At 35.0% G+C, this 72,089-nt stretch overlaps 1 protein-coding gene across 1 annotated transcript; it reads right to left on the reverse strand.

Annotated features, from left to right (window-relative positions):
• Positions 1-15,105: 15,105 nt before the first annotated feature.
• LOC131619354 (uncharacterized) lies at positions 15,106-17,978 on the reverse strand. The gene is made up of 5 exons (XM_058890458.1): positions 17,955-17,978; positions 17,763-17,854; positions 17,482-17,671; positions 15,672-15,903; positions 15,106-15,602 (listed from the first exon to the last, which is right to left on the reverse strand). The coding sequence occupies exons 1-5, from the start codon at positions 17,976-17,978 to the stop codon at positions 15,106-15,108; spliced, it is 1,035 nt and encodes a 344-aa protein (XP_058746441.1).
• Positions 17,979-72,089: the final 54,111 nt, after the last annotated feature.

The raw sequence follows: 72,089 nt of genomic DNA on the forward strand, positions 1-72,089 counted from the left end.
TTATCCATGGGCTCTTAATTGCTTAGCTCACTTTGTTTGTTTGATTTGTTTGAAAAGCGGTGTGCGAATAGTAAAAGGTTTCGTTAAGGACTTTAGCTTATAAATAAGCGTAGCCTTGTTTGAAATTATTTTGAAATAGGAGGTGTGAAAAGTAAACTTTGAAGAAGAACTTTAGCTTGTAAATAAGCGTAGTCTTTTTGAAAAGTATTTGAAAATTAATGGGAAAATAGTTTGATTTTGAATTTTGAATTTGAATGGAGCAAGCAATTACTAGCAACTTACCCTAAGTTTAAAAATTTGTTCTTTTAGCTTTTCGAGGCGAAAGGATCTATCCATGCCATAAGAGGGCAGGAAGCCTTTCAATTGGATGTTTAAGGGTCATCGAGTAATCGTTCGCCATAAGACTGTCCCATGCCATAAAGAGGGCAGGTAGTCTAAGGGAAGGATATAATAGTCATTAATCTTTTTAGGCATCATGCGAGGATACCTTAGCAATTGGGACAATCATCATATAAGGCAACATCGAGGGACAAACTTGATGATGATAATGAACTTAGGGCAACATTTGTTTTGCTTTAGGTATCCTCGGAATCGAGGGACTTGACTATTTAGTACACTTAGAGGCAGCAAGGCAACAGGCAACAGAAGAGGTTACCCTAAAGGTGAGTGTGTGCAGCAATCACGTGGTTAACTTCGATTACATTTATCTTGTAATTAGGTGATCTATGTTCAGTTCATGGTTTGCACTCCCTAAATTACTAACCACGCAGTAAATATAATATAACAGTTTTAAGTGCCTTCAAGGCCAAACAATACAACCAGGGAACAGTTACATAATAATACGGGGAAGGGAACAATGAAACCAGCGGATCCCTTAATAGGGTTTGACATAAGTAATAATAAAGACAGAGTTTAGGGTTACCAACGTAGCTTTGGCAGTCTGACAAACTTTTATCTTTGATGGATGAAGGTTGATGGGCAGAGGCTAGCCTTGAGGCATGAAGCATTGACACTGACCAGATTGTGATGAATCCTAAAAGATGGGCATAAAGAAAAAGGATGCAGTGAGTGTATGGCTGACTCATTGATATTTAAAAGTAAATCATAATTTATTTTATAGGACAAAAATAATATTTAAAATAATAATCAAATTAGGGACTTAGCTTTTGATCTGGCGTGGCGCGTAGGCGGACGAACCCTGATGGTAACCCTGAAAAGAATTGACATGAAGAAGAGAAATGTTAGTGCATTAACTGATTTAAACGTTAATTGATTATAAATCCTAAAAAGTTTACGAACCCTAAAGGGTTATTTAAGAAAACTTATTGTGACCCAAAAGGTTTATAAGGCCTAACAATGCGTTAGTGGAGAACACCTGCCTGAAGATTTTAAGGTTTATAAATGAATCAAGGTTAACAAAAACTTTAATTATTAATTTTCAATTAATTAATTAATTAAAAATATATACAAAAATAAATTTTTTTATTGTTTTAAAAATAATTATTGATAAAATTAAAAACGAGTTTTCGATTAAAATAAATAACTATGAAATTATTATATATAAAAACTAATTTGGTTAAATAAATAAAAATAAATAAAAGAAAAAAATTATACTAATAATAAAAAAAGAAAGGAATATATATAAAAAATTTCATGCAATTAAAATAAAAACAAAAAAAGAAACTTAGCTCAGATTGGGTGTTGTGCGCTCTTGAGAGTACATGGTGAGAAAGTGGCCAGCAAAATTGTTTGGCCAAAACAAGGTTAATGGCCAAAGGAAGTACCTGCAAACAAGGATAGTAATAATGTTAATAATAATGATAATAATAATAATAATAATAATAATAATAATAATAATAATAATAATAATAATAATAATAATAATAATAAGGGTTAGTAATGATAATAGTTACAATAATAAAATAAAAAATATTATAAAATAGGTTTGACCTCATATAATCTAAATTTTCCCAAAAAATAAAGAAAGGTTCAGAAAGTTAGATTATGGCTAAAAGGGCAAAAATTCTCAAAAGTAAAAAAATAATTATGATTGTAAAAACATAAATTTAAACTAAAATGTAGCAACAATGACCAAAACAATGATTAAAAAAAAACAAGCATCATGTATCATCATTGGCCAAAAAAATTGTAATTCTAGATAAAGTATTTGAAAAAGGTTTTTTAAAAAAAGAGAGTTGAAAGAAAATGTTTCGAAACATAAAGAGGATGTCAAAAACATAAGAATTTTGATAAAAGGTGGCCTCAAGTATCATCATTAGCCAAAAACTAAAGTTAGTATAAAAACATACATCAAGGGCCTCATATGATAATCATTGGCCAAAAGGTTTTGAAAACAAAAGGTTTATTTTTAGTTTTGATAAAAAGATTTAGAAAAAGATTTTTTCTTTAAAAAAGAAGAAGATGAGGCCTCATACGAAATCATTGGCCAAGAACTAAGCAAAAGAAGAACAAAAGATATTGAAGAAACTTGGTGAATTGTTTTGTAGGTAGGAATTAGGAATGAAGAATAAGGTTGAAGGTGTTAAAAAAAATAAGGGTTTAGTTGTGAGAGAGTAAATTGAGAAATTTGTAATTGTTAGTTTTATTTATATATCATGAATTAGGTTAGAAAAAATAATTATAGTAAAACTATGGACCAAATCAAAGCCCAAAAATCAATTTGTTTTAATTTTAATAAAAAATTAAATCAAACTAATTTAATAAGATTGACTTGTTCTCTAAAAAAGTGCTAAAAATAGGACAAATAAGATTAAAAACTTTTTTTTTTGGATTTTTTTGAATATTTTATGATTTTTGATGATTTTTGACTAGAAAATACATAAAAGTGAAAATTTGACTATTTTAAAAAATGCATATTTAAATAGTGCGAAAATTAAAAATAAAATGATAAAAAAAATGATTTTTTGTGATTTTTTTAATAAAAATAAAATTAAAACTATAGTTAGAAAAAAAAGAAAAAAAGTGTTAGAAGTGGGATTTGAACCCGAGACTTTGTACTTGCAAGCCTTACCTCCTTACCAACTATGTTATATTATTTGTTTGAAATAAAAGTCAATTGGAAGTGTATGAAGCATGAGAAAGCATTTTGCTATTTATTAAAATATAAATAATTTAAGAGTAAATTATTATATTTTAAAATAGACTTTAAATTGAATATTTATAAAATTCAAGACGTCAATGTGAATGACCTCAAAATTTTATAAAAAAAATCCAATTTTAAAATAATTTGAATATTTGAATATTGTGGGCAAATTTTGGGGTATGACAGTATGGTCTGCATCATACCATATTTGGCATAAGATATAAGTAAAGTTTATAAATTTATGTCCAAACCGGATAAGCATCATTGAGAAGTATTCAAGCGGATTTGGGGCACTGTTAAAAACAGTTTGTTTGTTCCCACACATCAAGTATGTGGAAAAAAACCTAGAGACTCTATGGACCTAAGAGGGTAAAGGAAAGAAGCAGTGCAATTTGAAAGCTAAAACTATCATCACTACTGCCTTTGGTATTGATGATTTTTTTTGTACTTACACTAAAATGCTCCAAAAGCAATGTGAGACACCATCTAACTTATCCATGAAGGCATAACTGAGGTGAAAAGGGATATGATGACCATATTGATCCATGAGTATGATATGTTTAGAATGAAGTTTAAAGAAAATATTCAGGTGCGCATGATAATAATAGGCATCATAAATGGTCACATATCCATTGTAGTCAAAGTTAATGGTAAATAAGGATTTGTGAATGCTCCATAGAAGGCTTTTGATTGAGAAACATGAAGCACTTCATGTATTTTAGTATTATTTGGTAGTTTCAGTTTATAAGCAATAGTGTCCCTCTTGGTTATTACTTTGAATGGACCAAAGTACCACATTGCTAACTTATGATTCTTCCTCAAGGTTACTGAATGTTGTCTATAAGGTTGGAGTTTAACCTAAACTTCACCTCCCACCTTAAACTGCACATCCCTTCTCTTCTTGTCAACATTTTGTTTCATGTGTTGTTGGGCCATGTTCGAATTTTCCCTCAATTGTTTCAACAATGAGTCTCTCTCATATAATTATTGTTATACCTTTGTAGGGTCCTTATTATCTTGCACATATTCTTAGAGAATAGGACGATGTCCATTCTAGGCCTTAAAAGAAGTCATGCCCAAACTACCATGAAATGAGGTATTAAACCAAAATTTTTCCCACACCAACACTTTGTACCAACATTTTGGATTTTGAAATGTAAAGTACCTCAAATACATTCCAAGACATTAAGGATGGAATGTCACACTCGTCTCTAAGGTTGTGCCTTGCATCTTAAATAACTACTGCAAAAAATTACTCGTAAAAACCTTATCCCTATCTGATACAATGACTTAGGAACTCCAACCAATTTGACAATGTAAGTCATAAAGGTTGCAACTATAGACTTACTTGTACGATCAGTCTTCATAGCTACAAAATGAATGTACTTAGTCAATTTATCAATCACTACCATGATAAGTGTGAATACGAAAGTGTTAGGCAACCTGGTTGAAAATTCCATCGCCACGTATTCCCACCCATGTCGTGGGATAGGTAATGGTTGTACTAAGTCCACTTGTAATGCATTTTCTGCCTTAGCTTTTTGATAAACTACACAATTCTTAATAAACAACTTCACATCTTCTTTCAACTTGGGCAAGAAAAATTATGATGCCACTCTAGCCATAGTTAGAGTGATACTCGCATGTCCTCCAATAGGCAATGAGTGATATTCGTGTATAAATTTGTCAATCAGTGCACTCTTTGCAGCCAACACCATCCTTCCATTCCATAGTAACAAACCATCTTTGTATGTGTAGTGGGAATGTCTATGAGGTTTTGCTTAACACTCCTTAAACAAGGCTTGGAATTGATCATCTTGTGTCACTATTTTGCACAACTCTTGTAACAAAGCCGATAATGGTTTAGACCATGGCATGAGTAATACACGAGACAAGAAATCTTCTACCACAATTTCCTTTCCCGGTATATACTCTATTGTAAAACCGTACCAATAAACTTGTGTGGCCACACCTGTTGTTCTGGTGTTTGCAATGCTTAATCTAGGAGGCTTTTCAAACTCTTTTGATCAGTTCGAAGGATAAACTTATGATCTAGAAAATAATGTTGAAACTCTTCTAATGCCTCAATAATAGCAAATAACTCCCTTTTGTATGTTGATTATTTTTGCATGTGTGGCGCAAGTTTTTTTTTTTTTGAAAAATGAGGGTGCCTGTTTTGATTAAGCATTGCTTCTACCCCCATGAAGTTGCATGTCCCTAATATATTTAGGGTGAGAACCCCAATAAGGTTTTGACAACATTGATTCTAACTTTATGAATTTCACGCTTTGAAGAGTTCTTTGGGTGACATAACACAACAAAGGGAATTATTACTTTGAGATGTATCTTTTGATATTATGATCTAGTAATGAATTCCTCATCTGATATAAAGATTAAAATACCCTAAAGCTGGATACTCCAAATGACTTTTTCAATGGAATTGAAAGAAATGGTCATTTAGAATTATTCACTCACGGCAAGGTCGAAGGTATGCAGATCATTGATTCGACTTAAACCATATTTTGTAGTTTGGATGTAATTCGTTTTATGAGCTGAAGTGACCTTCTATTTGAATGTTTTCAGCAAAACATTGATTGGTTTTAGTTCAATGGTTAAATAGTGTTCTTTCTTTGTTGGACTTCTCGACAAATGTCACGGATGGTGAGTTAAGAGCTTGCTTAAGCAATGGTACAGTTTTGTGCCAGATAGTGAACAAGCTACGACCTGGTTCCATGACGATGGTAATACTTTTTAGCTTTCAGTTAGCTTCAACAATAGATTTGGAGAACTTGATTTCAAGTTCAAGTAGATTCTGTTTTTGTGGGTCAGTGAATATGATCATTCGCTGCCATCATAATCCGAAAATGTTAAAACCTTTCTGAAAGCTTTGGATGGATTGGGGTTGCCGCGGTTTGAAATATCAGACCTAGATAAGGTATGAGAGATTCGACCTTATACCGATTTTTTACATCATGACTTTATATTTGTTGATAATATGATATTTTCACGAGTTTGGTTCATGCTTCTTTGCCACTATCTCTTTTATTATGTAGGGATCTATGAAGCTTGATGTGGATTGTCTTTAAATACTTAGAATGAAAAGCTTGATGAATTCTTTGGGAGATAATGTTTCTTCAACTAGTTCCACTGCATCGAGCCCTCGTGGATATGCAGCTTCAAGTTTCCATTATTCCCGACCATTTCGTGCGGATCAACATAAGGCTTCGTTTGAGTCAAGGTTTCATCGTGTTGTGAGTAGCCCTGTTATGGTAGGTCCGATGAATTTTATTAAACACATCCTCTTCTTTATGTATGTTTTTGTTGTAAAATATTTCATAGAGCTTCTGAAGAAGATTGATATGAAAGATTCGAGAAGTATCTCAACACCTATGGCTTCAAATGTGCTAATTGACAAAGACGAGAATGGAGTGAATTTCAAAATCACCAGGTATAGAGGTTTAATTGGATCCTTACTCTATTTAATGGCGAGTAAGCAATATATCATGTTTAGTGTGTGCATGTGTGCCAGATATCAGGCGTCACCTAAGGAATCCCACTTTAAGATTGTAAAAAGAATTTTTAGGTAACTTAATGGAACCTCCCAACACGATCTTTAGTATCCTAAAGGTAGTGCATGTAGCTTAGTAGGTTTTTCTAATTATGATCTTGTAGAGGTTTCATGTGCACGACTCAAATCATGTACATACATATCATGACTTGAATCAAATTGAATAAAGACAAACATAAGTTTTTTAACATCTGTGACTTGAATCACAGTTTTAACTTGATTCGAATTAAGCAGCTATGTGACTTGAATCACAAGTTGCACTTGATTCGAATCAAATAGATCTGGTCAGCCCCTGCTTCATTTGATTTGAATCACACCTCACGCTTGACTTGAATCACACTATTTTTTTTACATTTTTCTATTTGACTATGTCCAAATTGACTCGAATCAACCTTTATACCTGACTCGATTCGCAGGTCTTCATAAATCGAATCAGAGATATAAGGTGGCTAGAATCACACAAAAAATGGGTCGATTTCTTTATGAGTTATTGTTTCACTCAACTTGCTCATTTGAATCAAATCATGAAATGTTACTGACTCGAATCTAACTAACTTTCTGTATCCATTTGTATGCTTAATCTCAAGCACATATAAATTCATTTTGTCATCATATTTTCAAAGAGCAATTTCATAATATACATTGTGATTTAGTGAAATCAACACCCTCTCATTTTGAAAACTCAAAAACTCTTGCAAACATAATTTTTTCATCTTCAACCTCTAGTTTGATTTCAGATCTTGATTATGGAGATTTGCAATTATTGAGGGAGATGTATCTTGAAATTGAACGTTCCCTAAGATTTTGGTAAATATTTTTAGGAAGCTTGCAAGATTGAGATTGTTATCATGGGTAGTGTCAAATCCTAGTGAAAAAAAAGAGGTTCTTCTCTCCACTTGGCCTTGATATTGGATATGTGGAAGGCATAGATAAGGTGGAGTTTTTTCTCAATCTTTGGACAATTCATTGCTCAAGAAATCAGTGGGATCAAGTGGTGATTAAGACTGCTAGCAAATTGGCGAAGCTGGAAGATTCAAGAAGCGAGAATCGAGTAAAAATTTCGCAAAGAGTTTGGCATTAATCGGTATATAAGTCAAAATCTATATAGGAGATTTATCTTTCTCAGAATTATTGTGGATTGATGATCGTATGAACTCTTGCAATATTTATCAAAATATGAAGGAAGAATACAGGTTCCAAAGGGAAACCATTGAAGAGTGGAGTAGGCTCTTGCAATGATGATAGAGCTGAACCACTATATACCTTGATGTAATTTTTCTCTCTCACTCCTATATTTTAATTTTTGTAGGATATTGCATGCGTAGGTTATCAACTCTAGCGTAGTTTATCGCTTATTCCAGTTGGTAGCGATTTATTACATAAAGTTAGGTTTTGCTAGAATTGGTACCTAATTAAGAGTTAGTGCTAATTGAAATTTGGAACACTAGCGCTATTAGAATCCTATAGTAATTGAATCATTGTACAAAATATATCGTGTGTAATCTATAGTTACTCAATTAGTCATTGTCTTTGAACAATCTATGAGATTTGTGAATTGTGTATTTGTAGACATTGTTGACTTCCAGTAAAAGCATTTAATCTCTAATTTCGCTTTAAGACTTCCACGCATTTTTGAGAAACCTCTTATATTGGAAAATCAATCAAATTTTTAATTTGGGTCTATTCGCCCTCTTGAGTTTTTCTCTACTCCATATTCTCACCCAATAAATTCTTGAATGTCTGTAAAACTATTTTTGAATGTTGTAAATGAGTCGACTAATAAGGGTTATATACTAGTATATCGTCAAAGAAAACTAGTACAAAACGACACAAAGCATGTTGAAAAATGTGTTTCATCAACCACTGAAAATTTGTTGGAGCATTGGTGAGTCTAGATGGCATAACCAACCATTTTCAATGGCAATGATGAGTTTGAAAGGTTCTCTTATGTCTATTTCCTTAACAAGGATTTGGTGGTAACCAGGGTAAATTAAAGATCAAGCTTGGAGAACAATTTTGTGCCATAAAGTTCATTTAATAATTCATCCACGATAGGCATGAGAAAATTATCCTTAACCATGATAGAATTCAATGCTCTATAATCTATACAAAAACCTCTAATTCCCATATTTCTTCTTCACTAAAATTATTGGTAATGAGAAGGGACTAGTGTTAGGTTGAATTATTCCCTGATGCAACATCTCGTTTACCATCTTCTATATTTGCTCTTTTTGGGTTTGAGTTTGGGCCATATTTTTATCACCTTGTAATGTCACAAAATTCCCTTGATGAAATTTTTTTAAAGTCAAAACACTATAATCTACCACATGCAGTCCTGATATTGCCAACCCTGGCGACCTCAATATCACATCCGCTCTATTTACAAGGAGAAGGAAATCATGTACTAATAACTCATTATTTTGGATTGTAAGCGGAAATTCTTGAACCCACCCCTATGTATTCATGAATTCACCATTTCCCACCAACACTCTAAATCTTGGTCCAGGTTCGATTAGTAATTTTAGGAACTGTGCCAATCTAGGTTGAACGATGCTTTCAGAACTACCTTCATCCACCAATACCGAAGCTTCAATATTGCCCACTCTTCCTATGAAATTGATGATGCCACAACCACTAATACCCCTCATCGCATTTAGAAACAAATGATTCTCACCTTGCTTTGACTTTTCCTGAACATTTCTCCCTCGTCCCAATTTATAGGTCACTTTGTCAAAAATATTTGTCTCAAATTATAAGTCATTTTACAATCCCAATACATCATTAATGACTTTTTGTCTAATATACCCTAATATTTATTACTCTTTCTTCTTTCAATTATTTTAATTTCACTTTCCATTGTAATTATTGAAGGGCATTTTTGTAAAGTCAAATATGATTTCACTTTCTCATAAAATAACAATTATATTTCTTAATTGGTGTGAAATTGCCAAAACGTCTTATAATTTGAAACGGGGGGAATAATTAATTTTTGGGATTTTGTTTCGGAATCGAAATCACTGTCCTCATCTATGTGAAACATTAGTAAACTCGTATTAGGGCATTTGTGAGAAAAGGAGAATTTATCATCAAAGAAGTAACATAGCCCTTTGTCTCTCCGTAGTTGCATCTCAACTAGTGACATGTATTTGATTGTGGGATTTTTCTAGGTCGATGGTGTTTTGGATGTGGGTGAGGAAATATTTATTTGATCGTTGGTTTTGTATGAGAGTGATGAATTTTCTAGTTTGACCCATTGGGTCAGGTATTTTTATGTGGTTTTGGATGTGGGTGAGCAAATATTAATTTGATCGTTGGTTTTGTATGAGAGTGATGAATTTTCTACCTTTGTTAATTCCTTCTACTCTATTGGCCAATGAAGTGAATTCCATGTAATACGCACTTTATGTACCTGTCTAAAACAACTTAAATAGGGTTGCACGAGGGCATTCCGATGGTCCAAATTCCGCTTCTAATGCAACTGTGAAACCCTTCCATAACTAGAATGGGAGAGCTTTTTGTAACATTTAGAACCATGGACATGACATTCCAGGTGATTCGACACAATGGTCAACGATCATACTCTAGTGTTTAATAATAATCGAATAAATAATCTAATTTGAAAATCCAATCCGACATATTTGTACCCTCAAATTTAGGAAAATCCAGTTTCACAATTCTAACCTATAAGGTAGAGTTGACGATGTCTTTCAAAGTTTATGACGTTCCATGGAAAGAGTCTGATGTGTCTTGTTGTAGAAGCAGAATATTCAGTGCTGTTATGGTTTCTAAGAATTCCTCCCTTATTCTATTGACTTATTCTACCATTTATAGAAGTATTATCTCTACTCCTCATGTGTTCTGTTCGGCCTGCACACTATCCACTTTTTCTCACTTCTTGGATCTAAATATTTCTTCCTCACTTTACTCTATTATTACTCTATTTGCCTCAAACATAAGACTGAAAAGTATTCGTATATATAATTTTTGGTAACAAAATATTAGTAGATTTTATTTCTTCAATGAAAAAAAAATCAGAAACTACTTAATCTTCCCAAGATCATTTGAACTAATCATTGGACCAAGCAATAACCTAGAAAATGTTAGAAATATCGGTGAGATCGAATGGATCCAGGCTGAATCGCGAACGGAATCACTTTCCTTAAAAGTATTTCAAGCACACTCTCGATTGTCTTAGAGTTGGAACGGCCTGAATACCCAGGATAATTCAGCCTTACTCGAGTCTGCACAAGACCGGTGAAGAAACTCGAATGCAAGGAAGCTGTCTGGAAAATATTTCAGAGGATAATGATCTTGTGTGTTGATTCCGAAAATAACAAGCTTGTATATATAGCCCATGCAAAAGTGTGTTTCATAAGTTGCAACTCTTCATGAAACAATATTATTTAAAATATATAATTGCAATGGTTCATAAAAATACAATGCACCACTTCATGGAATGTTATGTATTTCGAATTCAAATTCAAAAATCAAACTTTAGGCAATAATAAAAACATATTCGCAGTATGCCGGCCGAAGGCCGGGCCGCCCGCCGGAGGCGGCCGGAGCGCCACCGGCGCCGCCTCATTAACGCCGCGAATAGCCCGATCGCTCCGATGCGACGTGCCTAAGTGCTCAAGTGCCGTCTACAAGCCGCCACTAGCGCCTCTACGCCCACGCCCTCGGACCCGGTCCCGGAGCCGGAGCCGGTGTCGCCGGTGGCGACACCGGCGAGGGTGTTTTTGGTAGAGACAAGTGGCATAAGGCTTGGGACCACCACATATGACTATGTGGCACTTTATCCTCTTTGGCTCTTTTGGAATGTACATTGTTCCAAGTGATATATAAATGCTTTTAAAGTTTGCTCCACTTTCTATGTGGGACTATTTATGAAGCATTTATTGCCATTCTCATATTTGTCATTTTGGAACATAACTTGATGGAATTAATCCTCATAATTTCCAACAATCCCCCACTTGTTCTAATAATGACAAATCTAATAATTCCAGAAATATAATATAAAGAGTGTTAATACAGTTAGGTATCTTTCGATTTAAAACTTAACCTTAGTGAGGACAACACAAAGTTTAATCGGAATATTAGGTAGCAAAGCTTTTAAACCATGAATCCATATGATTAGACCGGTGTCGCCTTACACACACTCTTTAAGGGTTCTTCCTCTGCATAACTCGCCTAGCACTTATTTATGGCCATGTGCTATCCTGTTTCATGAATTTTTCATGAGAGAAACTCCAACTCTCACTTTGAGACGGCACCATCTCGAAATTCACATAGGTGAAGTTCATATTGTGTTCTTTTCCACAAGACACGTACCCCTGGTATTGAACTTCATTAAGAGTTTTTTAAAGTAAAACTCAACCCTCGTTTCAAAGTCAACATTATCACGAAATGTTTGACAATTATCCAAATCAACGACTTGTTGTTACCCATTGAAAATCTTGAAGTTAATGTTCTGTTAACATAAGATTGGGTTGCCGCCGTTGTCGGAACTCTTACTCAAGGAGTTTCAACCCCATGCCTCTCGAGGTTGTTTTTACTAAGTCTCTGGCCAGTGGCTTAGTAAACGGATCAGCCAAATTATAGCTTGTTCGTATATACGTGAGTGAAATGATTCCATCCTTAATCAACTTTCTCACGAACGAATGTCTAAGTCCTATATGCCTAGACTTTCCATTATACACTTCGCTGAATGCTCTTGCTAGAGTGGCTTGGCTATCGCAGTGTATCATAACCTTTGAAACATTGTCCTTAGCCAATGGAACTTCTAAAAGAAGATCCCTCAACCATTCTGCTTCTTGACCAGCGGAAGCGAGAGCCACAAACTCTGATTCCATGGTCGAAAGAGTGATGCATGTTTGTTTCTTGCTCCTCCAAGAAATTGCTCCTCCAGCTAGTGTAAATATCCAACCAGTTGTAGATTTATGATCTCCAACATTTGATATCCAACTCGCATCAGTATATCCTTCTAATATGGCAGGAAACTTACCATAATGAAGGCCTAGATTTTTGGTCTTCAGTAAGTAGCCAAAAATTCTCGTGATTGCCTTCCAATGTTCATTGCTTGGGTTGCTAGTAAATCTACTCATTTTACTAACTGCAAAAGATATGTCAGGTCTGGTACATTGCATTAAGTACATAAGACATCCGATTGCACTTGCATATTCTAGTTGAGCCACTGCTCTTCCATCATTCTTTTCAAGCTTGATTACATGATCAAATGGAGTGGTTACTTCCTTGAATTGTAGGTGTTTGAACTTATCAAGCATTTTCTCAATATAATGTGTTTGATTAAGTTCATAACCCCCACTATTTCGCTTGACTTTTATTCCTAAAATTGTGTCAACAAGTCCAAGATCTTTCATCTTGAAAGTGGAAGTTAGAAATTTCTTTGTTTCTAAAATCCCATTCATTTTGTTGCTAATTATTAGCATGTCATCAACATAGAGACACAAAAATATTACGGTGTCTTTGTACACTTTTGTATATAGGCACTTGTCGCAAGAATTAGGAATAAATCCATTTGACAATATTGTAGAGTCAAATTTTTGATGCCATTGTTTTGGTGCTTGTTTTAATCCATATAAGGATTTGACTAGTTTGCACACCTTCAGTTCATTTCCAGGAAGTACATAGCCTTCTGGTTGTTCCATATAGATTTCCTCATCGAGATCTCCGTTTAGGAACGCTGTTTTAACATCCATTTGATGAACTATAAGATCATTCAAAGAGGCTAAGGCAAACAACAATCGAATTGTGGTTGTCCTTGCTACTGGTGCATAGGTGTCAAAGTAATCTATACCTTCCTTTTGTCTGAATCCCTTTGCCACTAATCTTGCTTTATAAGTGTTTAAGGTACCATCACTATGATATTTCCTTTTAAACACCCATTTGCATCCAATGGGCCTTGATCCCTTTGGTAAGTCGACAAGTTCCCAAGTGTGGTTGGACATAATTGAATCCATTTCATCTTTGATAGCATCCTTCCAAAAAGAGGAGTCCCTGGAAGTTATTGCTTCCTTATAAGTTTTAGGATCATCCCCTACTTGAAGTATGACCGGAATACTTTGAACGAATTTTGTACTATTGCCTTCGACCAGATAAAACGAAATGGATTGAGAATCAATTTCGTCTGGTCCTAAGTTCTTTGTTTTCCGGACTCTTTTGCTTATCCTTGGTTCGGGTTGTGATTCAATGATCTGAGGAGTGCCTTCAGGTTGTATTTCTACAATCCGAGAGGAATCTTCTTCACAAGATTCTTTATTTGTGGCCGACTCCGATTCTTTATCCTTAGTGATAAGATTTTCAAAGAATTCTACATCCCGGGATTCAACAATAATATTAGACTCTAAATTTAAAAGTCTATATGCTTTACTATTTTGTGCATATCCAACGAAAGCACATCTTATCCCTCGAGGACCCAACTTGGTTCTCTTAGGATCCATATTTTTATAGTAAGCGACACACCCCCACACTTTGAAATAACCAATATTCGGTGTCATGTTTTTCCATACCTCATATGGAGAAATACCAGTTTTCTTTAAAGGAATTCTATTTATTATGTGACAAGCGGATAGTAACGCTTCGCCCCATAAATTGAAAGGTAATTCTGAATGCATTAACATAGCATTCATCATCTCTTGATATGTTCGGTTCTTTCTTTCGGCTATGCCATTTTGTTGCGGTGTTCTAGGCGCCGAACATTCATGTATTATGCCATGTTCTTCACAAAATGCATCAAATTCAGTAGAGAAGTATTCACCGCCCCTATCACTTCTAAGGACTTTTATACTTCTACTTAATTGATTTTCTACTTCTGCTTTATAAATCTTAAAGGCATTAAAAGCTTCATCTTTATGCTTTAAGAGATATACATATGTGTATCTAGAAGCATCATCAATAAAAGTGATGAAATATCTGTTTCCCCCACGGGTTAAGATGCCATTAAATTCGCACAAATCTGAATGTATAAGATCAAGTAGACTTGTTTTTCTTTCAACACTTTTGAAAGGCCTTTTAATCATCCGATGCGACGTGCCTAAGTGCTCAAGTGCCGTCTACAAGACGCCACTAGCGCCTCTACGCCCACGCCCTCGGACCCGGTCCCGGAGCCGGAGGCGACACCGGCTCGGGTGTTTTTGGTAGAGACAAGTGGCATAAGGCTTGGGACCACCACATATGACTATGTGGCACTTTATCCTCTTTGGCTCTTTTGGAATGTACATTGTTCCAAGTGATATATAAATGCTTTTAAAGTTTGCTCCACTTTCTATGTGGGACTATTTATGAAGCATTTATTGCCATTCTCATATTTGTCATTTTGGAACATAACTTGATGGAATTAATCCTCATAATTTCCAACAGAAAACATCTATAGCAAAAAATAAAAACAAATGGTAGCACCAATAATGGTTTTAATTTAAGGAACAAAATCCATTTCAATCATTGGTTTTGTTCGAGTCCCTAATGCCATTGGTACTTTGGTATGACCAAATGATGACATCTTCAATGTTTCATAATTATCATCTTCAAATTCCAATTGCTTTCTCTCTAACCTTTTTTTCCTTCTCAATCTAATGAATAAACCAAACATTATCATCAACAAAACAATCCCACAAACCAAACATATAATCCCCTCAATCTTCATCTTGAACTCATGCTTCCCGTGATCTTTCACTTGATCTTTTGATTCTACAACAATTGAAACATGCCCTTGTTGAAATATTGTACAAACATTTCTATTTAATAAAGTGTCAAACTTTACATAACCATATAAATCAAAATACACACATTTGGCTAAAGAACCAAATGGTAATGATTTTGTCACATTGGAGAAATTAACCAAAATTGGTTTCTCATAAGCTCTTAAATCCAATTCTGGTAAATTTGAAGCAAACAAATTTGTTGCGTCATAGGCTAATAAACCAAGAACAGGTGCTAAATATGAATAACCAGATAAAGGGTATAGTTTTTGAGATCAATTACCTAAATTATGGTAAACCAAAACAAGTTTATTAACATAAGGTTTTTCGGTAACACCTATTGGCATCTCGAATTCTTTATAACTTTGAACACCTTTGTTCAATAAAGTTTTACTTCTAACCATAATTGCTGAAATTTTAATCCCTGTTAGATTAAAGGGTACTTCAGCATCATAAATTACATCGGATTTAGGTTTGATAAACGCCTTAAAAGGCGCGATCTTGAAGACGAGCATCTATTGAACGACTAGAAACAATGTCATAGTGTGTTTGAGCACTTGAAGTTGAATGTAGTAGAGAAAGAAAAAATGGGAATAAAAGTGGAACAGAAACTTTGGTTTTAACCCTCATTATGATCTAATTCATAAAATCACAATAAAAGAAAAATGTGACAAATTTTTAAAAATATGTATGAACATTGCTATAGGCTTAGCTCTTCTCACTATCTTCTCAAAACCATCTCATCTTGGTTTTCATAGTTTCTATTTAGTCAATTATTCAGTCAAACAAAATTTTGACTATAATTATTTTCGTATTTTAAGTTTTTGTTTCTAAATTAAAAATTTATTACGATTAATAATGAATGTAAGGATGCATGTTTATAATCAGTGACTAAATTCTCAATTTTTGGACTCTTATTTAAGGAACAGTCATAAATTCATAATACAGTGAATCATGATATTTCATAAATATGTTAACGAGTTTTAGTTATTGACATATTATTTGGAGGAATTCAAATTTGAATTTAATAACAATAATTTATGTTAGATTTTAATTACTTCCCAGCTGAATGTTGAATTATCAAGAGTCTTTTTAGAATTAAGAAAAAATATTCTAATAGAAGAGCAAGAAAAAATATTCTTTTTAAAATTAACGGTAAGTTTGATAAGCATCATAGAATGCTCAATGCATAATCAGAAAATTATGTTATATCTTTTATTTATTTATTTATTTAGTATTTGGTTAGACAACCCGATTTTTTTTAATGTCAAACATATATATTAAAATAAAGAAGATTTATACTTAAGAAAGAGGAGATCCACAACTACACCTACACACTAACAACATCAAGCACCCACAAAACGCTACAACAAACACAATAACAAAGAAGATTATCCGCAACCAGCAAAATTAGAACCCATCAACAAGGGTTGGCCTAGCGGTGGAGGCTTGGGTCTTGAGAGTGTGTTCCTCTCAAGGTCCTGAGTTTGAATCCTACCAGGTGCTATCAATTCTTGGTGGGCCCTTCTTAAATCGTATCACAAGTGACAAATAAATGTGAAGCCGACTCAACAGCTCTCTCACAATTAACACTCAGAACCCAATCCCTCATAATTAAAGGAAGGTGGGAGGGGATGAGCTTGTCCTAGATGAGAAAAATATAAGCTAAAGCAATAAATTATTTTTCGCTGCTTATTTCTAAAATTGTTTTAAAATGTTTTCAAACTCCAAGATTGATCCTAAAAGTTTTCAAACTAATGTTTTCATAAACACACAATTCACCCATATTACCCCAACCCCTCTTGTGTGTGGAGTCACAAATCCAACAAGTGATATAGGCAAGTGGTAGTGAGTAGTGACTAGTGATAAACACAAAAATAACATATGCACTAACAGAAGTTTCACTACTAGACAGTAGTGAACTATTCAACCAAGGACCATTCTTTTAAAAGAATGCTACCATGTGTTCCAGAGCATTGTTAAAGGAACAATGAGAAATTTTCAGTTTTTATTTCGAAATTAAATATTCCCCTCCTTGACGACGCAATCAATGCCCTTAAAACACTCCTTGCCAAAGTTCTTCTGTCTATCACCAGCAAACTCAAAGCACTCATTGAAATGTCTAATAAGAGATGGAAGATACGTCGTCCAAAGAAGGGCCTGTTAGATGCTTCACATGGTTGTGCACTTAAAGCATTGGCTGCTTTCCTAGCTTCAACTTCACGCGGAAATATATGTTGTATTGTGTTCCAAAGAACTATGTTCACATCAGAAGATTCTCCTCTGCAAAAAATTGAAAAGACAACAATACACATTTGTGGAACAAAAGCTGTTTTGAATATGTGATTTTGTAAAATCATTTTTCTGTGATTACCTTATCCATTTCCGGCATAAAGGGCACCTTTGGCCAGACCTGTCGATGGAAGACTGCAAACATTTTTTGCAGAAACTACAAAATTCTATAATCTGTATCAAAAATAAAGTTGATGAAAAAAAACTAAACTGCGGAAATATTTAATCATATATGATTATAATTAGAAATCTATTAAATTAAAACATAACACACCTGTGACCACAAAGAGTGGTACATGGCTCAAAGAATATCTCCAAACAAATCTGCAAATTAAATATGTTTAAAATCTCAGTACTGGGTCTCAACAAAGTTTGAAACATCGGTAAAAACTAAAAACATGAGAAAGATCATCTTACCGAGTATTATGAATTGAAGAAAACAGCATCTATCTTCATTGAAAGTTGGAGAACTATTACAAGTTGTTTATATATGCAAGTGAAGGTGCATAATAACTACTATGTAATGTACATACAGTATTAATTCTCCTAACTAATTGCCAGCTATATAACTAACTTTCAGTTAGTTTCTTGCACTCTTGTTACATGCATTTTCCTGTTGCTTGCATCTGAAGTTACCTCATCTTGTAACACCCTCCCACAAGTTGATGGCTGATAGATATCAAGCATCATTAACTTGGATAACAAGCTATTAAAAGGTTGAGGCAAAAGTGGTTTAGTGAAGAAATCTGCAAGCTGATCTTTTGACGTGCATGGTAACAATTTCATCAATCCGTTCAGCATCTTTTCTCTCACAATATGACAATCTATTTCTAAGTGTTTGGTCCTCTCATGAAACACAGGATTGGCAGCAATGTGTAAAGCACTTTGATTATCACAATATAAAACTGGCATCTTTTGGCATTCAACATGTAGGTCCTTAAGCAAATATGTAATCCATTGCAATTCACAAGTGGCAGCTGCGAGTGCCCGATACTCTGCCTCACTCGAAGATCTTGAAACAGTTAATTGTTTCTTAGTCCTCCATGAAACAAGTGATCTACCAAGAAAAAAACATTGACCAGAGATGGATCTTCTAGTGTCTAAACACCCAGCCCAATCTGCATCTGAATAGCCTTGTAGGGTTAGCTGAGAATCTCTTGGTAGGAATATACCCCTCCCAGGACATGACTTCAAATATCGTAGGACTCTAGTGGCTGCATTGAAGTGATTGATAGATGGTGCTGACAAGAATTGACTAAGCTGCTGAGTACAAAATGTAATGTCATGTCTTGTAGCATTAAGATAGAGAAGTCTGCCAACAAGTCTTCTATAAGAGGGAATGTCATGATAGGGACCACTGGAATCTTGATGCACTTTGGAAGCTGGATCAGAGGGAGTAGATACAGGCTTAGCAGAGAGTAGAGCAGAGTCTTGTAAGAGATCAAGGCAATATTTCCTTTGACAAAGAGATATTCCAAGTTTTGAGTGAGCCACCTCAATTCCAAGGAAATACTTCAATTGCCCGAGGTCTTTGATTTGAAATTCATTGTGTAACTTCTCCTTGATGTCTTTCATTTCCTGTAAAGAGTTTCCAGCTAAGATTACATCATCTACATATACCAACATGATGGTAAATGTATGCTGAGTTTGCTTGATGAACAAGGAAACATCAGCAGTGGCTTGTTTAAAGTGATGGTGGATGAGGAATGTTGTTAATCTTTCATGCCATTTTCTGCTAGCCTGCTTAAGACCATAAAGTGACTTGACAAGTTTGCAAACCTGATTAGGTTTGGTAGCTGAAACACCTGGGGGAAGAGTCATATACACATCTTCTTGAAGTTGCCCATGGAGAAATGCATTGTTGACATCCAATTGATGAAGGTGCCAGTTGTGGATAGAGGCAAGAGCAAGAACAATTCTGATTGTAGTCATTTTGGCAACAGGTGAATATGTTTCAAAATAGTCCAAACCCTCAATTTGATTGTAGCCCTTAGCAACCAATCGAGCCTTGAATCTTTCAATAGTTCCATCAGGGTTGTGTTTAATCTTATAGACCCATCTGCAGCCAATTGGTTTGATGTTTGGAGGCAGGTCTACAATAAGCCAAGTGCCAGTCTTCTCAAGTGCAGACAGTTCCAACTGCATAGCCTTATTCCAACAATCATACTTGCATGCCTCATTGTAAGATTTAGGCTCAGTGAGGGAAGAAATGGACAAAGAATAATGGCTGTGAGGCATAGACAGATTGGAATATGAGAGGTAATCAGAAATAGGATATGGCATACCTGAAGTAGATGAATGGGAGCTGCCAGATTGAGAGCAAACATAGTGCTGCAAGTAAGATGGCTTGTGAGACACTCTTGTTGATACACGAGTAGGTATGGATGAAGAAAGAACAGGTGGAGATGCTGAGGTAGGTGTTGAATTATTGGGTGGAGAAGGTAAGGGATCATCAGTATGAGGATCATCAAATATAGATGAGTGTGGAGAAACTGATGGAAGTGTGGGAGATGGTTGAATAATAGACTGATCATGGGAAGAACTAGGGTAATATGACCAAGATATGCTTGTGGAAGGATTATATGGTAGTATATGTTCATGGAAAGAGACATGTCTTGAGGTGAACACCTCTTTAGTGGTTAAATCTAGAAGAATATAACCTTTCATGTGTGGAGGATAGCCTAAAAAAATAGACTTTCTAGCCTTTGGATCTAATTTAGTTCTATGGACACTTAAACTAGAAGCATAGCAAAGTGAACCAAACACTTTGAATGACTTAATGTCAGGAAGTGTATTATGGAAGATTTGATAGGGTGATTTATTATTCAAAATAGTGGATGGAACCCTGTTAATGATAAAAGTAGCATAGAGTAATGCATAGGACCAATAGGGTTTTGGCAATTTGGATTGATATAATAAGGCTCTACCAACATTAAGAAGGTGTTGGTGTTTTCTTTCCACCCTCCCATTTTGTTGGGGGGTTTCCACACAAGACTTTTGATGGTTAATACCATGAGTAGCATAAAAAGAAGAAAGTGCAAACTCAGGGCCATTATCAGTTCTGAAGATTTTTGGAGTAATGTTATGCTGGTTTTGAATCATTTTAACAAACTGATGTATTTTGGAAGCCACTTCAGATTTTGTTTTGAGTAAAACAATCCATACAAATCTAGTGAAATCATCAAGAATTGTAAGGAAATACTTGTAATTCTGAATAGATGGTACAGACAATGGACCCCATATATCTAAGTGGAGTATTTCAAATTTAGAGTTTGCTATACTAGGACTATGAGGAAATGGCAGTTTCTTTTGTCTAGCTAAGTGGCAAATGTCACATGTAGCTTTAGAATCAAATGATACACTAGGATATAACAAGGACAAATGACTAAGGTTCTGATGAGAAACATGACCTAAACGAAAATGCCATAAGGCATTATTTGGTAAAATGGTGTTGATACTGGTGGAAAGGTGATTGGATGAGCTGGTGCAGGAAGTGGTATCACCAAGAGGGCAAGCATCAACTTGCAGTCTATATAGGCCTCCAATCTGGCTACCCAAACCAATCATCTTCAGGCTGTTCAAATCCTGTATAAAGCAAGTATGATTAGAAAATTTAACTTGGCAATGTAATGATCTACACAATTTGGAAATAGAAATCAAATTGAGATGAAATTCATTGGAGTATAGTACATCCTCTAAGTAGAATGTAGATGAAAAATGGACATGACCAGCTTGTGTAACACGAATAGAACTGCCATTAGGAAGAGTAATAAAAATAGGAGTGATACTATGAATGGAAGTAAAAAGAGCTAAGGAAGAGCACACATGGTCATTGGCACCAGAGTCAAGTATCCAATAATTGGCTCGAGCTGAAGAATTGAAACTATTACATACAATACCTGAAGGTTCAGCATTATGAATAGAATCATTCATCAAGGTGGAAACTGAGGGATTGGTGGATGGAATCAAATTGATCTGTTGGAGTAAACCAATTAACTGATCATATTGAGCTTGAGAAATGTTGGCATGAGGATCAGTAGAAGGAGATGCAGAACTAGCAGGTGTATGGTCAACATCAGAATCCTGAGTAGTAGAAGCATTGGCTTGCGCTTTGTTCTTGTTGAAATTGGGATGACCATGCTTTTGATAACAAAAATCAACTGTATGGCCAGTTCTATGGCAAAAGGTGCACTGGCGAGGAGGATGTTTGTAATGAGAATTCTTACCCTTGGGCTCAAAACGATTAGCAGCATTAACCATCAAGGCATTCTCATCTTCATTAGGGCTAACAGATTTATGATTGCTCTCTTCTTGCACAACAAGAGAATAAACTTTGTTGATAGCTGGTAAAGGCTCCATCATCAAAACCTGTGTTTTAACAACTGAAAATTGATCATTGAGACCGGATAAAAACTGCATAACCTGATCTTCATCACGATAGGCACGAGTATTCTGCATGGCAAGGCAACGACACTGTTGAACACATGTACAAGCAGAAATTGGACAATGTTCATTGAGTTCTTCCCATAAACCACGTAACTCAATGAAATAATCCATAACGGAACGTGAAGATTGTTTCAGGTTGTTAATAGATGAGCGAAGATTGAAGATACGAATACGATCTGCTTTCGAAAAACGTTCACGTAAATCTATCCAAACATCAATCGCATTAACATGAAAAACAATGGTGGAAGCAATTTGCTCCGAACAGAATTCAATAACCAAGAATGAATCAAGTGATTACACCTTTCCCATTGATTACGGTTGAGATCTTGATGTGAAGGAATCGCGAGATCACCATTGATGAAAGAAAATTTATTCTTCGCGCCTAAAGCTCGTTGCATAGACTTGCTCCATGCAAGGTAGTTGGATCCATTGAGCTTGGGGGAGATGCAAACCGAATTAGGTCCTTCACTTGGATGAATATAGAAAGGTGAATCAATGTCAGGTGGAGAAACGCGCGGAGGCATGATGAACAATCAAGAAAGTCACTGAATCGATGAGAAAGATGAACAAAAGCACAAGAAACTGAAAAAGATCACTGTGTAAGAAGAAAAACAAGAATAGTGATCATGGTGAATGAGTTAAACGAAGAAGAAGATGAATGAAGGATAGACGTTTTCACTGATACCATATTATGAATTGAAGAAAACAGCATCTATCTTCATTGAAAGTTGGAGAACTATTACAAGTTGTTTATATATGCAAGTGAAGGTGCATAATAACTACTATGTAATGTACATACAGTATTAATTCTCCTAACAAATTGTCAGCTATATAACTAACTTTCAGTTAGTTTGTTGCACTCTTGTTACATGCATTTTCCTGTTGCTTGCATCTGAAGTTACCTCATCTTGTAACACCGAGCAAGAAAACATTTGGGCGAGTTCATCATTTTGAGGGATAGCAGATGTGATAGACAACAAATTCGAACTCATCTCATGGCATTCAGTGGTAGACGACAAATTCGAACTCATCACAAGGTATTCAGTGTTGTTGATGAAACCAATCTTCAATACCTATATTGCGAACGGAAGTTAGAGAGTGGTACATTAAATGTCATAATAAGGATAAAAATGTAAGTTTCAACTTTGGGCAGAATGTTCTATACAGAACCATAAATATTAAGAACTAGTGACAATAGTTATAGAAATGCAAGTAACATAATAAACCAAGCAAGCTAGCAAAGAATCGGTAACTGAAAACTAAATATTGAATAGAACAAATTTTGGCAACAAAAAAGTTGAACGAGTACATTCAAACTTCCAATTTCACTGTCTGTGTGCCAAACGTGAATAAGGGGAAAGAGATGCCGATTTACACGTTGCTTGTTTTATACTCGTTTTATTACTACTTACTGTACAAGGAAATGTAAGAAAAGGAAATTGGGCCTAGGCCACTTTTATTGCCCAATAAAAAAGAAATTTTAGTACATCAAATATTCTTAATTTTTTTTTTCTTTTTAAAAAATCCCTTGCTTTAAATTTTGAATGGTAAATAAAATCTTTTAGCTTTGATGTTTACTACAGTTGAATTATGTAATAACGACATTGAATAAAAAATAGAGTAGCACTCTTTTCACTTGTAAGGGCTGGGTTTTTAATAAGAGAACACCTGAAATTTATAATCATGCGTGTATTGAGTTTTGCAGATAGATAGAAAAGCAGAAATAGAGCAGTCCAGAATCACCGAGTTGTGCCAGCAAGATCATGTTAATAAAATCTCTAGTCCCTCTTCAATGAGATTATATTAATAAAACCTCTAACCTCTTTGACGTGAACCACCCCTACTAATGGAAAGTAGATCCAAATCCGTGGGAACCACCCGTACCCGAATTAATGGGTAAAAATCCGAGTTGATTGGGTTTGGGTTCGGGTGCCACCCGATATTTCGGCTGCGGGTTTGGATAGTGTAAAATTTAATGGTCGTGATTCATTGTTCTCATTTCTCATAATAACCAAGTGTTCTCACTTGAGTCGTCCCCATATATATATATATATATATATATATATATATATATATATATATATATTTTGTGGAAAGTTGTAGAAAAGCTATAGGAAAAATGTATTTTGCTGCGGGTTCGAGTGAAAAAACCTAAACCCAACGGCTGTGGACGTGGGTGTTATTTTGCCACCCAAACTTTTGAGTTTGGGTTCGGTGCCGATTTTGAGTGCGGGTTTGGGTACTGTGAAACCTGCACCCGACCCGTTGTCATCCCTAACCACCCCCAAAAAAGTCTGAACGTCGACCATAATAACAAAATCTCTAGCGCTTTTGACGCCAACCCCCAAGAGGCTCTGAACGTCGGCCACGTTAACAAAAACCCTTTTGACGTCAATCTCCAAAGAACTCTGAACATCGGTCAAACTGTAATAATTGAATTTTTTTAATTTAATTATAAATTTTTGATGTTATGAAGAAGGTGAGGACTAGGTTACCCTTTCAAAAATAAGGGTAAATTACCCATCCAATATAATTATGCCATTTGTATAGGGTATTATGTGGTGGGGCTGTTTTTTATTTGTATTTAATAAGCATTTATTATTTTGCAAAACTTGTCTTTTTTCTCGTAGACGTGGGAGTTGTTATTTGAATTGTGTGACATTTCATATAAATAATAATTTTATATAATTAATAATTATTATTTTATAAAGAAAATCAATGTTTATTGGAATTATGGAATTTTTATTTTTTTTAACTTAATCATCATTATTAATTAATAAATTATTACAATTATTATTAATATTATTATGGATTTAATGGAAATACACCGACAGTGTAAAGCAGTTTTACACTGTCAGTGAAATTTAAACTGTTAAATTTTATAAAGATTTGACTTTTTCTTTAAATTAAATATAAAATATTTATTTTTAAGGGTTGTGATGTACTGACCGTGTAAAAAAATTTACACTGACAGTGCACTACCTTGAAGCTCTATTATTATTATTATTATTATTATTATTATTATTATTATTATTATTATTTTATAAATTAAATATTTTTTTTCAAAATATGTTTCTAATTTATTTAATAATGTAATAAATTAGTTATTACTGTGTCTAGTTTTGACGGGAATAGATTCTAATGAGTATTTTAATTTTATTAATTTATTATTATAACTTTTTTAAATATAAGAAATCGTTTTTGAAGGTGATATTTCTTTTCCAATTTTTATGGAATTAGATTTGAATGAGTTCTTTTCCAATTTTTATGGAAATAGATTTGAATGAGTATATCTTTTATTTTATTATTAACAAAATGTGTATTATAGTAAATATTTATGAACATATAAATATCAAATATTTAGTATTAAATATTTATTGTCAAGTGAATAATATAATAAACCACAGCTTATCTCTATATTTAATTTTTCCATTCTAACATGTTGATATATGTAAAAATAAAATAAGAAGAAAATTTTGAACTCAAATTAAGTAACATTACTAAAGAATATTTTAATTTTATGTAGCTAGTTAGTTTCATAATTAAAAAATTATCGCTTGATAGTTTCAAAAGAAAAAATATATATTAATGTGGTAATGACTTCGTGGGTTTGTAGTTATGGATGAAAACTATTTCTTTTGGACGAAATTAAAATAATAATAATAATAATAATAATAATAATAATAATAATAATATAATAATAATAATAATAATAATAATAATAATAATAATAATAATAATAAATTTGTTATGAATAATTGGATGATTTGTCTTTCAATATTCTTATTTAATCAATTTGTATTTATTATATTATTGGTACGTTGTCCTATAAATAGGACCTATTTCATTGTATACGATTATCCCGAATAAAAATACAGAATCATTCTATCTTTTTCTCTCTTCCCTTTATTTTTCTCTTCTCTATATTTCATAACACATTATCAGCACGACCACGGCCGCGGCCATGCACACGAGCACGAGCACGACCATCAATTAATGAGCCAGGAAATTATTCAATCAAATAATTTCTCATGTAACTCGTGCTCGCAAGGGAAGTTGATAATTCGGCCATCACCTACAAACACTGAAAATGAATCTATCAGTTTTTTAGAGCGTATACATGGTGATATTTGTGGGCCAATACACCCATCATGTGGACCATTTAGATATTTTATGATTTTATTGTCAACTCGCAACCAAGCGTTTGCAAGATTGTTAGCTCAACTAATTCGTATAAGAGCTCAATTCCCTGATTATCCTATCAAGAAAATACATCTTGATAATGCTGCAGAATTTTCATCTCAAGCATTTAATGAATATTGTATGTCTATTGGAATTGACATTGAACATACAGTATCACATGTTCATACACAAAATAGACTTGCAGAATCATTTATCAAACGCATACAGTTGATTGCAAGACCTCTTATTATGAGATGCAAACTTCCGGTTTCTACTTACATGCAATTTTGCATGCTGCAACATTGATTCGCATCAGGCCAACGAGTTATAACACCTCCTCCCCTTTAGAATAAGTTTTTGGTAAATAACCTAATATTTTCCATCTAAGGATTTTTAGATGTGCGATGTATGTGCCAATTTCTCTATCACAACGCACTAAAATGGGTCCTCAAAGGAGGATTAGAATATATGTTGGATAGGAATCTCCATCTATTATAAAATCCTTGAACCGACAACCGAAGATTTATTCACTGCTCGTTTTGCTGATTGCCATTTTGATGAATCAAATTTTCTAGCATTAGGGGGGAGAGAATAAGAAGTTGGAAAAAGAGATCAGTTGGAATGAATTATCATTATCTCATCTTGATCCTCGAACGAAACAATGTGAACTAGAAGTTCAAAAGATAATTCACTTGCAAAGCTTAGCAAATCAACTACCAAATGAATTCACTGATCCAAAAGGTGTGACTAAATCGTATATACCAACTGCAAATGCTCCAATAAAAATGGATATCCCGGTTGGACAATCCAGTGAGTCTCAACCACGCCTGAAGCGTGGTAGACCAACCGGTTCCAAAGATAAAAATCCTCGAACAAGAAAGGGAGATAAGAATAAAGATGGCCCAAGTGAGTATACTGGAAATCTAAAAGAATCTCTAGACATAATGAACATTTCATCTCAAGAAGAGATTGATCAGGTAGCTGAAACTCATGAAAATAAAGAGATCTCAATAAAATATGTCCAAAATGGAATACAATGGAACCGACATGAAGTCGACATTGATACTTGTACGGCCTCCTTGTTGAATCGCTCGATGTAAGCTCGGAGGGATTCTTCCTTCCCTTGAATGATGGCCTCGAGGGAGGCTTCCGATTTAGGGTGACGACGAGATGTCGTGAAGTGTCGGGAAAAGAGTTTTCCCAAATGCTTCAAGAAGTGATGGAACCATCTGGGAGGCTCTTGTACCAGGCCATGGCGCCCTTCCTCAGAGTGGTTGGGAAAAGACGACATTTGGTGGCTCCTCTGACGCCCCGGTAGTCGAGCAGAGCGTCGATATTTTCTATGTGTTCGTCGGGGTCAGTCGTACCATCATATTGTCCGAGCTTAGGCGGTTTTTCCAATCCGGATGGGATGGGAATATCCATGATTTCCCGACTTAATGGACCATGGTGGTCGTCATCGTCGCTATGATCAGAGAGGGGGGGTGCGAAACGATGATGTCTCCCTCGGTGTGACGGGGAGCCTCGCTCCGACCTTCGAGGGGGAGAGTTTTTACTGGTATCGGCTCGGGGTTTCTTGAGAGTCGGGGAGTCTTTGGTGGCGTGGGACGGGGAGCGTCCCTTCTTTCTTTCAACCGTTCCTTCTTTCCTAGGAGGAGAAGAGAAACGGGTCTTTTCCAGCGCTTCAATCCGTTGACCCTGCTGGAAGAGCATGGTGTTGGTTTGATTGAGGGCGGACAAGATTGCGGCGAGCGCAGAATACGACTCAGTAGAGACGGATCCTGATTGCTGCTGGGCGACTTGGTTGTCGGGTGGATCTTTGGCGGCCGGGTTCTCCAGGATTGGTTCTTGCAGAGTCATCTTCGGAATCTGGGGAGGTTGTGCGGCCATCTTGACGATCAAGAAGATTTTGGAGGACCGGAGAGATAAGTAGTTTGTCTCTATTTCCCGAGGGGGAGAGGACCTCATTGCCGGAAGTGAAAGGGTCGTTGTTTTCGGCCATCTTGATGAATGTAGATGGTCTTTTATCTTCGTGCGACTGGAGAGTTTGAAGATGGGGAAGATAGTTCCCACAGACGGCGCCACTGATCTGAACGAGATGATCAAAATCTGGACGGCCGAGCAGAGATCTTCACTTCGAGCAGGTGATTCTGGAACGAGGGGGTGGTGTACCTACAAGGTACTCCGATGCCAAAGTAAGTATGTGGATGAGGAGAATATTAGAGTATTAGAATGTAGGGTTAAGAGAGAGATACATTGCCCCCAAGACAATAGGGGGTTTATATAATGAGAATGGAAGATCCTGATTGGCTCCTATAATCTAGGAGGGATAAGCGGTTCCGAAAATATAGGAGGCGGATCTGGCTCGGCAAGCTAGTCGTTATAGCGGGTATCATCCTCGGTAAACTAGTCGTTGGTCTGAACGAACCGGAGTGATCAGTCGGTGATCAGCTGATCGGATCAAGAGTTCAGAGGCGATTCGACTAAGAGGCCCGAATAGCTGCTCGTATCGCGCAGTGCGGTTTGTTGACCGAATAACATGTTCGGAGCATTTGGTCGGTATAGAACACTTCTATATGGATAAATGTCATTCATTGTCCACTTCAATGGTTGTTAGATCATTAGATGTAGAGATAATTCAAAATCTAATTGAAACTTGTACATTGATCCTTATAATTCTAAACCTTATGTACACATGGTTCGACCAATTTAATAATTGAATCAAAAAAAACATTTTAGGAATATGAATCTAAGGACTTAAATTAGAAATTTTAAAATTTGTTTGATAAAAATAACAGTTGACTGATAAGCTAATTAATTGCTTATAATTTATATCTGATGATTGATGGTTTATAGCTTATAATTGATAGTTGAAACTAATAGTTAATAAACTAATTGAAATATTTGATAAAATTAGAGGTTAAAAAATGTGTCTTATCACACAGAAATTTAATATACTATTTCGTAGACTAATATGGTGAATTTCTATTACTTAATAATTTTATATATGTTAGGAAATGATACTCATATACTAAATTAATAATTTATTCTAAGAAAATTGATTATTTATATGAGACACACACTCGAAGAAACACAAAAATTTATGTGAACCATAACTTTAAATAACCACCCACCCATGATTTATGTGAAAGCAAAACTATATATGTTCATATATAAATATTTTCTAATTTATATTGAACAGACATGTAAAAAAAAACTTGATGAAGATAAGTATTTCTATTTCAATTTCAGAAACCTAATGAAAAAAATAAATCATTTGCCCATAAATTCATCCAAAGAAAAATGATTTTCTAATTTCTTAAATGCAACAATACCCAAATAAATAAATACAAAATTTATTTTGAATTTAATAATTATCTTTAAATCTTGAGTAATTTTATGAATTAAGTCGAAATTTTCATATCTACTTTTTTCTCTAAAATAACATTTAAAATTTTTTAAATCTAAAATGATATTCATCCTTCTACTAATTCAAAGAAAGAATAAATCATCGATCATCAGTACTCTTTCTTCTCTAATGAATATGGATTTTATATTTTGATTACTTTAAAAAAATGTATAAGTAGAAAATTTTAAAAAAAATGAAGAAGATGAAGTAGCGGGAAGAAAAGGAGATAAAAGCCTTTTTGAAAAATATAATAATATAAAAAATTTAAAAAATATATATCATTAATAATAATTTAAAAATAATTGTGATGTTGGGGTAATTTACCCATTCTTTTTTGAAGGCAACCAAGAAAAAACCTATGAAGAAATACAAATATTTGAAAATACGTAAACTTATTTTAATTTAATAAAAAAAACAAGCTAAGATTTATGGAGGTAATTGGGTAAGGGAAAATATTCAATAATCTTTCCCAACTGAATTTGAAAGCGGTGGCGGGAATAGTACTGATGACGGGGGAGTTGGTAATGCTGATCAACCTCCGCCCTACGTTGCCCTTCCTAACCAACATAGCTTACAGGACAAATTAGATATTGAAGTGAATAAAATAAAACAAGTTGAAGTGTTTTTAATTTTAAATATTCATATTTCATTTCACTTGTTTGGCCAAGATAAAAGAAGATCAAACAACTCCCATAACAATCATCCAAAAACCACAATAGAGAGCATATAACAGTATTTAAACAAACATAGAAAACAAAACTACATCATATGAACCCTTCGGACCAAACTGCCATACATCATGCAATTCTGATCTCATAAAGTATCAATAGACACAAGCACCCATGTTAAACTTACTAACTATCGACCAAGAAGTTCAAGGAAATGTTCCATGTTAAACTTCATGTCTTCAACAGATGAACTGATCATATCAAATATTCCCCATTTCTTTCAATTTTGACCTCTGGAGGTTTCCATTCGATCTAGTCAACCTTTGAATGAGAAAGATTTCTAAAATTTCTTGAATTCACCTTAATGGAGAACCAACCACCATAAATTGACAAGTTGTAATAGTAAACAATGTACAAGTAAAATCCAATAAACATGTTCCCATTAATCACAACATGAGTGGAAGGACAAAAGGTGAAGTGATCCTATATTTAGATAAGAATACTGTAGTGAAGGACAACAAAATTCAAATATTAATAATGGGCCAAATAGATAACACATCATTTGAGCAAATCATATAGCATACAGGATGAGATACAATAACCTCCTCTAGAAAAGACACCAACACACTTCATGGCAACAAAATTTGACCATGACTTAACCGATAGAAATTGCCCAAATTGAATAGAAGAAAATCTATTTAATTAGAGGCCTAGATGAAGAAAATCCGACTTTTAAAAATAAGAGTGATGAAAACAGTGCAGGTGTTGATACCTACCCTGCATTTGCTGGCTTAGGGGTGGGAATATGCCGGGTCAAATTAGATTTTGTCAAACATAAGTTTGGTCGGCAAAAAAATATCAAAGTCTAATTTTGACTTGTAATTTGTCATAGACTTGTCTTTAGGTCAGAGTCTGACCTTTCTGAATATCTGATTAGCTTGTTAGGTTACTTAAAAGTCTATTTTATTTTAACATATGTAAATAAGAAATTCAATTAATGTTTATATAAAATAAAAAAATTTAAAAGATCAATTATATTTCAAGTTTACTTGCATTGAATTATTTGAGCTTATCTAATATCATATGTTTTGTGAGACTATTTGTTTAAGAAAACTTATGAAAACAACTTATGACATTATTTATAAGGTGTTTTCAATCTATTTTCATAAGTTCTTCCAGATAAATTATTTTTAATTTTAGATTTTAATTTAAAGTACAATATATAATATAATAATAAAATAACAAAAATAATCATATTATTTAAATACGACGAGCTGATCGGCTTAAACATTATAAGAAAAACGGGGGGCTTTGCGATGGTATTTTGGTTGTTACGGCAGTTTGAACTCGCGCAAAACTCTAGTTGCGACAGTTTGGCAACTGTTGCAAAATCTTGTGTCACAAGTGTGTTCTGCGGCGCTTTTGTAAATTGTCGCTCCAACCGCCTCTAAATTTTGCAGTTGTTTAGGAATTGCCTTAATAACATCATTGCGAAGGTTTTAACCGCCGTTAAATTACTTGATTTTAAAAAAATCATATGTAAAACCGCAAGTATTATTCTCAAATGAATCCACAGGAAATTTTAAATCTGCAAGTAAATCTAAAGCTAATATATTTTCAAAATTTTTAAAATTTATTTTTTGAATTGAGACAACATTGTACTCATCAACGGGCTTACTTGTAATGGTTCCTTTAACAATTTAAGAAAAGAACCTTCTAGTACTCATCAATTTTCTGATTAGAAACATAATTCAAATTTACTTAGCAAGATAGATCACTCAAATTTACTTAGCAAAATAGATCATTTATAACGAAAATCTAAAAGCAAAACATTGATCATCATACTTATAAAACTTAGCCAGTTTTTCTCTAATAATCAAAACATATAATAAAACAAGTGACAATTAACATGAAAAAATGTATGTTTTCAATCAACATCTCTTGACATAGAAAACCTTCATGCTTCACATAGAAACATAAATACAAGATAACATTACAAGCATGTAATGCCCGACAAGCAAGTGTGCGAGTGGTATCAAATGTTTTGCTTGTCATCGATGGATACTCAGATGTCGGAGGAACCATACATACAAGTCTCCGATAAACAAACTGCAATACACAGGGCCTTTTCCGGTGCACATTTCCTCCCACTGGCCACCTAACACCGTATATGGATCCCAACTCATCTTAAACTTGCAAAAACAAACAAAATTAGATTATGGTTATAATGAATATATAATAGCTATATATGCATAGACAATAATCATCACTTGTTGTGTCTTTAGCTGCATTCTAAATACATAGATGCATCAATTGTCCTTTTCATCTCTTCTCATTATCCATAAGTTTCACATGATTCTGGGGTACTCTAAAAAAACTTTCAAAATTCAGAAAATGACAGATTGGTATCACAATAATAACTACACAAGAAATTAAGTTTAACTTTCTAACATTGTTCACGCAATACAATTGATGTGTAACATAATGCTTACCATTAGTATCCCATGATCCCAAATTAATTGTGTTTCCGACAACCATAACGTTTGATCAGAAACAAGAGGCAGCTTATCAAACAAATTAATAGTAAGAAAAGAATGATCACAAGGTTAAGAAATAAGAGGCTGCTTATCAAACCAGTTAGTGTATTGCCACATACTTCCTTCAATCAAACAAAATATAAAATAGAAAATGAAAGATAATGCAATATATTAAAATAGAAAGGGACGAGGATCCTTGTTTGGGGGTTGGATTCTCGTCCCTGACCTCAAGGTTTGGCTCGAATCGAAGTTGACGTCTCTGGGATCCACCACCTACGCCCAAGGATTGGCTAGATCTTAGGGGTACGACAGCTACATCAAATCACATTGAATAAACCTCGGATGTGAGGTGTGCACTTGGGCCGTATCAGAATCATAAGACTGCCTAAAGTCCCTAAAGTCTGTATCAAACACACAATTGGACATGAAAAGTGCTTAAGCCATATGAAAATCGCATAGATGCGTTAAGTTTGTATTGGATTCACCTTGATGTAAGTGATGCATTTTAACCCGTATCAAAATCTAGTAAATGCGTTGAGCCTGCATCGAGTATGCAGTTGGATCCGAAGTGTGTTTAAGTATCGGAATTGCAAAAGTGCGTTAAGTTCATATCGGATACACAATTAGCTCATAATACACTTAAGTCGCACCAGAACCGCATAAATGTGTTAAGTCTGTATCAGAAACATATTCAAACATTTTATTTTATTTTTCTCCCGTTTCGGACATCCTATTAGAGAGAGAAAAAAAGAAACACATAACATAAGTCTAAATAAATAAACACACACACATATTTATATACACACACATACACACACATTTTTATTTTAATATTGAATTGAATTTTCACACACACACACACACACATATATATATATATATATATATATATATATATATATATATATATATATATATATATATATATATATATATATATATATATATATATATATATATATATATATATATATACACACATTTTTATTTTCATAATGAAGTAAATTCTTACAAATAAATAAATAACTTCTAGGGTGGATAATCCTTGGCACTGATATCAGTATGGTTGTACGGGGTCTGAAGTCTTTAGTCAATGTGTTTTTTCTTCTAGTGTTTGTAGCAACCTGCCTAAAATTTAAACTTAGAGAGTCGCCACCTATTCTGAAGGGCGAATAGGAAACCCTACGCAGTATAGAGATCAGGGTAAGATACTATATTCAGGTCGAGGGAAGGTGTTAGGCACCCTCAACCCTTTCCTAAAGGATAACATTCAAAGATAAAGGTTTATGGCTAAGGAATTGAATAGGGGAAAATTGAGATTTTAGGGAGGGGGACTCGCCTTGTTGCCAAGTGCCTACGTATCTCCTTATGGAGAATCAGAGTCAACGTAGTTCGGGGAAGGGTTGTACGCCTTAGAATTAGAGTTTGAATGGTTTGAAGGCTTTTTGAATGGCCTATCGTAGTTTGTGATTTGAAAGGCATTTTGAATTGCCTGATTGAAAAGGATGAAAATCCGTAGTGTTGTGGTTTAGTGTGTTTTAGATTTGGGCGTACAACCCTGATTTGATATGGCACTATTAACCGCAACGATCAATAGATTCGATCGCCATAGTTAACAGATTGAAAGTTGTATCGTTACCAATTTTAATCAATTGATTTGATTATTACTGATAACGAATTATGATATTTTTTAATAATTATAAATTGATTTGCATTGTTACCCCTCGCAATCGATTGATTCGATTAAAAAGAATAACAAATTTGAAGTTTAGAAAAAAGATTAATCATAACAACTAATAAGATAGTTGCAACCATTTAATCGAATATAATTGAATTGTATTTTAATTAAATAGAATTTTAATTAAAATTATTATTGACCATCACGATTAATCGATTTAATCGGAACAAACAATAAATTGTCATCTTAAATATTAGTATCATATATTAATTTATTTATAAAAATAAATTATTATTATATGAATGAATATTTAAAAAGAATTTAACTAAAACATATAAATTAATTAAAAATATTTTAATTAATAGAGTTTTGATTCAATGTGGCAGCTTTGTGTAGTACATGGTATGGGTTTAAATCTGGGCTGCTGGATCTGGCTTGGTGGAGGGTTGAGGGTGAGATCTTGATGGAGCATGGTGTGCCATAAGGTTGTGTGCGCATGGGATCAAGGGGACAAATTGAAGAAAAAACAAGAAAAGGGCCAGGGATCGAACCCTGGACCCTAAGCCTAAACGCACGCGCCCCTTACCGTCTCTGCTACTTCATTCATTCGTTCAAGAAAACGCAATCAACATATATAAAAAAAACAAGTAAAAGCCATATAAAAATGCGCGCGGACTTTCAAACCAGCCAACGCCATGATGACACATCATCATCGTCCCAAGAGAACCTGCAACTTCCTAAGAAGTTTTGCTACGAATCTGCTGCGAATTATTTCGTAGCATGTATGCCTGAAAAATAGCGATTACCACCTGGATACGTATAAATATTTCGCGATACCCTCCCCTTGCTCGTCTGAATCGTACGAACTCGGCTATGTAATCGATTTGGTCTAATTTTATGCCTAGCAAAAAGCCCCAATTGCAAACCTTCAAGAACCCTAACGGCCTACGATGGTGAACCACCTTAAACACGCCCAGAATTTCAATTAAAATCACATACACGTTCGCAACACACCAACAAAATATAATATGCAATCAGAATCACATAAAAATGCGTGAATTACCCTATTCGAGCCAAGTTTCAGAGAAACTTACCTTGGCTAAACGGAGATTGATCTGGGGTTGTTGTTGCAGCGTGATGATCCTCACACGTTCAGAAACTCTTGGGGAAACTTTTGCAATCTTTAAAACTCCTTGAGATGCCCCAATTCTACCAAACCGATTTTGAGTTTTATGAAGATTTTTGTGTTCTTGAATGTGCCTCTTTCTCCCAATTTCTGAACCCTTATTCGTGTGCCTATCCTCAGATACTTATAAGCCTGTATTAGGTTAAACAAAACAGTCCAAAAACCTCTTGAATCAAATCTTGCCAATCTTGGAAATTTGATTTTATTTTTGATTCAAAACCTTCTATTTTGGTCCCAACTTGTGCCAATCTTTTCCCAATTAATATGTCACGCAATTATATTGCATTTAGTCATAAATATTGATTGGAATCAATCAAAATATCTCCTTTACCATAATATTTGATTTTTATCTTAATTTAAATCATTAAAATGAAATAAAAAATCATATTAAATCAAATATAATGCTAAATTTCGTGGCAAATGATTTTGGGCATGCTAATGACTTGTGGACCAAGATTGCATCAAAAAAACCATAGGCCCATTTGCAAAGTTTCTCAATTTGAACCTTCTTTTTTCACATTTTGCCTTCAAAAATCACCCGACTTTGATCAATCATATTTCACTCAATTTTTAAGCTATGAGGGAGTTCTAAGACTTTTTGGAAACCTCAAGAGGTCCTCTACAAGCCACTTTGGAATATATTTTTCATTTGGAGCTTTTATCTTGATCATATCCTCTTTGGGAAAAAACTGCTTTTGGAGGATGCCTGAAAATGACCTGTAATCTTTTGCATTGTATCTCTCAAACGAATCATTTCTAGCCCTGGCTTGTGAGAGACAAAGTTGTAGAGAATCCAATTTACTTCAAAATAGGCTTTGAGTGAGGAATTTTTGATGTTCCATGTGAAAGTTATGCCCAGTCAAAGTTGGGTTGACTTTCTCCTAAGAAACCCTAATTTGAACCTTTTTGTATTTGTTCATCTCTGAGTTTCTATTAATGGAATCATGATCATTCTTGATCAAATGATGGTTATACTCCTCTATACTTGATGTTTGACCAATGATCCTAATTTGAATCCTGCTTTGATTGCAATTGACCTTCAGGTTTGAATCAGTTGACTGTGGATCTTGGGGATTGTTTGAGCAAAGCTTTGGCATTGAATCTTGAATTCTGAATCATTGTGAATGGAACATGGAGGGCAAATTTTGGGGTATGACAGCTGCCCCTGTTCAATCTTCTTGAACCTGAAGAGGTAGAAGCTGATTGGACACTGAAATACCCTGAAATTTGCTTGCGTTGGGAAATAGCTCTGTGGGAGATGAGCTTATAGATGCCACCCATTTGTCTGGCAGGATACTTGTCTAAAGCAAATGCTTTTCTGACCTTGATCATTTGATTGTATTTGAGGAGAGAAGAAGTAATGTCTTGCATAAGACTACCTGAAGAGGTTTCTGGAATGGATATGAAAATCTGTCCTGAAGAAGACTATCTGAAGAGGCTGAAAATGTTTTGCAAAAACTACCTAAAGAGGTTCTTATAAAGGGAATGATGAGTCTTAAACAAAACTATCTAAAAAGATTCCTATAAAGGATATGAAATGTTTTTAAACAAAATATCTAAAAAGATTCCTATAGAGGATATGAAACGTTTTAAACAAAACCATCTAAAAAGATTCCTATAAAGGATGCGAAACGTTTTAAACAAAACTATCTAAAAAGATTCCTATAAAGGATATGAAACATTTTAAACAAAACTATCTAAAAAGATTCCTATAGAGGATATGAAATGTTTTAAACAAAACCATCTAAAAAGATTCCTATAAAGGATATGAAACGTTTTTAAACAAAATATCTAAAAAGATTCCTATAAAGGATATGAAACGTTTTAAACAAAACCATCTAAAAAGATTCCTATAAAGGATATGAAACGTTTTAAACAAAACTATCTAAAAAGATTCCTATAAAGGATATGAAACGTTTTAAACAAAACTATCTAAAAAGATTCCTATAGAGGATATGAAACGTTTTAAACAAAACCATCTAAAAAGATTCCTATAAAGGATGCGAGCGTTTTAAACGGAATTACCTAGAAAGGTTTGGGATATGTCTTAAACAAGACTGCTTGGGAAGGTTAGGATAGTTATCTTGGACAAGACTACCTGGAAAGGTAAGAAACTGTTTGATTGCTTCTGGATTGCCTTTGAAGAAAGACTTGGAATGAAGTATTGGAATTGTATCTGTTAAGATTGAATCGTTGATACGATCATGTTTGCGTGATAATTTGATGATGACATCTTTTTGAAGTGAAGTGACCTGAAAAGGTAGCGTTAGTTTTATGCAATGTCATGATGCATGTGTCATGTAATGAGATTCTCAATGAGAATTATGCATGTATGCCTATCCCACACTGCGGGATGTGAATGGTACAGGCGTGAGAATATCAAATATGCAACAATGCTTTTTGTATGATGCCAATGTGACTTCCCGAATATTGGAAATTTTGGGAGACGTGCCCCTTAATCTGAAGGAGGGACCTTTCGAGGGAACTCGAATTTCACCATGTCTTGCCTGATATGCATTGCCCCAGGGTTTGAATTCTTGAAAAATATGCCCCCCAGTCAATAGGATTCTGGATTGTATGCCCCTGCTCTAGGAAAACCCTCTGAACGTGGTTTCCCCATCTAAGGGTCTTTATCAGGAATGACCGTCTTTGATTAGACCAGTTTAGAGGTCTCCTTGATGCTAGGTGTTGATTTGAATATGAAGCAGATGCTGAGTCATGCGTTTTGGTCGCGCCTGACGGATAGTGATTTGCTGGGTACCCAGAATGAGATGATGATGATTTTTTTTGAGATTACCTGGAAAGGTCTTTGGAAAGAAACGTGAACTTGTCTTAAATAAGACTGAGCTTTAAACAAAGCTCAAAGGGATGTGTTGTGTAAAGGGTCGGAAATATTCCTATAGAGGATTAAGACTATTGTTAGGAACGCGAGGTTTTGAACAAAACTCAGGGAAAACATCTTGAAGAAGATTACTCTAGAAAGAATGGTGAACTGTCTTAGAAAAGACTCTGTACTTTAAATAAAGTTTGACAAGGTTTTTTTTTTGGAAGCGTAAGAGAAGTTTGAATATGTCTTAAAAGACTAACTGAAAAAGTTAAGAGATGTCTTACAGAAGACTACCTAGAAAAGGTTCTTGGAAATGACTATATCTTAGAGAAGACTGTCTGAAAGGGTTTGAAAATAGAAAGGATAAGAAGGTGGGTCTTTTAAAAGACTGTCTGAAAAAGGCTCCTAGAAAGGGTAAAAAGTATTTGAAAATGTCTTAAAGAAGACTATATGGACAAATTGAGAAATATCCTGTAAAGGTTCCTGGAAAGGATGTGAAAGTGATATTGACAACATCTGATACTGAGTGACCTTTGCAACATGCCCCCAGGTACTGGACTTGCCCCATGGGCTGTTCAGCGTCCTTGAGAGATTTTATGAATCTTGATTTGATTGCCCCATATAAATGGGATAATGACGAGTTATGCCCCGTGTGCATTTCAGCTATCTCAGTCATGTGTGAGAGATGCTTCTTCTTTTGACAAGCTTTTAAAAGCTACTTCGTCAGTCAGTAGGATTTTTAGACATTAACCATGCCCCATGCAACTTCTCCCTGATGTTAACATTTAAATCTATATAGACAAGTGTACTTTATAATGAAGTGCAAATGCATACGTCTGTCTTGAAAAAAAACATTTTTGAGTAAAACGAAGTTTTTTTTTTTTTTTTTTGGTAAGAAAGTGATATCAACTCAAGAGTTATAGTAGACCTTAAGGAGTCGGGATACCTTTAGTAACGATATGCTTCCGAACTAACCATGCTTCAGTTAGGACTTTTAAGGGTTGCAACGTGGCCTGGTTCACGGTTTAAAAAACAAAGGATAGTGGCTCAAAGTTTATTTGTACCCATCCCAATCTTCGTGATGTTCTCCAGTCCTATGCTCAGTTAGCTATGCGTTTAGTCTCCAAAAGAATTTGGGAATTGTGACATTGGCATTTATGATGGTTCAAAAACCAAAGGTTTATCTGCAAAGGCAGTCATTCTCCTTTTTTGCAATTTTTTTCCTTTTGTCGAAGGTACATAGTAACCTTTTTTCGACTTTGTTATCCCTAACTTTTGCCTGAACTGTTTGTTTTAAAACTGCAGTCAGCGGGATGCCCCAATGTTGCCTAAGTCTCCTTAATAGGTTTTGACTCAGCAGGCTTTTGCATTGCTTTCTCTTTTTTTCCTTTGCGGATATTGACTGCCAGGCTTAATCATGACGGAGAACCATCGGTGGTTATGTTCAAAGGAACAGTTTGGAATAATTAAGTTAACTGAGCAGCTACCCTACCCCCAGGTTATATGTTAAGGGTTTTATTTTGTATGAAGGAAAACTCCTACTTCTTTGGGCTCAAAGGGGTTGACGAGGGATTAACATCCTTATATCTCCGTTGTTTTAGGGATTGAACAAATGCCTGTACATCGTCAACACGGTCTGTTCGAAAGCGTAGTGTATGAAATTGTGGTATCGTTTTCGTCATTCTCCCTCAAAAGGTGTACAACCTTAACGAGAGTTGAATATCACAAAGGAGAAAACCAAGTAAAAACACAGTTTTAAATATAGTGAGAACACTAGGAATGAATCAAGACAAACGTAAGCAATGCATTAATGATTTTTTTGAAAAGTACATAGCATATGTCCTAAGACTAATGTTTAAACAAACGGAAAGAAATTGCAAATGGAAACAAAACTAATGATCTAAGAAATCCTCCTTCTAGCCACCTATGGTGTTAGACTTGCTAGGATCTTCGAACTCAATGAGCCCTTCTTCAATCAAATCTTGGATCTTGTGCTTCAAGGGGCCACAATCCTCTGTGTCATGACCAGGACTATCTGAATGATAAGCGCACCTAGCATGATGCTTGTACCCGGGAGCGGGGTTAGCCGGAGCTGAGTATGGAGGCAGCAGAGTTACCAAGTTCTGACTGAGCAAATGTTGTAGAGCTTGAGACAGCGGCATGTGCAATGGGGTGAATGATCGTTTTGGCTTGGACCTCCAGGGGCGTTGGCCACCCTGTTGTTTTTGCTGATCCTTCTGTTGTAGTGTTGGTGTTTGATTAACCAAGATCGCTCCGACAGTGTTGGGTTCCCTTTTTCCGTCATATGACTTCTTTGTGTGATAGGAACCTGAGGGTGCCCCTTGTATCTTCCCATTTTTGATTCCATCTTCAATTCTCTCACCAATGACTACCAAGTCCGAGAACCCTGAAGATATGCTTCCGACCATCTTGTCGTAGTATGGTCCTTGCAAAGTGCTCATAAATATGTCCACCAGTTCTTTGTCCATTAGGGGAGGTTGGACTCGAGAAGCCATTTCCCTCCACCTTTGGGCATACTCCTTGAATGATTCATCCTTCTTATGTGACATGTTTTGTAATTGCATCCGATCGGGTGCCATGTCCAGGTTGTACTTGTAATGCTTTAAGAAGGTGTTGGCCAAATCATTCCAGCTTCGGACAGAAGACTTCTCTAGTTGCATGTACCAGTCAATAGACGCTCCGCTTAAACTTTCTTGAAAGAAATGTATCATCAGCTTTTGATCGTGGGCGTAAGCAGCCATTTTTCGTACATACATGCGCAAGTGATTCCTCGGACATGTGAGTCCTTTGTATTTCTCGAAATCGGGAATCTTGAATTTGCGAGGGATGGTCAAGTCTGAGACCAAACTCATTTCGAAGGCATCCACATCGAAGACATCGTATCCTTCTATCACTTTTAGTCTCTCCTCCAGCGCCTTGATTTGTTCACTACCCTTGGAGTCTTCCTTAGAGTTAGGAACAGACTGTTGTGTCTGAGGTGCTTGGTCTGCATTGTCCGCCTCTTGCACCCCGTATTGTTGCTCCAAGTAATCATCATCCTTAGGGATATTGCTACCAGGAATGCGAACTGTGCGGGTTGCCCCTTTGGTTTGTGGAGGAGGGAGAAATCCTTCTTGAGAGGTCTCTCCTTTCTCTTGGAATTGGATAGCTCTCCTGACAGATCGGACTTGAGGTCTGTCCTAAGTAGGGTCAAAGCCTGGAACAAATCCTAGCAGCGGGTTTTCGTCATTGGGGATCTCATCCTGAACCAGGGTATCCCCAGACTGAACCTCTTTTGCTTTGTCTTGTTTGTCTAGGAGGGCCTTCATGAACTCTAGCATCTGAGCCATACCTCCTTTAACCTCTTCCACACTGACCTTCAGTTGATCTACTTCCTCACGAAGGGCGGCTTGATTCTGTTCCAACTGATCCATTGATTTCTTCTGCTGAAATCTTGTTTGATAGTATGGTCGGGATGTTAGGTTATCCTTCCCAATGGTCCCTTGCTCTGGAGATAGAAGATGAATCTTCTCTTAATGTCAGGAAAATGATATGTATGCCATGCATGATGTGTATGATATCCTCTTTCTTTTCTTTTTTTTTTGAATAAAATACGATGCAAGAATGCACATGATGTATGATGAATGAAAAAAAAGAAAATAATAAAAATAATGATCCACACAATATATACATATAGCACAAATCACATAAGTTCATAGGTTCGACGTAGCGGCTCTTGGGAGCCAACCTTTTATAGGGGGTCGTTCTAGAGGGTCTCATGGGGTCGTTCGTAACCTCCGAGACTTTTTGTCTCTTCGGATTTTAGAACAACTCACTTTATCCATGAGGTTCGAATTTTTGGGGTAGGTTCTCGGAGAGATCAGCCAAGTATTCAGTCCTGCCCTCAACAAAGTCAAGCCTCGTTTTGGACATTTCCGAATACTCAACCCACTCCGAGTGGAGTTATCAATGAGACTCGTAGGAGATTCACACTCCCCTATTGATCTCAAAGTTAACCCCCACACTTAGGGTTTTAACATAATATGTCAGCAGTGCATATAAAAATATGACAATTAGGCAATTAAATATAAATATATTAACATAAAAAATTAAATATAAACATATTATAAACAATTAAATATTTTTTAGATAAAAAATAAAAAATAATAATAATAACAAACCCTAAAAAAGGCGAATTAGCCAAACCCTAAAAAGTTGTCAAACCTAAACCCTGCCAAAACCTATAGGAGCATAGTATTCACCATTAAGTGTCCCCAGCAGAGTCGCCAGCTGTAGCAACCTGCCTAAAATTTAAACTTAGAGAGTCGCCACCTATTCTGAAGGGCGAATAGGAAACCCTACGCAGTATAGAGATCAGGGTAAGATACTATATTCAGGTCGAGGGAAGGTGTTAGGCACCCTCAACCCTTTCCTAAAGGATAACATTCAAAGATAAAGGTTTATGGCTAAGGAATTGAATAGGGGAAAATTGAGATTTTAGGGAGGGGGACTCGCCTTGTTGCCAAGTGCCTACGTATCTCCTTATGGAGAATCAGAGTCAACGTAGTTCGGGGAAGGGTTGTACGCCTTAGAATTAGAGTTTGAATGGTTTGAAGGCTTTTTGAATGGCCTATCGTAGTTTGTGATTTGAAAGGCATTTTGAATTGCCTGATTGAAAAGGATGAAAATCCGTAGTGTTGTGGTTTAGTGTGTTTTAGATTTGGGCGTACAACCCTGATTTGATATGGCACTATTAACCGCAACGATCAATAGATTCGATCGCCATAGTTAACAGATTGAAAGTTGTATCGTTACCAATTTTAATCAATTGATTTGATTATTACTGATAACGAATTATGATATTTTTTAATAATTATAAATTGATTTGCATTGTTACCCCTCGCAATCGATTGATTCGATTAAAAAGAATAACAAATTTGAAGTTTAGAAAAAAGATTAATCATAACAACTAATAAGATAGTTGCAACCATTTAATCGAATATAATTGAATTGTATTTTAATTAAATAGAATTTTAATTAAAATTATTATTGACCATCACGATTAATCGATTTAATCGGAACAAACAATAAATTGTCATCTTAAATATTAGTATCATATATTAATTTATTTATAAAAATAAATTATTATTATATGAATGAATATTTAAAAAGAATTTAACTAAAACATATAAATTAATTAAAAATATTTTAATTAATAGAGTTTTGATTCAATGTGGCAGCTTTGTGTAGTACATGGTATGGGTTTAAATCTGGGCTGCTGGATCTGGCTTGGTGGAGGGTTGAGGGTGAGATCTTGATGGAGCATGGTGTGCCATAAGGTTGTGTGCGCATGGGATCAAGGGGACAAATTGAAGAAAAAACAAGAAAAGGGCCAGGGATCGAACCCTGGACCCTAAGCCTAAACGCACGCGCCCCTTACCGTCTCTGCTACTTCATTCATTCGTTCAAGAAAACGCAATCAACATATATAAAAAAAACAAGTAAAAGCCATATAAAAATGCGCGCGGACTTTCAAACCAGCCAACGCCATGATGACACATCATCATCGTCCCAAGAGAACCTGCAACTTCCTAAGAAGTTTTGCTACGAATCTGCTGCGAATTATTTCGTAGCATGTATGCCTGAAAAATAGCGATTACCACCTGGATACGTATAAATATTTCGCGATACCCTCCCCTTGCTCGTCTGAATCGTACGAACTCGGCTATGTAATCGATTTGGTCTAATTTTATGCCTAGCAAAAAGCCCCAATTGCAAACCTTCAAGAACCCTAACGGCCTACGATGGTGAACCACCTTAAACACGCCCAGAATTTCAATTAAAATCACATACACGTTCGCAACACACCAACAAAATATAATATGCAATCAGAATCACATAAAAATGCGTGAATTACCCTATTCGAGCCAAGTTTCAGAGAAACTTACCTTGGCTAAACGGAGATTGATCTGGGGTTGTTGTTGCAGCGTGATGATCCTCACACGTTCAGAAACTCTTGGGGAAACTTTTGCAATCTTTAAAACTCCTTGAGATGCCCCAATTCTACCAAACCGATTTTGAGTTTTATGAAGATTTTTGTGTTCTTGAATGTGCCTCTTTCTCCCAATTTCTGAACCCTTATTCGTGTGCCTATCCTCAGATACTTATAAGCCTGTATTAGGTTAAACAAAACAGTCCAAAAACCTCTTGAATCAAATCTTGCCAATCTTGGAAATTTGATTTTATTTTTGATTCAAAACCTTCTATTTTGGTCCCAACTTGTGCCAATCTTTTCCCAATTAATATGTCACGCAATTATATTGCATTTAGTCATAAATATTGATTGGAATCAATCAAAATATCTCCTTTACCATAATATTTGATTTTTATCTTAATTTAAATCATTAAAATGAAATAAAAAATCATATTAAATCAAATATAATGCTAAATTTCGTGGCAAATGATTTTGGGCATGCTAATGACTTGTGGACCAAGATTGCATCAAAAAAACCATAGGCCCATTTGCAAAGTTTCTCAATTTGAACCTTCTTTTTTCACATTTTGCCTTCAAAAATCACCCGACTTTGATCAATCATATTTCACTCAATTTTTAAGCTATGAGGGAGTTCTAAGACTTTTTGGAAACCTCAAGAGGTCCTCTACAAGCCACTTTGGAATATATTTTTCATTTGGAGCTTTTATCTTGATCATATCCTCTTTGGGAAAAAACTGCTTTTGGAGGATGCCTGAAAATGACCTGTAATCTTTTGCATTGTATCTCTCAAACGAATCATTTCTAGCCCTGGCTTGTGAGAGACAAAGTTGTAGAGAATCCAATTTACTTCAAAATAGGCTTTGAGTGAGGAATTTTTGATGTTCCATGTGAAAGTTATGCCCAGTCAAAGTTGGGTTGACTTTCTCCTAAGAAACCCTAATTTGAACCTTTTTGTATTTGTTCATCTCTGAGTTTCTATTAATGGAATCATGATCATTCTTGATCAAATGATGGTTATACTCCTCTATACTTGATGTTTGACCAATGATCCTAATTTGAATCCTGCTTTGATTGCAATTGACCTTCAGGTTTGAATCAGTTGACTGTGGATCTTGGGGATTGTTTGAGCAAAGCTTTGGCATTGAATCTTGAATTCTGAATCATTGTGAATGGAACATGGAGGGCAAATTTTGGGGTATGACAGTGTTCCAAGTTGATCATCCTATGAGTTTTGAAGCGTCTCATTTGATTGGATGGCATCTAAGGTATCGATCTTAGTATCGATTGATGTTTGCTTAGGTGGTCAATTGCCCCAGTGGGTGTGACCTAAGGCCGCAGTTGACTCTGGAGTCTTCGAATTGCCTTGTTTGATGCATCGGTGAGTTGCTTGATAATTTTTGGGCTAAGAGAGCCCAACTTCCTCCTGCTTCGGAGCGGGTATCTTCCTCAAAGAGGTCCGAGTTGCTCCTTCGATGAATATGTTATGTTGGTCAGCTTCCCTCGAAATCTCGAGAGAGCATCTTGTGGTGCTCACAGGATGCACCCCGATACTGGATTGATGCCCGATGTTAACTATGAGCTTACAATACTCAGTCAATATTAACTACGAACTTGCGGTATCTTCCATGTGTTCCCCTTTCATCATCCTGGTAACGACAGGGGGGCGTGGGTGCAACCAGGTCGAACAATGGGTTTTGAAACCTTGGCTCGACTTCTGTGGAAATTGCCATCAGGCCCTGACAGAACCCTAGATTTGGGTCTGGAATTTTTACTTTTTCTATCTTGCGGATCTCTCGAGGAGATATTTGATGGCGGGGAATTAAGGCAGAAATGACGGTTATTGATTTTTGCTCTCTCTTCTATTGGTTCTAAGATTTGAAGGAGCAAAGGATGATGAAATCAAAAAGTGAGCTAGATCTGTGGAAACCATTAGAATCTGAGGTATAATTCATTTCTTATTCGACAATCTAAGGAGATTACAACTTGATCAATCAGAAACTAGATCTGAAACTGAATGCAGGAATCAAGTGTCAATTCTCACTAACGTCGCCACTATTCAGTTCGGGAACCAGAAATGGATGCCCTAGATCTTGAAGCAACCGGAAATGATGAGAGGTTGATAAATGATGATCTTGGACGATGGTCCCGATCTCCTTTACAACGATGTGAGGTGTACCTGCATGGTTAGCACTCCAACGTCCAAGTCAATTCGATATTCAAGAAGAGTAAAGTGAAGATGAGGTTCAGATATTTTGTACTTTCTCATAGTATATGAACTGTTTTATATGTTGGGTCAAATGGAGTGGGTTTAAGACGAATTGGGTCTCAATTACTTGGGCCTTTGGCCGATCCAAAACAAAAGGGAATGGCGCAAGCTCTATACTTGTCACTTATTCTTTCGTCCTTAGAAGGAATCAAGATTCCCAATCAGAAGACGAACCAACTTCGTAAAATCCTTTGTCAAGACCACATGCTTTAGCAAAAGTAGAAATAGTGGAAGAAAAAATAGGATTCACCCAAGAAGATGGAGTATTCTTTTGGGACTTGTGAACACTTTTCTCTGATTTCTTGTTCGTATCACACTAAAGAAGAAGGAAACTTCTAGACTTGAAAAGAAGGACTCAAAATAAAATGACACATATCCTTTTAAATGAGACTATATTCTAGCTTGCAAAGAGGCTTCATCAAACACGTCTAATCACTTACACGCTACACTCAAAAGTTTTAGTTCCCAAGAGTGATAATGATGACATCCTCGAAAAGATGTTTGAAGTATGGTGCATTAAATGCACAATTCCTTAAATAAACTTAAACGATTCTCTTTTATATGTCTTAAAGTGATCAAAGGGTGCTAGCATTCGAGGTTGTAGTATCAAGCCCCCGCGTACCTATACATTGGCAAGGGCTTGGGGGGGGGGGGGGAACTGTTATGGGCCGACCACATTGACCCCAACCAACCAACAGGAAGGGGTCTCACACCTTCCAGAATCTTCCCAACACACGAAGATTATCATCCTAATGATCGCAGGAGATATTAACTGCAAGTGCATCTAACGGTTCTCCAAATTTTACGGCTAACAAATAGCTTGTCCAAAGTGAGGTAACAATTTTCAAATTCAATTTCACTTCACTCTTTTACCTCACATACTGACTTGAGCGTTGGAGTGCTAACCTTTGTTAGAAAGTATAGGATAAGTATTTTAGTATCGTCTCCTCAGGGATTGATGCGATATTATCGCCGTTCTACAGCTTAGTGTATTTTGAGTTAAGGCTCTGGATGTGTTTAGTATCATGATAGATAAATAGCATTAAAAGAAATTAAAGACAATAAATTCGGGTTTAAAAACGATTTGGTAAAACTGTGTCAAGATTAGTGTTCATTAGTTTGCTTCATATGTACTTTAAAGATTATATATATGAACCTATTCATGATTAATACAATCACGTATCCTCTCGATACTGTTTATCTCTAAAGCAATATCGTGATTATTATCATATTCACCGTCAGATGATCTCTCATGCCGACAATCAACATGATAATCTTAAAAGCTCGATACTTGTGAATATCAACTCACAAATCTATCTCTAGAGTTTGTTTATTGATAGATGAATATCTTTTAGGTCTAGCTTTGAAACATATCTCTCAATAGTGATCCAAAACAACAAATGAAACATAAATAACAAGATATTCACCATGTATTAATCATTAACCAAGTTCATACATAATAGATCAAAGAAAGTACATATTTACAAACTAACTACCTCTAATCTTGACACAAGATGAAACTTAGCCCTCCATATCCATGGAAGCTTCAACAACAAGCAACAAACCAAGATTTAGTGACATCAAACTCAAGAAGATCAAAGAAAGATGTTTGGAAATCTTGATTTTCTCTTAAGAACTAATGGTTTTTCTCTTCTTCTCTTGCCCTCACTTTCTATCCAAATGTGTGTTATGATAAGAACCAACCTAACCATGCTTAATCATCAATTTTATGTGGCTAAGAACAAAAGTTGAAAAAGTAGGTCCGCTGAGCGGAGGGGGTCCGCTGAGCGGAGCAGTAAAATATCTGTTTTGTCTTCAAGGTCCGCTGAGCGGAGAGGGTCCGCTGAGCGGAGGTAAATTTTCTGTTCTTCACTGCCCACGTCCGCTTCAGCTCCGCTGAGCGGACTTGCTGATGAAAAAAACTGCTGCATCCCTGCCTGGGTCCGCTTGGACTCCGCTGAGCGGACCTTCTTGCACAAAAATTCTTCTTTTTGCATTCCATCCTCATTGCAAGCTTGTTTTGATCATTCTTCTCATTCCATCTTGTCCAAAAATTGTTAAAACCTAAAGAAAACATAACAAGAGTTAATAAACTAACTTAATTTAGAAAATAAACATAAAGTTATTTATTTACATACTATTATATCAAAAAGTAATCAAATTTGGCACAAGAGTTTCAGAAATACCACAAAACATATATACAAACTATGCACAAATGGGATTCTAACAACTCTCCCCAACTTTGATCTTTGTTTGTCCTCGAACAAAGTTAGCTCAAAAACATACATCATCGAATCACATGAGGTTAGCAACATCAATTGAATGGTTCAAACTTGAGTTACATACCTACAAGATAAGTCTTCCTTGCTTGTACAAGATTCTAACATGACTATGAACCACTTTCTGAACACAAACTTTCAACACAATTGCATTAAAGAGATAATGTTCATGAATGAATCACCTATGTTTCACTTCACAAAAATAATTGAAGGACAATTGCCATGATAGCATAAAGGACAAATCACACTCCCTAGTAATGATGCACATCCAAAACAATTCATATATTCATCTATACTATGCACACGAGACAATAGAGACAAAGATCACTGAGGACTTCATTTGGTTGTAACTTGGCCTGGGTTCCAAACAAGTGATATTATATGTACACGGCCATTGAAACAAAAAGGGTGAATGATCATGGAAAGCATTATTTATGTACAACACTACTAATATGTTACCCTTTTGTTTTTCACCATACAATGCATCCTTTCCTTTTCTTTAGACCATTAACACATATTTTTTTTTCTTTTCTTTTATCATTGTCTTTCCTCTTTTTTTTTCAAAGAATGCATTGCACCACCATATTCTTTCTTTTCTTTATCTTTAAGAAACATCTCTCCCCAACTTTAAACATTTCTATCTATAAAGACATCAATGCTTTCCATTTAAGGTTCAAGTACTATTGGGTTAAGTGTTTACCAAAGAAATTGTCAAGTGAATCACTTCTCTTTATCAAAATTCATTGTTTTTTTCCTTTTAGTCACTTGACAAAACAAAAATTTTAGGCTCAAAATTGGTTACAAAAGATCACACACTCACGGGTAGCCTTGTTTAAGGTGGTTTTTCTCATACTACTCAAAAAATTTGCCTCGATCCCTTCTAAGCTCTAATGTCTCATACAAAGCAAGATTAAACATGAATCATTTGAGTTAACATCAATCACTAGAACACTCTTATTTTTGTACACAATGGAAGTCCACTCACTTATCTAGTTTTGTCCTATTTTTGATTCAAACACAAACAAAATTTCTAAAATGCAATGTGATCAAAACTTTGTGTAAAGTCCTTAATTCATAGTCACCTTATAATCTACAAAGCAACAAAATACTTACCTTGGTATGAACATCATCAAGAATATCATCATCACCATCCAAATTTTTGATGTTGACACACCTTATCACTTTTTCTTCTTTAGAGCATCACTTCTATTCCAAGACAAACACAAAAAAATTATATACACCTTAACATATAATATATGTACACTATTCTACTACTAAAACACAATATTATAACAACAAGGGCATAACTTGCCCACACAAGCACACATTACTTAAACCAAATACTTAAACAACAAAGGCATAAGTTGCCTACAAAATATGTTTGGGTGGCACCCACGGCCACCAAAGTACAACAAACCTCATCCCCATATGGATGGCACAAAAGTAGTTACTAATACTAACAAAGGTACTAGAAATTATGCTACTAGTTCAACAACATAAAAGTAAATAACAGAGTATTATAAAACTAAACATAAACTACATAAACAACAATAAAAAAAAAATCACTGAAACTCCTCAATCCTCCTCATCATCCTGCTCCATGCCATCTCCTTCCTCTTCTTCCTCTTCACCATCCCCCTCTCTGAAAAATGGCCTCTCCGCAGGCCATGCACAATGAGCCTCATAATCCTCATTAGTAGGAAAAGAGGGAATATCCGCCGGGTTGACTTGGTGGCGATAGAGCTTGCACAGAGAGTCATGAATCATCGCCTGCGATCTTCTGTTGGCATCAAAATACGCCCAATTGTACCTGCAAGCTAATTCTTCATTATACCTACCACCAGCAGGAGGAGCCATGTTCTGTGGCTGAGGATGCTGCTGGACACCTAGCTTGGGAGAGCAGTGCCTATGCACATAACCTGCTTCCACAACACTAGTGGATTTCATGCTTGCAACATTAGGGAACTCCACACCTGCATTCCTACACAGCCCCATAATCAAACTTGGAAAACCAAGCTGAGCAGATGGCTTTGTCCCTCTTTTGGTCCCACTTGAAGCCACAATTCTAATCTCCTCAGAAATGATTTGAGCCACATCCACTTCTCCACCTGTCATAATCCAAAACAAAAGACAAGACATGTCAATGGTTAGGTCAGATGTGTGGCTTCTCGGCATGACATTGTTCAGGAGGAACACTGTGTACAGCTGTGCCATTTGAGTCATGTTCTTCCTGTCCATCTTCTGAATATAACCCGAAGGGTTAAGAGTGAACCCTCGGTGCTCAAAGGATAGCAGATCAGCAATCTCCTGCATATTCCAAGTCTTTGCAGCCTTTTTTCTTGCATACTCACACTTCTCACCTGCAGCACGAGGAGACGGTCTTCCCAAAAAATTGTTAATTGCATCCCTTGAAAAAGAAATGCCCCTACCTCTCACATAGGACGTGTAAGTGTACACCCTTCCCTCAACCGGAATCGCATTTGCATAGAACTCGCGCACAAGGTCCGCATTGATTTGAGTATCTGGAGAAATCAGAGCTTCCCAATGGCGTTCCGCGATATTTTCCAGAAACTGATGAAAGTTACCTCTGTGTGAGAGGTCAAACACCTTTTCTGGCCAAATCTTCCGACCAACCAATTTCTCAAACCTCTCCTGCTGCTCTGGTCCTAGAAACCTATGGGAATCGAAGGGTGGTTGCGGAGCAGCTCCTGAACTTGAACCTGTCAATTGCCTAGCTCGCTTTCCCCGATCACTTCTTGACGACATCTAAAAAAAAAACAACACAACATCGAACACACATCGTCAAAATCAACATTTATAGCAATTTACATGTCCATTAGTAGTGTGAAACCAGGCCCTAAACCATTACATAACATTCAGAAAACAGAACTGAAATTCTGCACTCAGCAGGGTTCGCTCAGCGGAGGGGGTCCGCTCAGCGGACCTGCGCAGAAAATCAAAAACACCTGCAGAAACAGGTCTGCACCAGAACAGCCATGGGGTTTCAAACCCCTCTCAATCACAAGTAAACAACTACAACAAACTATGAGAGGGAGGATATTCACATACAATTGATAAAACCCTAAAACTTAAAATCTAATCTAACCTAAATCTAAAACATAAACAAAATCTACTACTAAAGTCAAACCTAAAACACAATCTAACCTTAGTTCTACTACCAAAACACACTAAATCCTAAGAGAAACATAAATCTACAACCCTAAAATTTAAACACAAGATTGCAACAGAAAAGAGCACATACCTTATCTGAAATTTGAAGAGAAAAAGACTTTGAAGCTTTGAAAATGGTGGAGATGGAATCAAGTGGAATCAAGATGGAGATGGAGATGTTTCAAAAGTGTGGTGAGTTAGGGTTCTGAACCCGCTCAGCCACAAATTTCTTTCTTAAGTGGGCCTTTGGACCGGTTTGGTCCATTGGGCCTCTTTTTTTTTTCTGGTTTTTAGCAGGTCCGCTCAGCGGAGGGGGGTCCGCTCAGCGGAGCAGTAAAATTCTGGTTTTTCTGGTTTTTCAGCAGTCTGTTCCACCCGATTTTTTCTCCACCGACTTTTCAAACATCCCAAAGTACATAAAACAGAGAATACTTACAATGTTGGGGTGCCTCCCAACTAGCGCTTTGTTTAACGTCGGTTAGCTCGACGGTCCGAGGCGGCTTTACGGATCAAAAATCGGAACGGATTCCGAATTTCGATCGACTTCACCACCAAGATACGGCTTGAGTCTTTGACCATTGACGGTCCAACTTTCATTTGTTGTCGGGTTTTCAAGCACAACCGCTCCATAGTCTTTTACTTCTTTGATTCGGAACGGACCCGACCATTTGGATTTCAATTTGCCCGGAAACAACTTCAACCTTGAATTGAACAATAGAACCATTTGGCCTTCTTTGAAATCCTTCACCACAATCTTTCTATCATGATATCCTTTCACTTTCTCCTTGTAAATTTTGTTGGATTCATAGGCTTGTAATCGCAATTCTTCCATCCCAAGCAATTGCAATCTTCTCATTTCACCACTTGCCTTCGGATCAAAGTTAAGCAACTTCAAGGCCCAAAATGCCTTATGCTCCAACTCCACAGGTAAATGACAACTCTTCCCGTAAACCATTTGAAACGGAGTGAAACCAATCGGTGCCTTATATGCCGTACGGCAAGCCCATAAAGCATCATCCAACTTTTGTGACCAATCCTTTCTTGACGACGAAACTGTTTTTTCCAAGATTCTTTTGATTTCTCGGTTGGAAACTTCGGCTTGACCATTAGCTTGTGGATGATAGGCCGTGGTTACTTTGTGCTTCACACCATATTGTTGTAAGACTTTTTCAAGCTGTGTGTTGCAAAAATGTGAGCCACCATCACTAATGAGAATCCTTGGTGTTCCAAACCTTGTAAAAATGTTTTTCTTCAAGAATTTGATTACGGTCTTTCCATCCGCTTTTGGACACGCTAACGCTTCCACCCATTTTGAAACATAATCAACCGCAACCAATATATACTCACAACCAAAAGATGAAGGAAATGGTCCTACAAAGTCTATTCCCCAACAATCAAACACTTCCACTTCTAGCATATTTGTCAATGGCATTTCATTCCTTTTACTCACTCCACCACTTCTTTGACAATTGTCACAACTTTGTGCATGCAAGTAAGCGTCTTTGAATAACGTCGGCCAATAGAACCCGGATTGAAGAACTTTTGCCGCCGTTCTTTGCCCAACATAATGCCCACCATAAGGTGAATTATGACAATGCCACAAGATTCTCATTGCTTCTTCTCTCGTCACACATCTTCTTAGCACACCATCCACACCAATTTTGAACAAGTATGGATCATCCCACACATAGAATTTGGCATCATGGAGAAACTTCTTTATTGCACTTTTACTCCAATCTTCCGGCATCCAACCCGATGCCTTATGATTAGCCATGTAATTCACTTCATTCACCGGTGGACAATATCCGGTAGGGTGGTCTCCACTACAAAGCTCACACGAAGCAACTTGTTTGTTCTTGTTAGGATCATTTAATTCCTTGAGTTGTTGAGGTAACCTTGCCATTTGTTTTGTAAGCTCCTCCACTTGTTGAGAAAGAAGTTTGTTCTGAGCAAGAATAGCATCATTGGTTCCTAATTCAATAAGTCCCGGTTTCTTTGGAACAACTCCTCGGTTATGTTGCACCTGATGATCATTTCTGGCCATTTTCTCAATTATCTCTATTGCCTCCTCCGCGGTCTTAGCCATTAAGGAACCTCCAGCTGTAGCATCTAAAAGAAGCTTCGGTTGAGGTTGTAAGCCATTACGAAAAATGTGAATCTGGGTGAGTTCATCAAAGCCATGACTCGGACATTTTCTCAACATTGACTTATACCTTTCCCATGCTTCATTAAGAGTTTCATTCACACCTTGAGAGAACACAGAAATTGCTGTTTTTGCTTCAAGCAACCTTGACTGAGGAAAGAACCTATCAAGAAACTTTTCTTCTAACTCATTCCAATTTGTCATGATTTGAGTAGGTTGATCGAGGTACCAATCCTTTGCTTTACCAATCAATGAGTGAGGAAATAGTCTTTTAAACACTTGCTCTTCCTCTCTTTCAGGTGCTCCGACTGCTCCGGCAATTTCATAGAACTTTGTCAAGTGTGTATATGGGTCCTCATGATCAAGCCCTGCAAAGGGACTAGCATAGAGTAGTTGAAGAATGCCAGTCTTCATTTCAGAATTTCTTGCATTATTGTCATTTCTTGCAAACTGGGCTGCTCTTCTTGGACTGTTAGCACATGGTGCTCTAGGAGGTGGTGGTGGTGGTGGGTCTTGTTCTCCATGCCCTGCCATCTCTTCTTCTATAACTTGTGGTGTTGAAGAAGTAGTTGCTTCTTGGGCTAATCTTCGTTCTTTGGCTAGTTTCCTTCTTCTTCTGGTTTTACTGTTCAATCTCCTTGCAGTTCTTTCAATTTCTGGATCAAAAAGAAGTTGATCTGCTGGGACACTCCCACGCATAAACCAGAGCTGAAACACTAACCAAAAAGTGAGCAAAGACTAGGTAAAAATAATAATATTTATACTCAAAACACACAAAAACTATTGCTATGCTTATAATATCTTAACGCCAATCCCCGGCAACGGCGCCATTTTGTTAGAAAGTATAGGATAAGTATTTTAGTATCGTCTCCTCAGGGATTGATGCGATATTATCGCCGTTCTACAACTTAGTGTATTTTGAGTTAAGGCTCTGGATGTGTTTAGTATCATGATAGATAAATAGCATTAAAAGAAATTAAAGACAATAAATTCGGGTTTAAAAACGATTTGGTAAAACTGTGTCAAGATTAGTGTTCATTAGTTTGCTTCATATGTACTTTAAAGATTATATATATGAACCTATTCATGATTAATACAATCACGTATCCTCTCGATACTGTTTATCTCTAAAGCAATATCGTGATTATTATCATATTCACCGTCAGATGATCTCTCATGCCGACAATCAACATGATAATCTTAAAAGCTCGATACTTGTGAATATCAACTCACAAATCTATCTCTAGAGTTTGTTTATTGATAGATGAATATCTTTTAGGTCTAGCTTTGAAACATATCTCTCAATAGTGATCCAAAACAACAAATGAAACATAAATAACAAGATATTCACCATGTATTAATCATTAACCAAGTTCATACATAATAGATCAAAGAAAGTACATATTTACAAACTAACTACCTCTAATCTTGACACAAGATGAAACTTAGCCCTCCATATCCATGGAAGCTTCAACAACAAGCAACAAACCAAGATTTAGTGACATCAAACTCAAGAAGATCAAAGAAAGATGTTTGGAAATCTTGATTTTCTCTTAAGAACTAATGGTTTTTCTCTTCTTCTCTTGCCCTCACTTTCTATCCAAATGTGTGTTATGATAAGAACCAACCTAACCATGCTTAATCATCAATTTTATGTGGCTAAGAACAAAAGTTGAAAAAGTAGGTCCGCTGAGCGGAGGGGGTCCGCTGAGCGGAGCAGTAAAATATCTGTTTTGTCTTCAAGGTCCGCTGAGCGGAGAGGGTCCGCTGAGCGGAGGTAAATTTTCTGTTCTTCACTGCCCACGTCCGCTTCAGCTCCGCTGAGCGGACTTGCTGATGAAAAAAACTGCTGCATCCCTGCCTGGGTCCGCTTGGACTCCGCTGAGCGGACCTTCTTGCACAAAAATTCTTCTTTTTGCATTCCATCCTCATTGCAAGCTTGTTTTGATCATTCTTCTCATTCCATCTTGTCCAAAAATTGTTAAAACCTAAAGAAAACATAACAAGAGTTAATAAACTAACTTAATTTAGAAAATAAACATAAAGTTATTTATTTACATACTATTATATCAAAAAGTAATCAAATTTGGCACAAGAGTTTCAGAAATACCACAAAACATATATACAAACTATGCACAAATGGGATTCTAACAACTTTGCAGGTCCTCTCACTCCACCGCATCGGAAGCTACGATCCACCATCACCATTGTTCCTCCTCTCATTTCTAGTTCCAGAACGCAACATCAACCAAAATTTTGAAATCATTGATATCATACCGATAATTTAGAAATGTTTTGTAAAATAAAAAATTTTGTTTGTATTTTTACCGACAATTTCAAAATTGCAAGTATGTATATATGCATTTTACAGGCAATTTCGAAATTATCAATAAAAACTCATATAGGCGTATCACATATTTCTAAGTTTCCGATTAAAATGCAAACAAAATTTTGTATTTTATCATATATTTCTAACTTTTCGATATGGTACCGGCGATTTCAAAAGTTTGGTAAAAAAAACATAGTTTCTACTAAATATCCGGTATCCTATCCGAATTACCTATATAAATTTAAGTTTTTTAAAAATTCTGAAAAATAATATTATCAACAGTAAAAATTGTACTGTTTTAACTAAAAGAGTATTATGATCAAAATAGGGAATTTGTGGGGTGCCAAATACAAAAGAGAGGGTGCCAGATAAAATTCTCCTTAATTTGTGTTACATCAACTGGAAGGCCCATCTTGATTAAGTGGGCTCTATGGGCCATTTATTCAGCCCAAGTCATTACAGGCATCTTATTTGCTTGCTTGAGATGGATATATTCTTGTTGCCGAAAAGTATGGTATTTATGCTTTCTTTTGTTGGTTAACTCTTAACTCATAATCGTGACATTCAATAAGCAAAATGGGTACAAATTTGGACCCAGTTTTTGCTGGACTTTTGGCAATGCTGTTTAAAGAATTGAACTTTTAAACTTTTTGTTAATTTAATAATGTGATAATAACTCATGATTAGTGTTAAAAAATAAGTAATCTAAGGAACAGAACTTCTCACCTTGATTATTTAAGTTAATTTTCAGAATAAGAGTCAGTGACATTTAATTGGTGGATAATCTTAGGAACAAGTACCAATTAAAAGACTCATGTGCTTGAGAGGTTATGTTGCACACCAGACAGAAAGTCTACTACCACTGAATTCCACCTCACCATGGAAATGAAAATCATAAGCCACATTCGTCTTATTTTTAGGGTGGTAAAATGAGTTCGGTCGGCTAAATATATCCGATTTTTCTATATGTTGTCGCGAGACAGATTATGATTTTACACACGTACCTTTTAATATATCTGTCTCGTTCTGGCCTACTTAATTGTGAATTTATGCAGGTGCAAACATTAATAATTTTTTTTATTAATTTTAGCCTGTATTCTCTCCATGGGCGGAGCTATAGACCAGCGAACCCTGCCCTCCTTTTGTTGTATACTCCCCGCACTAATATTCAATTTTTAGACAACATTAGGGGTAAAATTAGTAATTTTAGACAAAATTAATAAAAACAAAGTGTAAAATTTTTGGATAAAATCAATGGCAAATTTTTTAGACAAAATCAAAGGCAAAATTACTAGAAATAAGGTGTAAAATTAATAAAAACATTGTATAAATTTTTTACTCATACTCCCTAAAATTTCTGGCTCTGCCACTGATTCTCTCCCTCATTTTTGGTGAACGAATTAAAATTTTAAGTCTGCACCACAAAATATATACACTATATAATTGGAAGAAGTATTTGAAAGTGTGGGTGCATCAACCATAATTGACTGCAATATTAACGTTTGGAGCATAACTGTTAAAAGCATGTATTCTGCCCTATCATATGACTGGTTTTACAGCTGCTGTAATGACATTGAGCAGGACCACACACCACCAACACTTTTGTAATTCAAATGTACTTCACTTGGACTAAGAGTCATGTCACCATCCTCCAAGTTACATTGTGGAAAACGAGAACTAGGACCATGTTAGATTCACAAACAGTGACAAATCTTCAAAAAAGTGATTATTATCATAGTAAAACTATATGAATGGTCAGGGGAGAAAACATGTGAGTCCAGAAAAAACAAGCTGTTTCATTTTTTTTTCTTTTTGAAATTCACAAATAAATAACTGTGCTTCTTGTGAGAGAATAGTATGGATTGAATAAAGGACAAAACCACACACATTGGAGAATCACTTCACTGAGTTTTATTGAGACCATATGCTGGGGACATGAAAGCTGAATTAGTATATCATGATAAAACCACTACTGTCCTATGCACATGCTGTGCTGGTGCAGTGTTCTCCATAATTAATGAGCTTTTTTATTTAAGCTGTTTTGTTATACTGATATACTATTTATTTATTGATTATTTTTCTTTGTCATTGTTACTCATGATGATGGCTCATCACCTTCAAATTATGCTTTCTCAGGTGAATTTTATTGATTACAAAAGCTTTCTGAGAAAATTTCACCACACCCAACTTGATTTTTTATCATGAAAAGATTAAGCATTACATTATCTTAAAATAATATCTAACATGTATTCATTATGTATTACTTAATCATATATACAATTTAAATATGATTCAAAATTCTATTACTATTGTCCTGTTATGTATAACAGTTATAAATAGTTTACTCCATTCTTATTTATAAGCAAATTTTAACTTTTTAAATTAATTAAATAAATATTGTATTTGTATGATATAAAGACTAGATACATCATTTATTCTATAAATGTAAAATGTTAAAATTTGCTTATAAATAAGAATGAATGGAGTATTTATTACAATACCAAAATATGGTGTTTGTTTTTTTATGTTGAAATAACCACAATTTTACTTTTAAAATGTGTCAATACACATTAATCATCATCACAATTAGTTGAATTTTATAGTAAAGAATACTCCTTCCGTTTTTTATTATAAGTCGTTTTGGAAAAAAAATTGTATTTAAATATATGTCGTTTTACAATTCCAATGAATAATTAATGCTATTTTTCCTATTATATCCTTAAATATTTATTATTCTCTCTCCTTTCAATTATATAAATTTATCTTTCACATGTCATTAATGAAGGATAATTTTGTAAAAACCTTCATAATTTCTCATTTTCATACAACAATTATTATTTTTCTTAAACTGTGTGAAAAAGTCTAAAACGACTTATAATAAAAAACGGAGGGAGTAGTTAATAGTACATAGCAACTATTGTGTATTTTTTTTCTCGCTTTTTTTTTACAATGTGTGTTTGTTTTAGAGTCATTTAGAGATCGTTTTAATTTTTAAAAATTATTTTGTAAATCAATTTTAAAAAATAATTTAAAAATAAAATAAAATATGTTTAATAATTTAACTTTTAAAAACTATATTAAAGTTGCACAATATTATAAATTTGTCATTGACAAAAAGTGTATATTTTTTCCCTTCGTAATTTCCAAAATTAATAGTTAAAAATCAAAATATCTAAAATTATTTTAGTTTTTAAAATATTAAATAGATAATAATTTTTAAAAATAATTTTATAAATTTGGCTACCAAAAAATATTATTGTTTTCAATTTTTAAAAATTAATAACAGTTTTACAAAACTAAATCAAACATAATATTAAGTTTTTTAAAAAAGTTTTTGATCAATTAAAACGATGTCATATATAGTTATATAGTGGTATGTTTAATTCATTTATGGAAGCGTCAAAAGAAGTGTAAAATGATTTTCACATGTTTTATTGAATTAAAGTATAATTAAACTAAGACTCGCGCGATGCGCGCTTGTTAATTAATTTATTGATATTTTATTAAATTTTAAATATGTTAAAAATTTATTTTGACAAAATATAATTACTAAACTTATTTCAACTTTTTTTATTGTAAATGGTATGATGCAAAAAATACAATACCATTTAATTTTTTAAAATAAATAGAAAGAAACAAAAATTATTGTAGAGACACTATATCAAAATATATATATATATATATATATATATATATATATATATATATATATATATATATATATATATATATATATCAAAATTAGTATTAAAATAATAGAGTGAATTAATATCGATGATGTGGCATAAGTGTTGAATTGTCAACATGATTTTCGACGCGTCTGATTTAATATATTATAAAGAGATTGATTTCACATATTTAGATTTTTCTTTCATAGCTGTTTTTTTGGCCAAGTAGCTTAGAGTTTGTAAATCATCTTTTATATATGAATAAATGGGGTGTTGCAAGTTTGAACTCGCGCCCCTGCACCTGATGTCCTTACACAGCTACCAACTGAGTTGCCATAACTGATTCTACTTGAAACTAAAATTATAATTTTAAATTTTAGAATTGATATTTATATTAAAGTTTATTGACCCACTCTCTTTTAAATCAATGCATTCAGACATAAATTATTTTATATTCAATTCACTTTAAATTTGTATCAAATTTACATAATCAATTTAATCTAAATTAATTTTTGTCATGACAAAATCAAACACACACTTGGTAAATGGTTTTGTGTTTGTACAAATTAATTTAGAATAAGATGATTATGTAAAATCGATTTTACTTAAAAGTGAATTAAATATAAAGTGGTTTATGTTCCTGGATAATGTTCATAACATTAGGATGTTTAGGTATTACTCGTATACAGGGTACTCCAACTAAGGGTGTGGATGAAGAGGGAGAAGTGGAGTCAAGGGTGTCATCACCACCATAGTTGTGGTCGTGATTTTGAGAATCAGATAAATATATAGTTTGAAGGAAGTGTTTCTTTTAATAAAGAAAATAACTGAAGAATGAAGAGCAAAGGAAAATCTTGATGTTTAGTAAATAAGGAAACTTCGAGTAAATAAGTGTTTTTTTCTAAAGATATTTTATAAGTAAAATCGAGAAAATTGGGTAAATTAACTGCTTGTGAAGTTCAAAAGAACTTAGTAATTCTTGGAAAAATCAAATGTATTAGGAAGTTATCCTTTTGTGGGACGAGACAAGATTTACAACAACCATTTTTCAGATTTACTTCACAATTATGACCATATTCATCGTTACATCATCTCACAACTCAAGGTTCAATACTACAAAAAGTAATTTTAACCATACTTGATGGTCCGTAGTAATGAAGGGTGTGATAGAAAGTGCGTTATTATCCATCACGGGCTAGATATCATGGTGAGAAATTAGGTAGTGCGTTGTATTTCACTATAATTGGGAATACCAGCTGTGGTGAAATGTTGCTAGATCATGAATTTGATGCTCAGCCAAACTATGGGTAATAAATAGGTAGCGCACCATATTTCACCGCGGTTGAGTGATCCAACCTTGGTGAATTTCTTTATTATTTTTTAAAATAATCTATTCTAATTTTACATATATATACCACATTATTTTAAATTTATGAATTGTATACGGTATTGTTTACCATAACAAAATATGAACCAAAATATAAATCAAAATTTGTAAACATATACATTATTTACACCAAAACTAATATATTGCACACATATTACAAAATCAATGTCACTTTAGCTTATAAATTCCATTGAAGCAAGATGTCAAACTTGTATGAATGTACGTCTTTAAAGTCTTTTGATGTGAATGGTGTTACATCATTAAACAACTATATAAATTTGATTTGATGAAAATGTAAGATCAATTAATTTGAAATAATAACAAACTATTATGCAGTAAAATTATTAATATGTTACTGTAAATATATTGTTTTAATATCCTTTTGATCTCGTATGTTAATTTTGTGGTTCATTTTGATCTCTTAACTTAAAAAAAAATTCATTTTATTTCTTTATCTCTTCCAAAACGTATCATATTAGTTTTTTTTGTCTAATTAGCGATGAAATGTATCATTAACCGTATTGGATGAAGATTGGAACCACGGCTTGGGAAAGTTGTGCACATGAGGTTGAAGTCACTAAAATAGATTATGGAACCACAATCAGAAAAAGTTGTGCACATAAAGTTGAAGTAACTGAAAGACGTCGAGAAAAAAACTAGATAATTGAATATGAAATATCATCCATCCTAAACGAGAACAAACACTCGAGCATTATTCTCATAAATAGCACAATAAATCAACATTTTTATAAATATGACATTTTTTATATATAAATACCACAATTGTAAATTATTAAAGGCATTAAATCAATCAATCATCTAGTTTAGGATAATTGATATGTAGAAAATTGAACATGGAATGTCATCAATCTTAAACGAGAAGAAACATTCAAGCATTATTTGCATAAATAGCACAATAAATCAACATTTTTATAGGTCATAATTCTATTGTCAATATGATATTTTTTATTTATAAATACCACAGTTGTAAATTATTAAAGACATTCAATCAATCAATCAAATTATTTTTCACATTTTATCTTTTTACTCTATTTATACATTTTTAAAACTTCAAAGTCCTCAGTAAACCATATTTAAAAAAATAACAAAAAAATTTCCACTTATAATATTGAGAGACATAATTTTTATTCAACACCATCGCTTATAAATGAAATCAACGTTGAGTGTTATCTATCAATCTTCAACTAACTTTTACATTCCATAACAGTATATAATACACTTTATATAACAATTTTAATTAAATAAGTAATCATAATTAAGTATAACTAACTTACAACTATCTTAAACTATACTAAATTATCTCTATCAAACAAATTCAAGTTTACTTTGGAGGACCACCACCATTTATGAGCTAATGTAAGGAGGAGCTTCACATTTAAATATATAGTAACACATAAGCCCTACTTAGCCATTGGTGCATTAATAATTAATTTAACATCAAGAGTGCTGAAGTTTTCTCTGCACAAACCTATTTGGCAATGGTATTTCAACACGTGCCAACAAAGTTGAATATAAAAATTTAAAATGACATACACATACTAAATTTAAACCAACATGGAGGATTAATCAGTGGTCCTGCTGCATTAGAGTGATATCAACATTGAACAACATAATTTAAAAATAAGGTAGATTAAATTGAATTGAAATTGAGATCTATGACAACTTTTATATATAATAGTATAATATAACAACAGAGACCAATCACATGCTCATTAATCGAAACATCGTGTGTATAAATAAGGAAATAGTTAAAAGGCTATAGATCCAGATTATTTGTACTTGCTTTGTCAAGAAAATAAAAATAGTTAAAGTGTACTTGCACATCTCGAAATCCTCGAGTTGCAGGACTAGTGTTACTTCACTGTTTAAATAACATGCAAACATTAAACATTACTCCATTTTTAAAAATACATCTCAAATATTAATAACGGTGGGATCAAGCTTGTTCTTTAAGGGTGTGTTTGGTGGAGAGAAGAAGTTGAGTAGAGAGAAAGAGGTGAGAAAGAATAAAAGGTGAGAGAAAGAGATGAGAAATAAAATAGATTTGGTGTATTGTTTGGTATAAGAGAATGAAGAGAGAAATAGAAGAGAAAGAGATGATATTATTTTTTAAAAAGACTAAAATATCCTTGAGTTAAAATCAATATATAACTTATATTTAATTTAATTAGTAATATATTTTTATTTATTTATAAATAAATTTGTTTTAATTAATTATTACTTATATCCCATAAAAATATATTATTTGTTAATAAAAAAAAATTATCAATCTAAAATCCAATTTTTTAAAACCAACGTGTAGTTATTTTTTTATAATTGAAAAGAAGAAGGAAATAAATTATATTTTGAAAAAGCAATGGCATATAAGACTTTGTGGACATCTTTGCTATTTCTTCTCATTTTAGGGGAGAAAGAAAAAAGGTGTGGGTCCCACCATTTATTCTTCTCTCTTCTCATTTTCTCTGCTTACCAAGCAGAAGAAATCCCCTACTTCTCTTCTCTTTCTCTCTTCCCTATCTCTCTCTTCTTAATTTCTCTCAAACCAAGCAAAGCCTAAAAGAAGTGTAAATAATTCACGTAAATAAAAGTTATTTGTACAAATCACCTATTTATTTACATTGGTACAAGTGACCTATTAAATAAAACTTAATATTAATAAAATAGGTCACTTGTACAAATAATATGGAGTAATGTTATTTGTATAAAATACCTATTTTATTATATAGCTCAGTTGGCACTTGCTGACTGAGCGGGTGTAGGCTGTTGGTCCAGGGTTCGATCCTTGGCAGCAGCATTATAGTATTTTTTTTGTAAACAAGTTAATGGTACTTATCATTATAAACCATCAACTTTTAAAAAAAAAAAAAAACTTACTTGTAACTAACTCTTAATTACCTCTAACAACTTTTTACTAGTGACATCTAGTTTATCTAGTTATATAACATCTAGTTTATTATTTAGTGACATTTTTTACTAGTGACATCTAGTTTATCTAGTTTATTACACCATTGAGTTAGTTATATAACATTTCTTATTTCTTACTTGTAACTAACTCAATCGAACTGGCAATCAATCGACTACTTGGAAGAAATTATAATTTATATTAAGCACTCAATGCCTATGATAATTATGCTACAGAAGATGTTGTAACGAGAACTGTTAAGAACAAATTAAAAAACTATGAGAAAGATTGAGTTTCTTGAACAAACACAAGAAAACCCTTCAATTTTACGAAAGACAAAGAAGAGGGAAGACAAAGAAGAAAATTAGGATTGGTTATAACTATTTCACTATTCATTTTCTCTATTAAGGTTAAAAGATTACAAATGCTCTCTCAACAACCTGGGAGAGTCATTCTACTTATAAACTACTAAGCTAACTTAAGTAACAAGCTAACTTAAATAATTAGGCTTAGAAGACTAGCCCAATTCGACATGCAAATAACCTAGCATATTTCGAAACCTGCATGCATGACATCGATATTAACATGTGAACAAACTTCGATTGCATGCTTAACCTCTGTCGAATCATGAAACCTATGTCTGTAGAAATACTAGAATTTAATCCAAATATCACAAATCTCCACCTTGGAACAAATTCTACAACATAAGGGAATCAAACTAACTTTCATCATGCAAAATTATCAATTGCACGCAGTTAAAAAAATTGAAACTTGGCAATATCTTGGTGATCATATCAGCAACATTGTGATTTGTTGAAACCTCCATCACTTGGACTTCTCAATGCTCGATTATCTCTCTAAAAAAATGCAGCCTCACATCGATGTGTTTGGTTCGCTCTTGATAGATTGAATTTTTTAAAAGGTTTATTGCATTTCTCCTGTCACATTTAACAGTGATTACTCGACCTTGAACTTTCAACTCCTTAGCAAAACCTTCAGGTCACAATGCTTCTTTCACAGCTTCAGTGAGGGCAATATGTTCCGCTTCATTGGTTGATATGACAACAATCTTTTGAAGTGTCGCTTTACAACGTATTAATGTGCCAAACATAGTGAAAACATACCCAAAAATAGATTTTATGGAATCCATACAACCTGCATAATGTGAATCGACAAATTCTTCGATTTCTACTTTGCTATCATCACCACATGATCCACCATAAATCATGAATCTACTCAAAGACTCATTTATGTACCTTATAATCCAATTCGATGCTTGACAGTTCACCTTTCTAGGATTGGTCATATACCTGCTTCCAAGACTTACTACATATTTTATGTCTAGCCTAGTAGAAATTGTCGCATACATAAAAAACCTACTATGTTAGCATATGGTATGCTATTAATATATGTTCTTTCGACCTCATTACTTGGACATTAATTTATACTGAGCTTGAATTGAGGATTTGTAAAAGTCACAACAAACGTTGAATTCAACATACCAAACATGTCAAGAATCTTTCGCAAGTATGTCTCTTGAGATAAGCATAATTTTAACAGCTTTCTATCTCTCTAGAAGTCAATCCCAAGGATTTTGGTGACAATACCAAGATCTTTCATCTCGAACTCCTGTTCGAGTTCACCCTTTACCCTCAATACTTATTCGACACTATCGCTTATTGTCCAGGTTAAAATCTGAAGTAAACACAATGGTCAACTTAACTTCTAGTGAAACCTATGTGTGTCATGAACTTTTCGAATCTCCTATTCCATTATCAAGGATATTGTTTCAAGCCATACAAATACCTATTCCGTTTTCACACATGATCTTCCGTGCCTTATACTTCATACCTTTCAGGTTGCTTAATGAGGATTGTTTCATCTTGATCACCATAGAAGAAAGCAATCTTCACATCCATTTGTTTCAGTTCTAAGTTGAAATTCGCAACTATAGCAAACAACATTTGAATGGACCTGTGATTCACAACAGGAGAGAACACATCATTGAAGTCATCTCCTTCCTTTTGTGTGAACCCCCTAGCGACCAATCTTGCCTTGTATACTTTCGACATCACTCCTTCAATTCCTTCCTTAACCTTGAAAATCCACTTAGAATTGATTAACATGGCTCCTGCATGTTTTTCTATTAGCTCCCAAGTGTGGTTATCATAAAGAGAATTCATTTCATCATCCATGGCTCTAAGTCATTCAGTTTTGTCTCGACTCCTCATAACTTCCTTATATTCTCTAGGTTCTCCCCTAGAACCTCGCTTGTAGAGATTAAGGCATAAGCTATGAGATTGGCATAACCAAGTCACTGAGGTGGCTTAATTACTCTTATCGACCTATACTTTTCCAACATATAGTCATCAACAGTTTCCTCAGTTTCTTCAGCATCATGTGCTTCTTCCTCGGTTTCATCCGGGTTTTGCGTTTCAACATCGACATGCTACACCTCGCCAGAAATCTTTTCCTATTCTAGCTCTTCTTGAGAGATCTTAGCATTTCGACCAGCATTATCAACTTTCTTAAAAGTCATTTCAACCTCATTAAAAACTATATCACAACTTGTGATACACCTCATGTGACTTGGTTCTAGGCACCATAGCTTATAGGCTTTAACTCCCTCGGGATACCCCATGAACATACATCTTAGAGCTCTAGGTTCGACCTTGTCTCGCCTAATGAGAGCATAGGAGACATAACCAAATACTCTTAGTTTATCGAGATCTGGTGGATGACGTGACCAAGCTTCCTTTAGTGTCTTCATCCCCAATTCAGTAGAGGGACACCTATTTATCAAGTAAGTTACAATCACAGTAGCCTCAGCCCAAAACACCTTCTTCAATCCAGCACTAACCAACATGCATATAACCATTTCAAGGATAGTTCGATTGAACCTCACAACCAACCCATTTTGCTGAGGAGTATCCACAATAGTCTTGTGCCTTACGATACCAGACATATCACAATAACTGTCAAAATCTTCATTGCTTTTCTCAAGGCTATTGTCGCTGCTCAGTCTCTTAACCTTTATGCCAGTTTGATTCTTCACCAGAGTCTTCCAAATTTTGAAGTTATCAAAAGTTTCATCCATGGTCGTCTGAATGAATAACCACAGTTTTCGTGAATAATCGTCAACTATGGATAGAAAATACCTTGCACCTGAATGTGAAACACTCCTTGCAGACCCCCAAAGATTAGCATGAATATAATTAAGGGATTCATGTGTTCTTTGTTTACCTTTGTTAAATTTCACCCTACAAGATTTACCAAATAAACAAGGTTTTCAAAACTCTGACTTTTTGACCTTGTCACCACATAGAAGATGTTGTTTCGATAATTCGACTATGCATCTTTCACTAACATGGCCAAGTCTCTTGTGCCATAACTCATTCTTAGACATATGTTTTATGGATTACACATCTACAAAACCACTTAGAACCTCAGCCTCAAGGGTTTACAGGCCTTGTCTCTTTATGCCTCTCAAGACTTCCTTCGACCCCTTCACTACCTTTACGATGCTCTGATCTCCTTTAAAAGCATATCTTTTTTTATCAAATTCACCAAGAGAAATCAAATTTCTCTTAGGGTCAGGCACATACTTGACACCAGTCAACAACTTTATTAACTCATCATGAGGCTTGAATCTGACAAATCCAATTCCTTCAATTTTGCAAGCTTTGTTGTTTCTCCATAACACTTATCCACCATCATGATCACATCATTCCTCAAACACATCTTTGTTTCGAGTCATTTTCCAAGTGCGACCTGAATCCATAATTCATTCCTTGCTAGAATTTCCGCTATAAACCACCAGTACATCAGATGATTCATAATCATCTTGAACAATGGTTGCATTGCCATTGTCTTGCCATTTCCATAACTCCTCAACCTGTCAGGACACATTTTTCTATATGACCTTCCTTCATACATTGGTAACACTTAGTAGAAGGAGCATCGCCACCATAAGACTTATGTGGATCTTTACCTTTATTCTTCTCAAACTTACCATCATTCTTTTAGAATTTTCATTTTACGGACAATCCTTCACCAACTGATGATGGCTTGTGCTCCTTTCTTTCGTTCAAGTTTTTCGAGCACAAGGCTAATCGAATTTCTATGGAGGTTGGGGACTCTCTTCCATACAAGAGGGTTTCTTAGAAGTGAGCATGAGATCTTTGTAAAGCATACAACATCAAAAACGCTTGATCTTCATCACTTATGGTAATCTCAATGTTCTCTAGATCAGGAATCAGCTTATTGAACATATCTTGTAGTTCCGTCAAGACTTTGTCTTCACTCATCTTGAATGAATACAAAGTTTGCTTCAGGTAGAGGTGATTGACCTAAGATTTGGTCATGTACAAACTTTCGAGTTTCTTCTATACACCCGCCGCCTTTTTCTCATTTGAAACCTGTCAGAGAACCTTATCACCAAAGCTCAATACGATGGCGTTGTGGGCTTACACTATCATCGTCATCTTCTCCTTCTTCGTAAGGGAAACATCCATCTTATCTAATCCTTTCAACGCTTCTTACAAATCCTGTTGAACAAGAAGGTCTTCCATCTTCAATCGCCATAGACTGAAATCATTCACTCTGGTGAATTTCTCAATCTCATACTTTATTGACGACATCTTCTTCTCCGTGCTCACTGCACCAGTTTATTGTAACTAGAACTGTCAAAAACAAATTAAAAAATAATGAGAAAGATTAGGTTTCTTGAACAAACACGTGAGCTCCTTTTATTTTTACAAGAGAGAGATAGAAGGGAAGAGGGAATAAGATGAAAACCAGGATTGGTTATAACGGTTTTACTATTCACTTTCTCTATTAGGATTAAAAGATTACAAGTGAATAACAACAACCACTGCTCTCTCAACAACCTGAGAGAACCAATGCATTTATAAACTACTAAGCTAACTTAAGTAACAAGATAACTTAAACAATTTGGCTAATTAGACTGGCCCGATTCGATCTGCTAACAACCTAGCATATTTCGACACTTGCATGCATGACTTTGACATCAACATGTGAACTTACTTCGATTGCATGCTTAACCTTGTTGGAACCATGAAACCTATATTTGTTGAAATACTAGAATTTGATCCAAATATCACTGAACAGTACATGCAATCCAAATTCAAGATACATCCAATGGCTTTCTGCATCACACACTTAGAAAATAGTAGGTTATTATAACCACCTTACTATATAAAAGATAGGTGCGAAGAATTAAAGTACTCAAGTTAAAAACCAATTTTCATCCACTCTTCACCCTCACATAATGACTTGAGCATTAAAGTGTTAACCTGGGAGGTTAGTCCATCTTCCACCACATTGGAAGATCATATCCATTGATATCCATCACAACCACTGGTTCACCAATTGATTATAGTTCATCAACAAAACAGTGGTATCATTTGTGGGAATCGACTTTGGATTCCCATGTTTTTCATAATCAAATGTTCGCTCTTTGATTCTTAGGTTCGAAACCTTTTCAATTTATCAGATAAAGATTTCTTGAAATCAAACACGTAGATCCATCATGTTTGATTTAATTATGTACTCTATCAGCTTTAATTTCGTGAATTTCTAGATTCCTGACTTCCAAATTTTTTAACAATGATTGGATCTAGAGCTACTTATTTTGCCGCATTACGTGAATCCTCTACCGCTTAAGTAACAATCAATCAACCTCATCTGCCTCATGCTCAAGGTATTGTAGATTAAGTAGAAGACACTCTACTCCATTCTGATTTGCTCCAACATCCTCATATTGCAGGATCATCTCTAGTGCTTCCAATCAATACCTCTGATACCACCACAAGTTGCACAACCAGAAGTATTGTGAGCATTCAACTACTGCAAGCCAATCTCAAAATACAAGGCGATAATGAATTGAGTAACAACGTGTATAACATAGTTTGACTATGAAATTCATGGGCACTGGAGGAGAGGTTGCTTCGTTTAAAAAAACTTGCACAACGCGTTTAAATGCGAGAACACCGCACAAGCAGATATGTCAAAAAGAAGTTAGGCTGGCATCCCTTGGTCAAGCGTATTGAGAAGAGATGAAGTTATTAAACTAAAGAATCACCAGAACAGCAAGAAGGGTCAGAGTTTTTCTTAGAGCCCCGAAGGAGACCGAGGCATCCATGCCCATCCACAGAACCAGGTATAAAATAGACGGCAAAAAATCCACATAAGCATCCTTTATGCGCCCGCATTTTTGATAGTAGGATATCAAAATCCGCATAAGATGTCTGAAAAGTCACCTTGTAGTTACTTGTAGTCCACTACAAAAATGTTTACAACTTCATTCTAGGAAGATCCTTTGCAGCCACCATGGACGATACACCCTCACCATTCTACCTTTAGTTAATATTTTATAATCTTCAAGGAGAATTAATCACAATCAATGTTGGTCTTGAGGGAGAAAAAAAGAACATATCAAGCACTCTAGCATGAACAAGGAGAAGGCAAAGCTATGGAAATCAATGTGGCATCCTTGACCAGCCAACTTAGGAGAGGTCTCCGCGACACCTGAGGTTTAAGCTTTGCGTGAAGTTTAACCCAGAAACTCATGCGAACTACCACTCCAGCCCAGTTTCCAGTCGGTGTTCATCGGAATACCTATACAAACCGTTCTACTACGTCGGCCATTGCGGATAAATAGCAAAGAAAATACTAAAAATACCATGCTTCTTCCCAGACAACGGTGTTGGCGTCTGAAAATGGAAAAACCACCGTCAAACACCAACACCCTGCCGGAAAAGGACCTAAAACTATGTTTCCCCTATCCTAAACCGCATGCATTCTACTAAAACGTCAAATACTAAAGCAAACAAACCAACAAGACCAGAAAACTTACGTGGTCAGAAGGAAGTTGACGGTGGTCGGAAATTTTATGCGGAGGTTGACGGTAAAAGCGAACTCAATCAAGCACTAAGCAGAAACTAGAGAAGAACAGTAAGCGAAAAGTGACGAATGGAGATGGTCCCTCCTATTTATAGAGGTCCCTCCCAACGCGTGGCTGAGCACACGCCTATCCCTTGCATATTAATCATCACACATTAATGACGACAAGTGGCTCAACGCAAGCACGTGAAGTCACCTCTTCATTTCCCTTCAACTAATTTGTCTCCTTAGGTAACACATAACCTCCTCGGTAATCTCCCTTCCACAGGAGAAGTTGAAAAATGTAATCCCTCATAAAACGGGCACACCCTCGTAACATCTTCCTCGAATCAGGGCCTACTCTTAAGTCATCACTCCCATGCTCAGAGCAATAACTTGGGGGCTCCTATTC

Source organism: Vicia villosa, linkage group LG7 (assembly GCF_029867415.1).
Source record: "Vicia villosa cultivar HV-30 ecotype Madison, WI linkage group LG7, Vvil1.0, whole genome shotgun sequence".
NCBI classification, from domain to species: Eukaryota; Viridiplantae; Streptophyta; class Magnoliopsida; order Fabales; family Fabaceae; genus Vicia; species Vicia villosa.

Coding starts and splice junctions, on each gene's coding strand:
- LOC131619354 (XM_058890458.1), bottom strand. CDS start 17,978: ATGTACCACTCTTTGTGGTCACAG. Junction 17,672..17,762: donor TTATGCCGGAAATGGATAAG/GTAATCACAGAA, acceptor AATTTTTTGCAG/AGGAGAATCTTCTGATGTGA. Junction 15,904..17,481: donor TGAGTGCTTTGAGTTTGCTG/GTGATAGACAGA, acceptor GTCGTTCAATAG/ATGCTCGTCTTCAAGATCGC.